The sequence below is a fragment of the Mauremys reevesii genome, linkage group 14 (genome assembly GCF_016161935.1).
Source record: "Mauremys reevesii isolate NIE-2019 linkage group 14, ASM1616193v1, whole genome shotgun sequence".
NCBI classification, from domain to species: Eukaryota; Metazoa; Chordata; order Testudines; family Geoemydidae; genus Mauremys; species Mauremys reevesii.
In genome coordinates this window covers 38,218,484-38,289,844 of record NC_052636.1, presented here as the reverse complement: position 1 = coordinate 38,289,844, position 71,361 = coordinate 38,218,484, and the positions used below count along the sequence as shown (strand labels likewise).

Below are 71,361 nucleotides of genomic sequence, written 5' to 3'. Positions count from 1 at the left end.
AAACCAACACCCCAATAAAAGAAAACAGTTCTCTCGATCCCAAAGAATCAAGCCCCAGACCCAGGTCAATATACATCCAGATCTTACCCACACAAATCATGCTGTTGCCAATCCTTTAGAATCTAAAATCTAAAGGTTTATTCATAAAAGGAAAAAAAGATAGAGCTGAGAGTTAGAATTGGTTAAATGGAATCAATTACACATGCAGTATTATGGCAAAGTTCTTAGTTCAGGCTTGTAGCAGTGACAGAGTAATGGCTTTGCAGGTTCAAATCAAGTCTCTGGAGAACATCCCCGCCATGGGATGGGTCATCAGTCCTTTGTGCAGAGAGCTTCAGTTTGTAGCAAAGTCCCTCCAGAGAGTGAAGCAGGATTGAGAGACAAGATGGAGATGAGGCATCAGCCTTTTATCAGTCTCTTTCAGGTGCATAGAACCTCTTTGTCCTTACTGTGGGAAAATTACAGCAAAGATAGGTCTGGAAGTCACACGGGCAACTCCTTGCATACTTTGCTGAGTTACAAGGCGTGTTGCCTTCTCTCCATGGAGTCAATTGTATAGCTGATGGTCATAATGGGACATCAAGCCCTTGAGGCTAGGCAGAGCTAACACCAACTTGTCTGGGAGTCACCCAGAAGCAGAGCACAAGTTTGAAATACAGACAGGATAGAGCCAGTATTCATAACTTCAAGTAAAAAATGACATGTATACAGACAGTATAATCATAACCAGCAACCCATAACCTGGTCTTAGACACCTTATATGACCCCCTTTACATAAGATTTGGTGCCACTACAGGACCTTGAATTTTACAACCATGTTCTATATGGTCCCAGATTATATCAATAACGTCACCTGGAGCTGATGAACATTCCTGGCTGGAGGGACACACACTCCTTCAATTCAAAGGGAAAGGAGTTGATAGAGAAGATCACAGGACTGACCCCAAAGAGGGTGAGTTACACAAGGCAGAAGCAGGAAACTCATCTGGGGAGCCGAGACACCACAGTGAAGATGGTGCAAAGATCACTATGACAGAATTAACAAATGTGATTAAAAAAATCTTTGGTCAGTCCTAGTCAAGGCGTTAGTGGATTTTCAGATGTCTAATAAGGACTGAGCTGTAACCAGCTTTTACCGCACTCAGAGCATGTGTAAGGCACCTGCCTGTGTGGATTCTCCGATGTCTATTCAGGCAGAGCTCTGACTGAAGCTTTTCCCGCACTCCAGAGCACGTGTAGGGCGTCTCCCTGTGTGGATTCTCCTATGTCTGATAAGGTGTGAGCTCTGCTTGAAGCGTTTCCTGCACTCAGAGCATTCATAAGGTTTCTCACCAGTGTGGATTCCTCTTTCTTTCTGATGTGCGACAAGGTTTGAGCTCCGATGGAGCGTTTTCCACTCAGAGCAGGAGTAGGGTTTCTCTCCTGTGTGGATTCTACCATGTGCGAGAAGGGTTGAGCTCAGATGGAAGTTTTCCCACAGTCCAGAGCATGTGTGAGGGCGTTTCTCCTGTATGGATTTTCTGATGTCTAATAAGGTTTGAGCGCAGATTGAAGCTTTCTCGCACTCCAGAGCATGTGTGCAGTTTCTCTCCAGTGTGGATTCTCTGATGTGTGATAAGGATTGAGCTTCGATTGAAGCTTTTCCCACACTCATGGCACATGTAGCGTGTCTCTTCCAAAGTTGATTCTCTCACGTGTAATAAGGTCTGAGTGGCTACTGAAGTTCTCCTCTGGCCTGTGCAGAGTCTCACAGGCTTTTGCTTTTTCTGGGAGTGCACAACTCCTGGAATCATTCCTTTGGATCTTCCTGATAACATCCTAGGTGTTTCTACTTTCTCAGCATCTTCCTGCTAGGTTTCTCCTCCTCATTCTCACTCACCTTCCCATCACCTGATGGGAGACAGAAGAATCCAGACACAGGTCACTCTCTGCACCTGAGAAAGGAAATATCAGTGAGAGGAATGGAAAAGGGAGGAACAAACCAAAATATGTGCAGGAGAGATCAAACCTTCAGGAGCTGATTTTTCCAAACCCTTCCACTGAGGAGAGGAAGGGATCAGTTTTAGTCTGCATCTCATGAGAACACTCAGGGAAAGTGAGATCAGGAGGGACCTGCTGCCAGTTGTCAGTCAGAATAGGAGGAAGCCATGAGTGACATCTGCCATAATGATTCCACATCTGCAGGAACAATCTTGAACTTGGAGAGCTCACAAGGTCTTTATGCACATCCCAAATGATTCCTGCATTCACAGACAGTTTTGAGTTGGTTTAACCAATTCCTCACCTGTGCAGGCAGCTCTTGGAAGCACTTCTTTCTCAGAGCCCTGGGGTCTGGGACCCACAGCTCTTCCCCTCGTTCCAGCTGCGAGATCACATCAGGTTTGGAAACTGGAAACCCTACTGCAGGCAAAGAAAACAAGGGACATCAGTGGAATTTGTGGGATACTTGTCACAAGAATAGTCCATAGTTTTAACCCAGCTCATTTTTAAGCAATAACATCCCAAGGCCTGCTTCCTTGACTCCAAGTGGCAGGAGCGTTATTATGATTATTAGAAATTGGCGAGTGAAATTGCAAGCCGTTAAGCGATAATTTTTAACGAATCTCTAAACTCGGGGTTGTACCGTTTGACTGGAGATTAGCTAATATAGTTCCTATTTTCAGAAGGGAAAAAAGTGGCCGGGTAACTACAGGCCTATTAGTTTAACATCTGTAGTATGTAAAGTCATGGAAAAAATATTAAAGGAGATAGTAGTTACAGACCTAGAGGTCAATGACAATTGGGACAAATTACAACATGGTTTTACTGAAGGTAGATCGTGCCAAACCAACCTGATCTCCTTCTTTGAGAAAGGAACAGATTTTTTTAGACAAGGGAAATGCGGTGGATCTAATATATCTTGATGTCAGTAAGGCGTTTGATCTGGTACCGCATGAGGAATTACTGGTTAAATTGGAAAGATGGGGATCAATGAAAATCCAGAGGTGGATAAGGAACTGGTTAAAGGGAGACTGCAGCAGGTCGTATTGAAAGGTGATCTGTCGGGTTGGAGGAGGTTACCAGTGGAGTTCCTCAAGGTTAGGTTTTGGGTCCGATCTTATTCAATCTATTTATCACTGACCTCGGAACCAAAAGTAGGAGTGAGCTGATAAAGTTTGGATGACACGAAGTTGGGAGGTATTGCCAATTCGGAGAAGGATCAGGATATCCTCAGGAGATTTGGATGACCTTGTAAATTGGAGTATTAGTAATAGGATGAAATTCAATAATGAGAAGTGTAAGGTTATGCATTTAGGGATGACTAACAGGAATTTTAGTTATAAGCTGGGGCGCACCAGTTGGAAATAGCGGAAGAGGAGAAGGACCTCGGAGTCCTGGTTGATCGCAGGAGGACTATGAGTAGGCAATGTGATGTGGCCGTTAAAAAAGCTAATGCGGTCTTGGGATACATTAGGCGAGGTATTTCTAGTAGAGAGAAGGAGGTGCTAGTCCTGTTATACAAGGCATTGGTGAGACCTCATTTGGAGTACTGTGTGCAGTTTTGGTCTCCCATGTTTAAGAAGGATGAATTCAAACTGGAACGGGTACAAAGAAGGGCCACTAGAATGATCCGAGGAATGGAAAGCCTGTCGTATGAAAGGAGACTTGAGGAGCTCGGTTTGTTTCCTTAACCAAAAGAAGGTTGAGAGGAGATATGATTGCTCTCTTTAAATATATCAGAGGATAAATACCAGGAGGGAGAGGAATTATTTCAGCTCAGTACTAATGTGGACACGAGAACAAATGGATATAAATTGGCAGTCGGAAGTTTAGGCTTTGCAATTAGGCGAAGGTTTCTAACCATCAGGAGTGAAATTCTGGAACAGCCTACCGAGGAAACAGTGGGGCGAAGGACCTCTCTGGCTTTAAGATTAAGCTTGATAAGTTTATGGAGGGAATGGTTTGATAGGATAACGTGATTTAGTCAATAGGTCAATAGCATTGCCACCACTGGTAATTAGTACCGAGGGTCAATGTTGGGATATTGAAGTCTTTTCCTAAGTGTCTGGCTGGAGAGTCTTGCCCGCATGCTCGGGGTTCAGCTGATCGCCATATTTGGGGTCAGGAAGGAATTTTCCTCCAGGATAGATTGGCAGTGGCCCTGGAGGTTTCGCCTTCCTCATGCAGCATGGGGCAGGGTCGCTTGCTGGAGGATTATCTGCTACTTGAAGTCTTTAAATCAGGATTGGGGGACTTGAACAGCTGTGTCAAGGGAGAGATGTATTTCCGGAGTGGGTGGGTCAGCTTTTGTGGCCTGCATCTTGCGGGAGGTGAGACTAGATGATCATAATGGTCCCTTCTGATCTTAAGTTCTATGATTCTAAATAATATGAATTACCTTAGTGCCTAAGGACCCACTAACAGTGGGTCTCCATTGTGCTAGGAGAAGTACAAACCCAGAATAGTAGCTGGGCCATGCCCTGAAGAATTTACAATCTGAATACACAAGACAGACACAGAATGGGGGAAGGGATAGACCCCACTGTTAGAACAGAGATATTCAGGCCTGCCTGTAAAGTCTATAGTTTAAGAACTTAGGTGTATTTTTATAACTTAGCTAGTTACAGGGTATAAAACAAAGAATCAAAATCTCAGTCCACCTGTGTCTGGACCTTCTCTCACTAGGATAGTCTGAGGCCTTGTTCTTAGGCTAAGAGTTTGGCTAAGCAGCAAGAGATGCCATAAGCTGGGAAGCAAAGGGTCACATCCTCACATCCCAAACCAGTCACACTGAAATAAGGTGCTATTGGGCTGTTAGGAAGACGATCCTGTCCCGATAGTGCCATCTCCACCAGATAAAGAAACAGATCTTAAGACGGTTAAAGAAAACTTAGTTTGACAGCAGCCGGTCTGGCAAGAAATCCCTTATCAATGGTTGTGGTTGTGAAAGCCACATTTCTGTATTGTTCTATCTTTATGGCCACCATTTTCTACTGTTAATCTGTCTGGCTCTCTAATTGTTTCTGTCTGCGGTAAAATAAAGTTTGCTAGTTGTAAGTTAATTATGGTGGTGGGATATTATTGTTTACAGAATTAAGATAAAATATGATAGAATTGGTTCGTTAAATTTCAGTAAAATGATTGGTTAGGGGATATCTGAGAATATTACTATATAAACAGGGTCCAACAGGAGGAAAGGGAAATTGGAATCATGTTTGTTAAGGTGTGGGAAACAGGGAACACAGGCAAGGCTCAGCTGCATCAGAGCTGGGAAGGGGACACAGGATAAACACTCTGCGGCATCAGAGCTGGGAAGGGAACACTGGGGAACAGACTGTATCCATATATCGAGATAAGCCCAACTGGTGTGAAGGGCTTCAGAATATGCTTCCTTGAAACTAACCCCAATAAACATGGCATTGTCTGCGCTTCAGACTTCTGGTCTGTTGCTGCTTCCTGTCTGCATGACAAGAGCCAGGGAAGTGGGAGGGTGAAGGAAAACCTCTAACAAAACTGACATGACCTGATAACCAAGATGTGAGCCTTAGAGGAAGGTTTTAATACACTTTGGAACTGATCAGGGATTTCCATGAGGACTGATGAGGGGCTGATGGTAAATACACATTTAGATTCTTTTCTTGTTTTATATCTTTTCCCCAGAAGGCAACCTCTGGCACTGTCATGGATCCATAGGATCTCTGCAATGCCCTGGCTTTTAAACAGTCCTTGGGAGCTGCCCCTTGAGTGCACTAGACCCCAAGGGCTCCACTCTTCCACAAGGACAGGCCACTTAGCTTCAACACCTGAGACTGAGCCTCTGGCTTCAACACTCCTACTTCAGCCTGTGAGCTCTGCCAGCAGGTCCAGCTGAACGACACTCCTGTTCAGTGACGGTTCCTCAGTCAATGCACAGAGCAAGTTTTGCTGTGACACTGGGCAGACTTTTAAAACATAGCAGGGTTCATTAGTCAACTGAAAACACAGAACTGGAAAGTCCTTAGATTAGCACAGGGAAGTGAAGAAGACAATATAGTCCATACTGGCCAATGCCCTTGAGCCAGGCTGCTGTAGAAAACAGTTTGTTTTCCTTTCACTGTGCCTGTCCATTTGTCTTCACTCTGGTAGAGCTCCCTGCATCTGAGCCCAGTTCTTCCTGCTTCCAAAAACATAAGTATGACCTTCACTGAGCCAAGCTGAGATACACAGGTGACAATTATTCCCTGTCTTTGTCAGGTATTCCACTGATGTAGGTTGGTCCCAGCCTCTCCTTAATGGCCCATTCATATCACCCCATGACAGCTACGTGACAAAACACCTCATATCTCCTGCTTTTATAATCACAGCAATACCAATCACAGAGGAAAACTGAGGTGTGTATTGGCATCATACAAGTATCACCAAAACTCCCACCTCTATCACACACACACTGCTCACAGCCCCTGGAGAGAAAGCAAAGCACAGGAACTGGACGTTCGTCCAGTGAACACAGTGGAGGACAAGCTGCAATCCTCAAACCCTAGTGAAAAAGAGAGGCATGTGAGTTCCTATCCAAGTGCGTGCCGGGATGGCAAGCCACGGGGCCACCCTGGAGGTCCCTGTGAGGCGGCAGTCAGGCAGCCTTCGTCGGCTTGCCTGCAGGAGGTCCGCCGATCCATGGATTCGGTGGCAATTTGGCAATGGATACATTATGTGTATTGATCCTTGTCTATGATTTCAGTTATAACTGTCTCCATTCAATCAAGTTTCTGTGTGTTTCACCAAATTTCATCTTCTCAATTAACTGCGTAGCCATGTACAAAGGTGAGCTGTGCCCCCAATACGTCATCTTGTAGGTGTAAAAATTGTACAGGCTACACCACCAGCCTGTGACGTCATCAACAAAGTGCCCATTTGTGCCTGGGTAGGGGCCCTGCTCTGGGAGGGAGGATGCAGCAAGGCTCAGGGTCGGTGGCCGGGGTCGCTGTGCATAGGAGATGGGGAGGTTATGTGAGGAGGGGGGTAATGAGTGGGAGAGGGAGGTCAAGAGTTAAAATAATAATATTTGGGGAAACATGTATATAAGTGAAACAGAACAGAAGAACTGGAGTGAAGGCTCTAAAACAGGGTCGGCAGCCTACGGCGCACGTGGCAAACATGGCACGCGAGCCGATTTTTGAGTAACACGCAGCTGCCTGCCGCGGACCCGGCCCCAGCCCCACTCAGCTCCCCACCCACCGCTCTCCCCTGCGGGGCAGGAGGCAGAAGCTTGGTCCTGCGGCAGCCAAGCTTCCCCCTCCCCCGCTTCTTCCCCCAGCAGGATGCTTTCCTGCCCCGCCCCTTCTCCGTCCCTGAGCCAATCAGCTGACGGCCCTTGTGAGGGGGAGGGGGAAGAGCGGCAGCGTCCACACAGCTCCGTGCAGGACGCCGAGAGGTGGGGACGGAGCCTGGGGAAGGGGTGGAACAGGGCACCTCCTTCAGCCCCTGCCGTGAACCGCTCAGGCTGGGAGCACCCCACGAGCCGAGCACCCAGCCCTCTGCCTGACCCCACACTCACTCAGCCTTCTGCCCTGCACCCCCATACCCCAGCCCTCTGCCTGATCCCCACACACTCAGCCTTCTGCCTGCACCCCCATACCCCCAGCCCTCTGCCTGACCCCCACTCAGCATTGTGCCTGCACCCCCATCCCTCTGCCCTGATCCCCACTCCAGCATTGTGCCCTGCACCCCCACACCCCAGCCCTCTGCCTGACCCTTGAACCCCCCACACCCAGCCTTCTGCCTGAACCCTCCAGCCCCTGCCTGAACCCCGCACCCCAACACATACCCAGCTTTCTGCCTGCATCCCCACAGTCCCATCCCTCTGCCTGAACCCACCAACACCCCCAGCCCTCTGCCCTGCATCCCCACACCCCCAGCCCTCTGCCCTGGCCCTTGAACCGCCCCCCACCCCAGCCTTCTAACCAGAACCCCCTCCCCAGCCTTCTACCTGACCCTTAACCTCCCCAGGTCTGGGGTGCCGGGGTCCCCCGCAGGCTCTGCTCAGCCACAGCCGGCCTAGGAGAACAGAACCCCAGGCTGGCAGCGAGCTGAGCAGGCTGGCGGCGTAAAGCAGCATTTTAATTTAATTTTAAATGGCCTTCTTAAACATTTTGAAAACCTTGTTTGCTTTACATACAATAGTTTAGTTATAGACTTATAGAAAGAGACCTTCTAAAATGTTTAAATGTGTGACCGGCACGCGAAACCTTCAATTAGAGTGAATAAATGAAGACTCGGCACAGCACTTCTGAAAGGTTGCCGACCCCTGCTCTAAAACAACAAGGTTTGGGTAGGGATTCGGGGTTAAAGGTCTGGGATCCCCACAGCTCTAGATCCCCAAACCTCTCCTCCCTCCCACTGACACACCCAGCCCACTTCCTGGGTGCCCTGGCTCCATACTCCCCTCCCCTTCTTCCCATTACTCGCAGCCAGCACCACCTCCTGGCGCCTTGAGAGCATCTTCTGTTCCCGCCTCGTCTCTCACAACCTCATCCCCCCGTCCTCCATCTTACCTCTAATCCTGCACACACCCTCCCGATGTCCAGGCACCCCAGAATTATCTACTCCCCCCCACCCCTTCTCCTCGTCTCACATGGCTCTGTTCTCCTTTCACCTTTGGGCTCCTGAATGACAATGTTATACTCTCTTCTATCAAAAGAGGAGCTCATCTGACTGTCACACAAGCCATGCATCGGTCACACACCTATTTACTCAATTTAGAATTCTACAGGAGGCGTATTTTCCTCTTAAAATGAGGAAAAGGCATGAAAGCTATAGTTATTAATGTAGCCAATAAGGATACATTAAATGCAATTTCCAAATGACATGACACGTGTCTAAAAATTATTCTAGTGGGTGGGAGATAAGGCAAAAAGTGGGGCAAGGAAACTTGTCAAAACTTGTATGAATAAAGGTATAAAGTTATTACTACTCAGGTTCTTTAGAGAGACCCCACAGCTTGTACTGACCAAGGTAACAGGACTCCTTACCCAGCGAGGTCACTGTCTCATAGTTCTCCTGCATGACATCCCTGTAGAGGGCTCTCTGAGTGGGGTCCAGCAGAGCCCCCTCTCCCCTGGTGAAATACACAGCCACCTCCTCGAAGGTCACCGGCCCCTGAAGAGCAAGAGTCAACACTCGGTACCTGCTGCCCCACTCACAGCCCCACACTCATGGGAAAGGCCAATCAAATGGAAGCTCTGGGTGGCTCACAGGCAGAGTCCCACCCCACCCCGCTCAGAGCAGCCAGGAAACGCCAGGGGAGGACGAAGCAAAGCCCCTTGTCTCTCCCAGGAGATCCATCCCCTACTAGCCACAGCCGGACACAGGAGATGGAGGCCCTGGCAGGTGCAGGGAGAGCTCGCGGGCCGGGAGCCCAGCGCTGTTCTCAGTGTGAAGAGCTGGACGGGGCCAGACTCAGTGGGGGGCAGACGACATGACGGTCCAGGGGGGCTTTGCTGAGGGGGTTCCTCCAGCAGGGGTGTCCTGTCTCTCCTCCCCACTTCTCTTCAGCTGTCTGCCCCTGCAGCTGTTCCTGCAGCCCTGCCCCTCCCCACACTTGGAGCTGCCCCGGCCAAGCTGCTCCCAGGAGCCTCCTGTGTGCTGACATAAGTAAACGGCCGAGGAATAACCCGATGCCCTAAGATGATGGAAAAAGAGGTACCAAGTGGTAACAGGGTGAAAAATTAGCCAGAAGATTAATTTTAAATAAAAAATTCTGGAAAGGCTCCTCTGTTTCCAAATGTGCCTTAACCACAGGATACAGGTCGTGTGTCTATGCTAATGAGGTATAATCAGAATCACATTATATAAAGGGGGTCCCCAGAGTGGGAAAATTGAGCTCCCTGCGTGAAACTCCAACAGGAACCATCCCTCTACTGATGATCAATCCATGAGAGACACATCAGACCCTAATACTATTGTTCAGGATGTGAGTATAACTAGAGTTGTAACTTTTTCACAGGTCTTTATAGAATTTCTCTGCACTTGGGCGTCATAACCTTAACTGTAACTTTAATAAAACTTGTTAAACCGACTAGACCTTGTGCTTGTGAGTGTCTGTGTGGTCACTACCCTTGGTCTTCGTGTGTTCCTAGAGACTGTACGTTTGAAGCAAGTAGCAGAGGCGACTTTCACTCTGTTAAGCTTGAAACTGTCGCCACCAGAGCCGACCCCGCGGTGGTGTAATGCCACATTACAAACTGCACTTTACATAAAATAAAAGGCTGCACAATACACACACACCAGGCCACCCTCACTTCTGCGCTGCTGCTGGCGGTGGCATGGCCTTCAGAGCCGGGCGCTCGGCCAGCAGCCGCTGCTGTGAGGCCGCCCTGCCGGTGCTGAATTTGTGCCAGGGCTGAGCTCTGGCGCCTCTTTCAATACAAACTAAGCACTAGAGGAAGGCACCAGGGTCTGGACGTGATGGTGGGGAGCCCATGAGGGATGGGGGACACCAAAATACAATTTCACCCAGGGCACCATTTTCTCTAAGGCCAGCCCTGGAGCCGGGTATGGGGAGGGCACATCCCTAAGGCGCGGTTCTCAGCTAGGGGTCCCTGGACCTCTGGGGGGCTGCGAGCAGGTTTCAGGGGGGCCTCCAAGCAGGGCCCGTGTCAGACTCGCTTGGGCCCAGGGCAGAAAGCCCAAACCTCCCTGCCTGGGGCTGAAGCCTGGGGCCATGAGCCCTGCCACCAGGGGCTGAAGCTAAAGCTTGAGCCATTAGCTTTGCGGGGGGGCCTGTCACATGGGGCCCCAGGCAATTGCCCTGGTTGCCGCCCCCTAACGCCAGCCCTGGCTTTTATATGCAGAGAACCAGGCACATGCAGGGCCATGGAGTTTTTATAGCACGTTGGGGGCCTTAGAAAGAAAAAGGTTAAGAACCCCCCCAAGCCTCCCTGGTGGGTGCCCCTCACATCTCACAGCAGCCGCTGGTTAATCAGGTCGGGCTCCAGCCCTGGGATTCTGGTCTGTTTTCCTAGCCCCACCTAGGGGGGTTGTTTCCTGTCCCACAAATTAGAGCATTTCCACCCGCTTACCTCGTGGGTCTGTTCCTAGAATGGAAGCCGCATATTGAACAAGTCCCAACAGGTTTGCTACACCCTGGCCTCCTCCCCTTCTCCATCCTGGGAATTTTTTGGCAAACCCCAACCTCCAAACCAGACTGCCCAAGCCTCCCTCCTCCGGTGCATTTGCTGTCCCTCTCCCTCCAGCAGGAACCCACCAGCAACCCCCCCATAACCCCTACCTGAGCAGGCTCCACTGCAGCCGTTTCCCTTCCCTGTCCCATGGGAGGATGGGATGAGTTGGAACGAAACATGGACGACATCCTGCAGCCTGGCAGGGCGAGAAGGGCAGTTGCGGAGGTTTCAGAACAGGCTTTAGTTCATGTCACATCACGATTCCCCCAGGATCTTTCCTGCAGAGACACAGCCTAGGTTCTGCCATGCTGGGAACATGCTCCAGCTCTTTATTGCAGGAGACCTGGCCCCTCCTGCCAGGCTAAGCCCACAGGGAGATTTTTCAGCCTCCCCAGTAATAAAGTCTCTGAACAAAATGCTGGAAAGGAGCAGAACCAAAGGGGCTGGGCAGGCTCCATAAGGGGCACTGGCTCCTCCCTTCCCCTCCTGTGTGGCCATGTCCTGTTGCTGGCAGAGATCGGCCCCCCCATCTCCCCCCCAGAGGCAGCCGTGTCTGCGGGCTCCCCCAGCCAGCACCTACTAACCCCCACCCACGCTGGGGGAGTGGAGTGACACAGGACAGCAAATTCCACCTACCCAAGGACAAATTGCTGCAGATAAATGGGCTGGATTCACATCCCAAAGCTGAGGAGAATTTAAAATTACAGAGAAAATAGGGAAAATGAGAGACTAGAGAGTCAATAATTTTAGGAAAACAGGGAATCTCCTTGGATTTTCTAGCCACATGTGGGGAGGAGAGAGAAGGGAAGAACCAGAGAATTGTTCTCAGGTTTTGAGACGGAAAGAAATGGCACAAACAGGAAAGGATGCAGTGGCTCACCCCGTGACCATAGGCGTGTGCAGCACATTTCATTAGGGTGTGCACCCAGGAGCCCCCTAGCCCCACCCCATCCACTGCCTCCCACTTCCTGCCCCTGGCTGCCCCCTCAGAACCCCAACCCCCTGCTCCTTGTCCCCTGACTGCCCCTCCTGAGACCCCCACTGTAACTGCCTCCTAGGACCCTACCCGTCCCCTGACCCTTTATCCACCCCCCACCCCAGACAGACCCCAGGACTCCCGCCCCATCCAACTGCTCCCCATCCCCTGACAGGACCCCAGAACTCCCGACCCATCCAACTCCCTCCGCTCGCTGCTTGCCTCGACCCCCACCACCCTCCACTAGGTACCCCCGAACCCTCAAACCATCCAATCCCCCGTTCCTTCTCCTGACCACTCCTCCAGAGACCCCAACCCATAATCACCCCCAACCCCCTCCCCACCTCCTGGCAGCTCTGTCTAGTGGCTGCTCCCACCCACACACTCAAAGTGGCAGAGGAGGTTCCCTCTCCTTCGGGGGGAAGGTTGCCTAGTGGTTAAGGCACAGGACTCAGGCTCAGATGTTCTGGGTTTGAGTCTCTGCTCTGCCACAGACTCCCTGCTTAGCCTTGGGAAAGTCACCTCACCTCGTTGTGCCCTAGATCCCACCTGCCCAATGGGGCCAACACTGACCCTGCCTCCTGGGCTAAATCCATCCATGGATGGGTGATATGTGTGTGTGTGTGGGGGGGGAAATGGAGATACCAACATGGGGAGATTTGGGCTGAATTTCTCCCCAGCCGGAGTGACAGCCAGCTCCACAGGGGGGATGGGAGCGAGAGGGGCTCAGGCCAGCTCCACACAGAGGGGGGTCAGGGCTTCAGCCCTGCAATTTTTACCACTAAGGTGGCTGGGGCTCCCGAGCCGGGGACTTCAGCCCCACATCTTCTGCCAGGGTCCGGGGTTCTCCCCCCTGCCCCAGGGGGGCTCCTCTCCCCCCCACCCCAGCTCCTGCTGGGGTCTGGGCTTCCCCCCCGCTCCCGCCTCCCAACCCAGCGGGGATTCTCCTCCCCTGCCCCAGCTTGGCGCTTCTCTCCCCGCCCCCTCCCAGCTCCTACAGGGGCCCGGGGCTTCTCCTCCAGCTCGGATCCTCTCCCCCCCCGGCCCCTGCCGGTATCTGGAGCTTCTCCCCGCGGGGCACCCGCCGCTGCTGTGGCCGGAGCCGAGCCTGGCGGGCAGGAGCAGCGATTCACGCGGGGGCCCTGGCAGAGCCCCCAGCCCGAGCGGGGCGGGGCAGCCCCAGGGGAGCGGGGGGGGCTTTGCTGCTGATGGCCCCGCCCCCCACCGACCCCTGGGACTGTTTGGGGGGGCTCACTCAGCCCCCCAGGAGCGGGGGGGGAGCAGCGGAGCGGAGCCTGCCCAGCAAACAGCTGATCGCAGCTGCGCCAGGCCGCCCGGGGAAAAGCTCAGCGGAGGAGGCGCCACAAGCTGCCGGCAGCGGGTCATTCCCGGGGGGGCCGAGCACCCGCCTGCAGCCGCCGCAGCCTCCTCCCGGGCCCCACGGGAGGGGGCAGCCTCCCAGCCGGGCTCAGGGCATTGGGGTGCAGGGCTCCCCCTGCGCACGCCTGGGCCCGGGACACTCACACACACACTCTGCCCCGGGGCTCCCCTGGTGCCCAGAGACCAGGGGCGGCTCTAGAAAGTAGGCTGCCCCAAGCAGTGCGGAGCGCTGCGTCGCCCTTCCCCGGTCCCGCGGCGGGTCCCCTCTTCCCGCGGCTCCGGTTGAGCTCAACCGGAGCTGCGGGAAGACGGGACCCGCCGCAGTAATGCCTGCGGCAGGTCCGCTCGTTCCGGGCTCCGGTGGACCTGCCGCAGGCATGCCGGCGGGAGCTCAACCGGAGCCAAATGCCGCCCCCCCGGGAAACGGCCGCCCCAAGCGCCTGCTTGGCGCGCTGGGGTCTAGAGCCGCCCCTGCCAGAGACCGATCAACCCCCCGCCTGCCCCCCCGCCCTTCCCCGCCTGCAGCTCCGGCCTCTCCCCTCCCGCCCCGCCAGCCGCACCCAGGGGAGCCCCGGGCCCCAGGCTCTGTCCCCACCTGGAGCCCAGCGGGGCCGGGGGCAGCTCCTGCTGCAGCTGAGAACAGCGGCTCCGGCCCGGGCGGCTCCAGCGCTGCTGGCAGCACGTGGCCACCAGGGAGCAGCTGCTGGGCCCGGGCTCCTGCGTCACAATGTGCCAGAGCCCCGCCCCCAGGAGCTGCCCCGCCCCCGGGCTGTGCCAGAGCCCCGCCCCCAGGAGCTGCCCCGCCCCCGGGCTGTGCCAGAGCCCCGCCCCCAGGAGCTGCCCCGCCCCTCTGGGATTTGTTCTCCTGCCTCCTACTTCCCAGCACCCCCCACCCCCAGCTGCTCCCTTCCTGTGTCTGCAAACACCCCCCGGGCTGCAGCGCTCGCTGGGGCTGGCTCCAGTGGCTGAAGTTGCCTCCATCTTTGCTCACCTGGGGCGGGAGGGATGAAGAGAGGAGATGGGCCCAGGGTGTGAAAGCAGAATCAGGGGGCAGGGAAAGAAGGACTCTTTGGAAAGGTGGGTTTTTTGCGAGGGGGGGGGCAGGTGTGATCCAGATGGAGTCAGAAGAAGTTGGGCAGCAGAGGCTCAGGCAGATTGAGGGGAACCCCCTGGGTGTCCCAGTGTTGTCCAGGGATTGTACAGCACCTAGCACAATATGAGGTCCAAGAGCTGTAATTAGCTATTTTTACACCCAAGGCAAGAATATAAAATTGCGCCCCCCCCCGCTGTGCCACCCAGCCCCCTTGAAACACCCCCCCAGCACCACCCATCCCTGTGGAAACAAACCCTCCTTCCCCAGCGCCGCCCCAGAAACAGCTGTGGGCCAAAAGGAAGGTTTGGGGAGGGAGAAGAAATGGCCCCATAGGGTGACCAGATCTCACCATCACACCCCTCTTCACCCCTAGCCCCCTGCTGGCCTGCTGCCTCTCCTGCTAGTCAGTCCCCACCCACCACTCCCCTCCTTTCACCTCCTCCCTCCTGCCAGAAACCCCATGCCCGCCCCTAGAGCCCCTGCTGTCACTGCTCACTTCTGTGCCCACCTGCCATTTGCCCACCCGCTCGCCCACCCGCTCCCCACTTGCCCCCTCAACCCCCCAAGTATAAAGCCTCATTCAAAGACCCAGCAGTCAATCAGTGCAATACCAAAAATTAAACTACTGAAAATGGTGCCCCCCTCCAGCCACTGACGTTTTGGACTAGAAAGCTTTGCCCCAGACATCCCCTTCAGAAGACATCCCCAGACCGGCTGAGGGATACTGGTGTGACCTCACCTGGCAGCCCCCAAAGAAGGAATTGGGGAACTAAATGGACAGGGCCCTCTCTAGCTGAAGCCTGGCAAGGGAGGTACGTGGATCCCACTAGAATTTAAAATGAAAAGTGAGGAGGAGGCTCTGCTGGACCTGGGAGCTCTAGATACAGCACCAGGCACGTGGGAGGATTTCCACTCCTGAGCCGTGGAAACAGAAATTGACTTTTCCTTTCCAGATTTAGCTAATGTTCAGAAAGGGAATCTAGCACCTGCCTTCCAGATTTGAACACCTCAACATTCAGGAGGGCTCCAGCTCAGTTTGGGCAGCTGTTACTTCATTTCTCCCAAATCAAATATGCTGATCCACCGTCATTTGCTGTAGAAAAAGTAGGATAAAATTGAGCAAGAAATGCTTCCCAGTGGTTATTAGGACTGGAATTGCAATTTTCAACAGCCATTGCCTTTTTGTTTGTTTTTGTTTTATTTGTTTAAAAGGAAGACAGTGATATTGCATTGGCAAATTCCCCATAGAAACAAAGAGTGGAACAAAAGAATAATAAAGGCACCTCAACTTTTCCTCATGTATGGAGGACAGTCTTACAATATGCATCAGATCTCCTCCAATCACACAAGCTGAAAATTGTTCCACTTTACTGCAGCTCTGTAACCATATGGGAACCAGTCCTGTCTGTGTTCTGTGCACATCCAAAATCCCTGCTGAATGACCCACATGGGAGCAAGTTACCAGTGACCCAGGGCTGGGGTGGAAGAAGAGTGCAGGGGTATGTGTGTGTGGGGAGAGCCCAGGGCTGGGGTGGCAGGGGGGGTGTCGGTGGGGAGCAGGGGAAAGGGCGGAGCCAAGAGCTGGGGCAGCATGGAGTATGTGGGGGGGAGAGATCAGGTCTGGGGTGGCAGGGAGGTGCAGGGGGGAGCCCAGGGCTGGGGTGGGGGAAGCCAAACAATTTTTTTGCTTGGGATGGCAAAAAATCTAGAGCCGACCCTGCCTCCACGCACCGTGAGGTAGGTAGGAGCGGATCATTATTATCCCTACTCGAAAGAGGGAGAAGCTAAGGCTGAGAAAGGAGAATTGACTTGTCTGATGTCACACAGCCAGTCAGTGGCAGAGTTGGGAATAGGACCCAAGAGCCCTGATTTTCAAACTAACCATCGGATCTTGAATTTCAGACATTGAATGACCTGAATAAAGTGCTCTCAGAAGAGCTCCAGACCAACAACAGTGCACAGTAATTATTCAGCAAGTATTTGAGGAGAACTGCAATGTTAGAGAGAATCATGAACTGCTCAGAGACCATTAATGCAGAGAAGCAGCAAAATTCATCAAACATAGAACTGGTTCTGACTTATTTCCTTGGTATTGAAAGAGAACAAGGACCTAAGTCTCCTCCCTGTCAATAACCCCCTGCTCAGCCAATCAGGGTAGAGACTGAGGACGGGAGGCTGAGGGTTCTCACCAGAGAGCCCAAAGGATGGCCCAGGTCACTGGTGAGGATCACTGCCCGAGCACTATTTCAGCCCCACATTTTTGAGTGGACCTCCCACAGTGGGAGCTGCAGAGCACTGCCCACACACACACACACACACACACTCACGGTAGTGGAGAACAGGAGAAAGGACAAAAGAAGCAAGAGATGAAGAGAAAGGAGGGAGGCAGGGAGGAAAAGGTGAAACACAAAGGACAAACCCTAATGTCCCCAGTGATTCTAAGGGACAAAATCCCACCTGCGGAATAAAATTCTGCCTCCTTAAGCTCGTGTTTTCCATGCCTAGAATTCAACTGTCACCAGCTGGATCAGACTGAACAGGTTTCAAACTTCCAGGAGGCTCTTACCTTGTAAACAGGGACGGCTGTTTTCCAGTAAAATCACTAAAAGGGAAGGAGAAAACTTGAAAGAGGTTCCTCCTGGCGCTCACGTCCGTGAACCCGAATACTCTCTCAGTCCTCAGAGAGAGACCTGGAGAAGGAGACTTGCTGGAGCAAAGCCACAGGGGTCTCTGAGGTTTCCCTGGTCCCTCGCCCCTGTCCTGCCTGGCTGATGTCAGCATCTCTCTGTGAGGTCACCACCTCCCCACCACCTTGGACCAATAGGCTGAGGTCCTGCAAAAGGCCTTTGTGATGTCACTGCCACACCCCTCCCTCGCTGTGTTAATGTCCTGCCCCTGGCCAGGCACTTTGGAGGTTTGAGCTACTCCCTGGGGATCACCCCACTCAAGGAGCGTTCGTTCTAGGCAGCAAGCCGGCTAGACAGGAAAACATCAGATGCTGGTCCCAATGCTACACTCGGTTTTTCAGAAATTAGTTGACTTTATGGCCAGAAGAGACCATTAGAGCATCTAATCTGACCCCCTGTGTATCACAGGCCTCCTGTAGGACACAAGAGCTACTTTTGGGGCAAACACATTGCAGAAAGGCATCTAGTCTTCATGAAATGACATCAAGAGATGGAGAATCCACCACTTCCCTTGGTAGCTTGTTCCTGTGGTGAATCATCCTCGCTGTTGACTATTTGTGCCTTAGTTGTAATATGAATTTGTATCTTTTCACCTTCCAGCCACTGGGTCTTGTTATGCCTTTCTCTGCTCGATTCAAGAGCCCTTTAATACCCAATCCTTTCTCTCCATTAAGGCACTTCAACACTTCAATGAAGTCACCTTTCAATCTTCTTTTGAGAAGCTAAACAGGTTGAGCTCTTTCAATAGCTCCCTAGAAGGCATTTTTCTCCAGCCCTCAGAACATTTGGTGGATCTTTGCTGTCCCAAACTCTAATTTCACAACATCTTTTGCAAACGAGGACACCAAAACTGGAGGCAGTATTCCAGTATCAGTCTCACTGATGCCGTGTCACCTCCTGTGACGTTATTGACATAAACTGTAACTGTATAGATCACCATTGCAACCACTGTTCTATATTTGCAGCCAATATTGTATAAAGGTAGTTGTGTAAGGGGGTCTATGGAGAGGTTCTGATTGGCTGATTATAACGATGCTATCTCTAGATGTGTATCATTTTTGTAGTTGACGTTATGAATATTGGTTCTATGCTGCCTGTATTTCAAACTTGTGCTCTGCTTCTGGGAAACACCCCAGACAAGTTGGTGTCAGTTCTGCCTAGCTGGCTTGATGCAGGTTAGGCAAATGTGATAACCACTACACTACAGAAACTCCATTACAGTGCACTGCCCTGCCCTGCCCTGCCCTCAAATTCCCTGCACTTTGGTGGTGCTCACCCTGGCACACACCGAGGGGCGAACCTGGAGAAACTGGCAGCAGCTCTCTGATGGGTCAGCTGGAAGACCAGAGGACTGGAGCCAGGGATCAGGAAGTCGTCCTTACATCACCCTTGTGACTCTAGCTTGAAGGGGAGCTTCTTTTTCTTCCCCTTGCTGAGAAGCAGCAAGAGAAGAAAGAAAGGTTCAGTGGGCCAACTGAGTGCAAAAGCCAATGCTGCCTTTTCCTGCAGTGAAGCCCAAAATAAGGGACTTGCATTGAGTAAGGGCAGTGCTGGGCTTCCAGGAAAGAGCCCACTGCTGCAGGAAGAGGGATGAAATAGCCTGCTGAAACCTGGGATTGAACCAGGGACCTTTAGATCTTCAGTCTAATGCTCTCCCAAATGAGCTACTTCAGCCCCTGCAGGGGCCTTTTGGGGCTACTGCTTCTCACCTTGAAGTTTATTCTCCATAAACCATTGCTCCAGTCAATAATGGCCAATGCAAGACGGACATCGCTTGCTATTTTAGCACTTGGAAACGTCATCAACTAGTCTCTGGATCTCTTGAATGCTGCGCTTCAGTTCATGGGGGAAAGGTGAGAGAAGCGACCTTTGAACAAAGGGCCTGGGGTTAACATCCTAACGCTGTCTGTCTCCGACTGTAACACTATTTAATACCGGCCCACCCTGTGCTGGTGACAGTTCCATTTCTAGATGTTAGTACATTTCAGTTACTGTCAAAATTAAAAGTTTCTATATGCTTAAAAGAAATGATTTTTTTAATTTGCTTATATATGGCATGAATAAATACAGATTTACACATCCTAGCATGAACATTTATTGTCTTATATGATAGAGAAAATCATGCATCCAAACTGTGCATCAAAATCATGAAATGAGCTACAAATGCGATAAAAATAAGGAATTCAATGGTTTAACATATGGAGCGGGGCTGGGGGGCACTGAAGACACTTCTTGCCTGGGATGCCACTTGGTCTAGGGGAGGCCCTGTCAGGCAAAGCAGGAGCTAGTCTCACACGCCTATTTCCAGGCTGTAATCTGTGGGCGCCCTGCTCTGGGGGAGGGATCGTGGCAGCCCAGACTCAGGGCTGGAACAGGCCCCGGATTGAGGGGGTGGCTGTGGGTTTGCAGCGCTCTGATGTCTCCGACAATGTGTCTCTCCCAAAGCCTCAGATCTGCGTCCCCAGAAGGCTCCTGCGCTGCCTCCGCTCCTTTCACAGTCTATAGCAAGGAGCAGCAGCAAGGGTCAGGGATGAGCCATAGGCACTAGGTGGGTGGCAGAGGCTTCAGGAGGAAACCCAGCCCCCAGAGCAGAGGGGGATAGGAGGCTTTTTCTCTCTCCTTAGCCACGGGCTATAGCTCCGAGCTCTGTGAAATGCCTCCCCGCCCACAGCCTGGGGAAGGGAAGGAGTCCCAGGTTCTAGCTCAGGGAATGGAGTAACATTCAGGGGATGCAACTGGGCCTGGGCCAGCCCCATGGGGTGGGAGGAGGAGCCACCAAGCTCCACTCTTGGCTCCAGCCCCAGCTCTGGCCCCTGCCTCAGCCCCCTTACCCCTGTCTGTGTCCTTTCCCCCTTAGCTGCGGCCCCACTCCCAGCCACGACTTGGGGGGAGCATGGACAGGGGTGGGGGACATGACCCTGAAGTGTTTTGGGACCACGGATCTCAGTGGTGGGACAAGGGGGTTAAATCTTGGCAGAGACCCCAAAGGGCAGGTGTGGCTGCTGTCTGGCTGCCTGGGCCCAGACAATGGCCACAAATTCTGTCTCCTAGCAACCGATGGCCGGGGCGCACCTGCTGCAAGAGGCCAGCTGGCTGGGAGGAGTCGCAGAACAAAGAACGAGCTGGAGGCCAGCTGAGCAGGTTGCCAGGGAAACAGGACAGAGGACAGACGAGGGGCAAAGGGCCTGGCTGAGTCGGGCTGTTGGGAGCAAGGAGTCTGCTGGGTTGGGACTCGAGGAGAGCCCAGGCTCTGAGTTCGGGTCTCCCAAGATGGACGTTGCTGAATCTTCCTGCTTCCTGTGCAAACACAGAACTTTCCCAGGCTGGATCCCAGACCCCTAACAAACCTTCTGTTGTACAGCGCTGGCGGAGAGTCACTGGGGACTGTGGAAGTTGGGGGTGCAGGACTCCCCTTCGGGGGGGGGTGAGGCTTTCCCAGGTGTCCGATTCAGGTGGACTCACTGCAGGAAGCTCCTGGTGTGGACCAGGGGGGCTGAAAGGTCCAAGGTCAGTCCCAGGAGGGGCTGAAGCCAAGGAGGCTTCCCCAGTGAGAGCGTCCTGGGGTCACACTGAGGAGGCTCCTGCCTGGGTTTGACTCCGAGCTGTTCCAGAGCACGGAGCCTGTGTGCCCGTCACAGCCCCCCAGCATGTGACCTACAGGCTCCACTCTGGCAAAGCTCCCTGTCCCTAGGCTTTAGCATCACTAGCCCCTGCTTAGTGACTAGGGGTCAGTTTAGGGCAGCGGACCCCAAAATGTGGGGCGTGACTCCTAGGGGGACACAGAGGAAGATTGATGGGGGCACCTCAGGGCCTGAGCCAGCCCCCATGGAGGGCAGGGAGGGAGCCCCACTCTGTCCCAGCTCTTCCCCAATCCCACCCTCAGCCTGGGCCCCTGGCTCCTGGCCCGGCCTCGACCCCCTTACCCCTGTCCGCACCCCTCTCCCCAGCAAGCAACGGCCCCACTCCCAGCCCCAGTTCTCGACCGCGGCTTCCGAGGGGCCACAGCCATGGATACGAGGGCGCAGTGTGAAATGTTTGGGGCCCACTGGGTTAGGGTGACGTCCTCAATCACTTCTCTGCAGTCCAATGAAAGCGATTCCTCCCCCACCCACCCCTCCGTCAGGACGGCCTAGGTACGTTCTGCTGCCCTTCACTCGTACAGGGAGGAGAATAACATTTCATTGCACTCAATGCTAAAGTGATTTGCAACCCACCACCATCCCAAACTGGTCATTTTGGGGAAGTGGCCCCATCATGCTGCATAGCTAGGTAGAGTAGGGGTGTCTGTGCAAACACGGCCTGTTCCTGAAGTCTTCCCCCAGCTCCTCACTAGATGTAAGGGGGGAGCTCATTCAGCCCCTGCTTACGCTTCGTATTTAAAAACTCCTGAGTGGCCCTCTTTCTGCCAGCCTTAGATTTCTCCTCCTGTCCACTTCTTGCTAGCTCAGATGAGGTGGCTGAGTGGTTAAGGTGATAGACTGCTAATCCATTGTGCTCTGCACACATGGGTTCAAATCCCATCCTCAGCAGCTGCATTTAGTCTTCACCCTCCTTTATAGACAACCGTCTCCCCACTTTGGTACAATGACAGATCAAACAATGTTGCTTCTTGCAAACAAAAACCTTCTCAGAATCTCTCCCCCACCCCACCCCCTTTGCTTCAAATAAAATGTCTAAATACCAGATTTCTAAAACAATTCTCTAGTCTGGCATTTCTTAGTTTTTATCTCAAAAGGGAACAGCCTCATAATCTGCCCCAAACACCCTGGGACCTCCCCAAATAATTAACCTACCCAACCTGAGCAAGGCCACAACAGTGAACCAGAGCTAGTGCCTAGGCCAAGCTGTTCTGAAGGAGGCAACTCAACCATTTTCTCTCTGCTTCCCTTGGCAAAGTCTGACTGAGAAAACAGAATTCCCCAAACTGAAAATTTTCTGCTGAAAAACCACTACTAGTCTGTTTGGGGACTTTGGTTTGAATGTACTATTATTATTCTCTTCTGATTTCTGAATCAGTTTTGTCATCCAGGTGTATTTCCAGCTGTTGAGTTGTGGGGGAGAGAGGCTAACTCATAATGTCTCTACCCCCCCTTTCATAGTTTCTTCCAACTGGCTAGGAAGTACCTTTGCTAGGATGTGAGTCAAGCAGTGTCCATTGTCGCTATGCTATCTCGGAGAAGTCTGCATTGTACACGGCTCCTGGGATAGTGCTTGGGAGTGTGGATCCCTTTAATGGGCCAGCAGCGAGTCTGGCTCCTCCATTGTCACACCTGAAAGGCTGGTGGGGGGCATTTCCCAACCTCATCTCAGTAACACACACAGAGCAAAACTTCCCAGCCAATGCTACACACACAATCCAACACAATATTAATGTTCAACAGACCAAGACTTTTGAAATGACACCTCACCAGGCAGACTTTGTACAAACCGTATCATCATTATATGAGATTGGTGAATATGGGGCTTCCAGGGTGCTGCTTTGAGCACAGAGTGCCACACCTGGGCTGACATTGCAATGGAGACGTACCCTTAATGTCCATCTCTCCTGGGATAAAGATGGCAGCATGGCTGGCCTGGGTCATCTGACGTGGGCTCAGGAAGCTAAAGCTGAGAGGCTAAAAACTGTGGTGCAGATATTTCTGTTCACACTGAAGCCTGGGTTCGGAAACCCTCACCCCTCGTGGGGTCTCAGAGACTGGGCTCAAGCCCATCTGTCTGCACTGTCATTTTATAGTCTTGCAGCCCAAGCCCCATAACCCTGAGTCAGCTGACCCGGGCTTTGCGACAGGTGCCCTGGGTGTGTTAATCGCAGTGTAGACATAACATTAGGCTACGTCTCCAGTGCAATGAAACACCCACGACTGGCCCGTGTCACGTTAATCAGGGTCATGTGGCTTGGGCTGTAAAGTTGCAGTGTCCGTGTCTCGGCTCAGGCTCAGTCCCCTGCTCCAGGAGCCCAGAAGGTTGGGAGGGGGTTTAGCAAGTGGAAATGGTAAAACCGCAGGGGAGTATTACCCTGGACTCACGGCATTTCTCCATTGGTCTGTCTGCTCTGGGGCAGGGACAGAAACACGTCCTGCTGCTTTTCATCTCAGACTCGGTGCACAAAACAGGACTCAACCCTCGGCATAAACTAAACGAGCTGCCCACAGATTCTGGCAGCCACAATGAGTACTTGGTGTGAGAGCTCAGACCTGCCCCTGTCCCAGAGGGAGGGGCTTGTCTGTGAGGGGACTGGACCACTGACCTATCGGCTCCTAACTCCCAAACTTTCAGTAACTCTATCATCAGTGCTTGTGAGTGTAATTTAAACCATAAGAAAAACCACACTAGGCTAGACCGAAGGTCCATCTAGCTCTGAATCTTGTCTTCTGACAGTAGCCAATTCCAGGTGCCCCAAAAGCAACTCAGTAAGGTACCATTGGAACTTGAACCCAGGATCCCCTGTATACAAAACACTGGTTTTAGCCAGCTAAGCCATGGTGCCTACAGCTGCTGAAGGGATCATGTCTGCACACACCTGACTCTCTGCCAACCTCCATCTGGGCCTGACAAGCTTTGCTGGTGTTTGGATTCAGTAAAGCAGAGGAGCAGGTGAAGTTTTACTCCCAAGGTTCTTTGGACAGGTCTACACTACAAAATTAGATCGGTGTAACTACATTACTCAGGGGTGTGAAAAATTTACCTCCCTAAGCAATGCAGTTATATCAGCCTAACACCGGGGCAGATAGCGCTGGTCCAACAGGAGGCCTTCTCCCCTCAGAATAGCGTGGGGAGGGGCTGGGGTAGTGATGATGACGAGAAGAGGTGGCCCCTTGCTCATGCATGTGGGGAGGCTGGGAGTGATCGCTGGAAGCTCCTGGAAGTGGGGCCCATTGGTGCCCAGACCATGGCACTGCCCCCCCACCCTTCTCCTCTCTCTGAGGCCCCCCCTGTGCTCCCCCCTTGCTCCTATTTGGCCACTTCCCACCCCCGCTCTTCCTCTTTGGCTGAGGAAGGCTGAGCCACCTTTCGCTCACTCCTCTCCTCCCCCAAGGCCTTCCTGCCTGCTGCTCGTGCCTCTCCACCCCCTACCACACGGTCTGCCCACCAGCTGCCACCGCTCTGACCCATCCCTGCAACCCACCCTGCCCACCACCCACACCTCTCTGCCTCTCCCCTGAGACCTGCCCTGCCCACTGCCCCCACCTCCGAGACCTGCTCTGCCCACTGCTCGAACCTCTCTGCCCCTCCCGAGACCCACCCTGTCCACGTCTTTCTTCAGTCATCTGTTGTTATTCCATGAAGCATCAAGAATGGAATAAAAAGCTGAGTTTACTCCAGGGTGAGGCAACAAAGAAGCCACCAACCCCCCGGCATTGCTGCTTTAGTTAAAGTGTTTAGTTAAAACAGCTATTGAATGTCCTCCCTATGCCCCTTGTGTCACCAGAGCACATCCATGCTAGCAGTTCGTGGATGGCAACAGAGAGCAGTGCACTGTGGGCAACTATCCCACTGTGCAACTGGCTGCAGGGTGTTTTGGGAAGGGTTTGCAATGCCTCATGGACTGGTACAGCATCACATGATGCAGGTTTCTCTATCCCACCATTCCACGGGCATCTTACTAGATTGCCAGCTGCTTTTCAACTGCGGTGTGCGTGGCAGGATAGAGACTGTTTGTGTTCTGGGGAGAGACAGTGAGTGTGTTGGGGAAGAGTGAGTGTGTTGAGCTAGGTAGGAGCAGATCATTATTATCCCTACTTGAAAGAGGAGAAGCTACATCTGAGAAAGAAGAATTGACTTGTCTTAGGTCACACGGCCAGTCAGTGGCAGAGTTGGGAATAGGACCCAAGAGCCCTGATTTTCAAACTAACTATCGGATCTTGAATTTCAGACATTGAATGACCTGAATAAAATGCTCTCAGATGAGCTCCAGACCAACAACAATGCACAGGAATTATAATGCAAGTATTTAAGGAGAACTGCAATGTTAGAGAGAATCATGAACTGCTCAGAGACCATTAATGCAGAGAAGCAGCAAAAACCATCAAACACAGAACTGGTTCTGACTTATTTCCTTGGTCTTAAAAGAGACCAACAAGGACCTGAGTCTCCTCCTTGTCAATAACCCCCTGCTCAGCCAATCAGGGTAGAGACTGAGGCTGAAGGTTCTCACCAGAGAGCCCAAAGGATGGCCCAGGTCACTTGTGGGGAATCACTGCCCAAGCACTATTTCAGCCCCCCAGTTTTGGGTGGACCTCCCACAGTGGGAGCTGCAGAGCACTCCCACAACACAACCCCCTCTCTCCCAGTATTGGAAGAACAGGAGAAAGGACAAAAGAACCAAGAGACGGAGAGAAAGGGAGGGAGGAGGAGAAGGTGAAACAAAAGGACAAACCCTAATGTCCCCAGTGATTCTAAGGGACAAAAACCCAGGTGTGCAATAAAATTCTGCCTCCTTAAGCTGGTGTTTTCCATGCCTAGAATTCAACTCTCACCAGCTGGATCAGACTGAACAGCTTTCAAACCTCCAGGAGGCTCTTACCTTCTAAACAGGGAGGGCTGTTTTCTAGTAAAATCACTAAAAGGGAAGGAGAAAACTCGAAAGAGGTTCCTCCTGGCGCTCACGTCTATGAACCTGAATACTCTCTCAGTCCTCAAAGAGAGACCTGGAGAAGGAGACTTGCTGAAGCAAAGCCACAGGGTCTCTGAGGTTTCCCTGGCCCCTCGCCCTGTCCTGCCTGGCTGATGTCAGCATCTCTCTGTGAGGTCACCACCTCCCCACCACCTTGGACCAATAGGCTGAGGTCCCGCAAAGGCCTTTGTGATGTCACTGCCACACCCCTCCTTGCTGGGCTAATGTCCTGCCCTGGCCAGGCACTTTGGAGGTTTGAGCTACTCCCTGTGGATCACCCCACTCAAGGAGCGTTCGTTCTAGGCAGCAAGCCGGCTAGACAGGAAAACGTCAGACGCTGCTCCCAATGCTACACTCAGTTTTTCAGAAATTAGTCGACTTCATGGCCAGAAGAGACCATTAGAGCATCTAATCTGACCCCCTGCATATCACAGGCCTCCTGTAGGACACCATAGCTACTTTTGAGGCAAACACATTCCAGAAAGGCATCTAGTCTTCATTAAATGACATCAGGAGATGGCGAATCCACCACTTTCCTTGGTAGCTTGTTCCTGTGGTCAATCATCCTCGCTGTTGAATATTTGTGCCTTTGTTGTAATATGAATTTGTCTCTTTTCACCTTCCAGCCATTGGGTCTTGTTAGGCCTTTCTCTGCTCGATTAAAGAGGCCTTTAATACCCAATAATTTCTCTCCATTAAGGCACTTCAACACTTCAATGAAGTCACCTTTCAATCTTCTTTTGATCAGCTAAACAGGTTGAGCTCTTTCCATAGCTCCCTAGAAGGCATTTTTCTCCGGCCCTCAGAACATTTGGTGGCTCTTTGCTGCCCCAGCTCCAATTTCACAACATCTTTTTCACATGAGGACACCAAAACTGGAGGCAGTATTCCAGTATCAGTCTCACTGATGCCGTGTCACCTCTTGTAATGTTACTGACATAATCTGTAACTGTATAGATCACCGTTGCGACCACGGTTCTATATTTGCAGCCAATATTGTAGAAAGGTTGTCGTGTAAGAGGTCTATGGAGTAGTTCTGATTGGCTGATTATAATGATGCTATCTCTAGATGTGTATCATTTTTGTAGTTGACGTTATGATTATTGGCTCTATGCTGCCCGTATTTCAAACTTGTGCTCTGCTTCAGGGAACACCCCAGACAAGTTGGTGTCAGTTCTGCCTAGAACGAACGCTCCTTTAGTGGGGTGATCCACAGGGAGTAGCTCAAACCTCCAAAGTGCCTGGCCAGGGGCAGGACATTAGCCCAGCAAGGGAGGGTGTGGCAGTGACATCACAAAGGCCTTTGCAGGACCTCAGCCTATTGGTCCAAGGTGGTGGGAGGTGGTGACCTCACAGAGAGATGCTGACATCAGCCAGGCAGGACAGGGGCGAGGGGCCAGGAAACCTCAGAGACCCTGTGGCTTTGCTGCAGCAAGTCTCCTTATCCAGGTCTCTCTTTGAGGACTGAGGAGTATTCGGGTTCACGGATGTGAGCGCCAGGAGGAACCTTTTTAAGTTTTCTCCTTCCCTTTTAGTGATTTTAATAGAAAACAGCCGTCCCTGTTTAGAAGGTAAGAGCCTCCTCGAGGTTTGAAAGCTGTTCAGTCTGATCCAGCTGGTGAGAGTTGAATTCTAGGCATGGAAAACACAAGCTTAAGGAGGCCGAATTTTATTCTGAATTTTATTTGATCCCCACCAGCGACCTGGGCCATCCTTTGGGCTCTCTGGTGAGAACCCTCAGCCTCCCGTCCTCAGTCTCTACCCTGATTGGCTGAGCAGGGGGTTATTGACAGGGAGGAGACTCAGGTCCTTGTTGGTCTCTTTTAAGACCAAGGAAATAAGTCAGAACCAGTTCTATGTTTGATGAATTTTGCTGCTTCTCTACATTAATGGTCTCTGAGTTGTTCATGATTCTCTCTAACATTGCAGTTCTCCTCAAATACTTGCTGAATAATTCCTGTGCACTGTTGTTGGTCTGGAGCTCATCAGAGAGCACTTTATTCAGGTCATTCAATGTCTGAAATTCAAGGTTAGTTTGAAAATCAGGGCTCTTGGGTCCTATTCTCAACTCTGCCACTGACTGGCCGTGTGACCTCAGACAAGTCAATTCTCCTTTCTCAGCCTCAGCTTCTCCCTCTTTCAAATAGGGATAATAATGATCTTCTCCTACCTACCTCATGGTGGGTGAAGGATGGGGATCCATTGGAGAGTGTCACTAGGAGTAGTGCATAATATGAGGTGTCCTATCACGTTTACTCAGAGCAGATTATGACATAATAGAATAGCTGAAAATCTATTTTATTTGTATTTTTTTATTTTTAAATTGTTAAGAGCAGCAACGACTTAGCTCAGATTGAAGCATCTTATCTAATTTTTGAGATCGAAGTGTCTCCTCTTTGTGTGTGACGAGACAATCTAACACACTGTGACAAACAGGAGATGCTTTTGTTTTGCAACAAAATCTTTTTGCAAAGAATTTTCATCCCACTTGTTATGATTTCGAGAAACAAACTGGTTTAGTCTGAATGGGATTTTCTGACAGAAATGGTTTCAATGAAATTTCCCACCATCTCGATTCCTGGGCTCCATCGCTGCCTCTGGGGGTTTGCTGTTTGTTAGAACAGGAGTCGGAACTGGTGGCTTCTCTTTCTGGCTCTGCCACTGCCTTGCTGTGTAGGCCCTTGGGTAGGTCATTTCCCTTCTCTGGACCTCAGGCTCCTCCCCATCTATCCAATGGGAACAGGGACAATTCTCGAGCTCTGGGCAGTCATGAGTCTGAGTGAGATAAGGGGCGATAAAGCCCTCTGTGAAGGAGAAAGGGAGTTTCACGGTGTTTAGCACCAAGGAATTCTAAAGTTTGCTAAAATGTCTAGTCTGTGGAAACAAGAAATGGTCAGGCCCAAATTTTTAAACAACTGCCTTTTCTAAAGACCATTCAGGGATGTGAGTCTCTGTCTTTTCGGTACCTGGGGTTCTTTTCCAGCAGGAGAGAAGAGGTTCCTGCCTCCATTTTTGGGGCCTTAACAAACCAGGTGTTGTGCCCCAGTTCTCGTCTGAGATCCCTGAAAAAGAACATCTTCCCATCCATGAACAAGACAGGACCTATCTTTCAAAGGGGAACAAAGAGACCCCTGGGACTTGCAGACTAGCCAGCCTGACTTCCATAGCTGGAGAGATACTGGAATATATTCTTAAACACTCAGTTTGTCAGCAGCACCTACAGGAGAATTTGATTCTTAGGACGAGGGAGCATGGATTTGTCAAGAACAAATAATCCCAAACCCAGCCTCTTTCCTTCTTTGGCAGGGTTCTGGGCCTAGTGGAGGTGGGTAAACAGTAGATGGGATCTATCTTGGGGTTACTAAGGCTTTTGACACAGTCCCGCAGGACATTCTCACAAGCAAACCAGGGAAATGCGGTCCAGCTGCAATCAGTGTCATGTGGGTGCAGAGCTGGTTGAAAGCCCAGACTCCAAGGGCCCTTCTCCATGTTTGGCTGCCCAACGGAGAGGGGGCACCTCGTGGGTCCGGCAGGGATCAGTCCGGGGTCCGGTGCTATTCAATAGTTTCATGAATGATTTGGAAAATGGAGTGGAGAGCATGCTTCTAAAATGTGCAACTGACACCAAGCACTTTGGAGCTCAGGATTGGAATCCAAAACACCCTTAACAAATTGGAGACTTGGTCTTCTTGAGCCAAACCCCATGGCTGGGCCCCTCTCTAGACTGGGCTGAAGTGAAACCGCAGAGCCAGACACTCCTCCTGGGCAGCGCGCTCCGACCTTGAATGGTCAGATGCTGCTTAGCGCTGTCAGAGCAGCTTTGGCTGGAGGATTCTCCCAGCACGTTCCAATAGCGGGAAGGTACGAAATCCCCATTTGCCTGCTGGGGACGGAGCCCTAGAGGGGGGAGCAACTTGCCCAGAGTCCCCCAGGAAAAGGGACCGATAGGAAACCCAGCAATGGAACTCAGGAGTCCTGGGGGTGGGCTAGGGTGACCAGATGTCCCAATTTTATAGGGACAGTCCCAATTTTGGGGTCTTTTTCTTATCTAGGATCCTATTACCCCCCACTCCCTGTCCCGATTTTCCACACTCGCTGTCTGGTCACCCTCGGTTGCGCACGTGTGTGGGTCCCAGCTGCTCCCTGCCCCCCTCATTGAAGCAGGTGTGCAGGGTTCCTGCCCTGGGAACTGCAGGGCACCAGAGGGCATGGGGCTGGCTGGAGGCAGGGCAGGGGCTGACTGGAGGTAGGGTCTGGCTGCAGGCAGGGCAAGGGGTGCGGGGCTGGCTGGAGACGGGGTGGGTGGGGCTGGCTGGCTGCAGGCAGGGCAAGGGATGCGGGGCTGGCTGGAGACAGGGGTGTGTGGGGCTGGCTGGCTGCAGGCAGGACAAGGGATGCGGGGCTGGCTGGAGACAGGGGTGTGTGGGGCTGGCTGGCTTCAGGCAGGGACGCAGGGGGGGTGCATGAGGGGTTGGCAGGGCTGGAGACAGAGGAGTGCGTGGGGCTGGCTGGCTTCAGGCAGTGGGGTGCGGCAGGAGTTGGCTGGAGACAGGGCAGGGTGTGCACGGCTGTGGCGTGTGGGGGGCCTGGCTGGCTTTGGGCGGGGCCACAGGGAGGTGCGGCAGGAGTTAGCTGGAGACAGGGCAGGGGGTGTGGCAGGAGCTGGCTGTGGGCAGGGCAGGGAGGACGCGGCTGGTGCGGGCAGGGCAGAGGGTGCAGGGCTGGCTACAGGCAGGGCATGGGGTGCAGCGCTGGCTGCAGAGAGGGGCTGGCTGCGGCCAGGGCATGGGGTGCATGGCTGGCTGCAGGCAGGGCAGGGGGTGCGGGGCTAGCTGCAGGCAGGGCATGGGGTGCGGGGCTGGCTGGAGGCAGAGCGGGGGGGGTGCAGCAGGGGTTGGCTGGAGCCGGGGCATGCGGGGCTGGCTGGAGACAGGGGCTGCCTGCAGGGAGGGCAGGGGTGGAGGGCTCGCAGAAAATGTCCTGAGAGGTATTTTAAGGTGAAGATAACACCATGGTTACCAGTTGACTGGCACATCCCGGGTTAAAGAAAGGAAGGCACCTGGAGGTAATAGTCTGAAGTATTTGTGTTACCAACCCTGTCGCTGTCTGCAGGGGCGGCTCTACCTGTTTGGCCGCCCCAAGCAGTCATGCGCTGAGGCGCCAGTCGCGGGAGCAGCGGACCTCCCGCGGGCATGACTGCAGAGGGACCGCCGGTCGCGCGGCTCAGCTGGACCTCCCGCGGCTGCGGAGGGTTCGCGGGTCCGGCGGAGCTGCCGCAGTCATGCCTGCGGGAGGTCCAGCCAAGCCGCGGGACGAGCGCCCCCTCCGCAGTCATGCCTGCGGCAGGTCCGGTCGTCCCGGGCTCGGTGGACCTCCGCAGGCATGACTGCGGCAGGTCCGCCATCCAGCCTCCCGCCCCCCCCGGCAGCAGGGGACACCCCCTAGATTTTGACGCCCTAGGCACCAGCTTGTTTTGCTGGTGCCTAGAGCCGCCCCTGGCTGTCTGACCCCCCCTTCAGTGCAGAGCAGGTGTGTACGTTGCTGTGTGGAACGCACAGACTCCTGCAGAGCAGGGGCAGCTGTTTCCATGGCAGAGAGCCTGGCACTTAGGAGACTTTCTACACTTGCTGTTTTGAAGCAATTCAGTAAAATAACAGTGGAGCGACAATGTCCGGTCCAAAATTTCAGCCCCCCTGGTGCAAAAACACTATTTAGGATCTAAACAGGAGGCTTCCAGTGCTAGGACACCTGACCAGAGAGCTCAGTGGGGACGTAACAGCTGCTGACTCTGAGGGTCCTGGGCTAAATCCACTTGCAGGTGGAGGCATTTCGATGTATTTGGTCGATAATGAGGAAGGCGAAGATTTAATCACAGGTATTTTTAGTAAACGTCATGGACAGATCACGGGCAAAAACCAAACGCTCATTGCCCATGACCCAGCCATGACTTATACCATAAATACCCCTCATTGAGTCTTGGAGAGGGAGGCCCAGGGGGTCCGTGGCACCAGCTGTGGGCGCAGGGAGTCCAGGGGGCCCGTGGCACCATGTATGGGGGGAGAAGCCCCGGGGACCCACTGCCACTCCAGATGCTGCCAGGTGAGGGGAGCCCCAGAGGCCAGCCCTGCTCCGGCTACCTCTGGACAGGTGCCAGGAGCCACTGAGCTGTGGCTGCGCCTGCCACCCTTGGAACCACTGTTCAAGCTGTCCCCAGGCCAGCTGCTGGGGCAGCCACGGAGTCAGCCGCAGTGGCCACTGCAGAAGCCACAGAATCTATGACTTGTGCAGCCTCCGTGACACAGAGGGATCCCTAATAAAGAGACAAACCCCTCCCTGCTGTGACTGCAGTTCCTGGAAGGAAAGAGAAGAACAGAAAGTGAAGAGAGAAGGAAAGAGAGAGAGTCCCTGTCACCTCTCTCCCTGCTGCCTCCCCCTTGTATTCTGTAACCCCACCTCACTGGGTTCCCTGTGCTGGTGCCATGGGGGTGACACTACAGTTCTGGGGATTTGGGGGGAGGGGAAGGGGGCTCTTCTCTTCTCAACATTTCACACAAATTTGTCTTTGGGCTGAAATTTCTCCTGTGAGGCCTCTCAGACCTGGTCTACACTAAAAAGGGGGTTCGAATTAGGTGCATAAATTCAGCTACGTGAATAGCGTAGCTGAATTCGAAGTATCCTGATTCGAACTACTCACCCGTCCAGACGCGGCGGGGTCGAACTCCGCGGCTCCCTCATCGACTCCACCACCGCCGTTTGCAGTGGTGGAGTACCGGAGTCGACCGCGGCGCTTCCGGAGTTCGAACTATCGCGTCTAGATCAGACGTGATAGTTCGAACTCCGAGAAGTCGAACTCACCGCGTCGACCTGGACAGTAAGTGTAGACTAGCCCTCAGTCAGAGCTGTACCCCACCCCCTTCAGTGGAGGTGTGTGTAAATTGCAGAGTAGGCAGAGAAGTCGCCCATAAAGGCTCATATTGATCTGGTGACTGGCTCTGACCTGGGTCCCACGTCCTCTGACACAGGCTCATGTGCAGAACATGGGAGCTCTGGCTTGTCCTAAATGCTGTAGACTGTGAATTCCTGGGAAAGGGCAGGGGAGAGGGAGCAAGAGGAGAAAGGCAGAGACATTGGAGACGAGGAATTGGGGGGAGAAGGAGAGAACAGAGAGACAATAAATGATTGAAGCAGAACTGGTGTCCCAACTCCATCTTGCTCATCACAGGTGTTCAGAGAGATAGGAAGTTGCAGGTTTTCCAGTGTCAAGTCTGAACTTTGATTCTAACAATGTGCATTGAAATATCAAGGGGATCTCCACATACCTGATCTCTTCCCCCCTCCCCTTTTTTGTATTAATTTTTATTTTGACGTGTTTGGCTTAACCGTGATCGTCTCTTTCCCCACCTGTATTGCAACTTGGGGTTTATGTTTATTTTGCTTCCCTGTTGTTCATGTCATTATAATTGTAACAGCAAAGGAACCTGCAGGAGCAAAAACTGACTCAAAACTTCATTTCCCCACCATGCAGGAACATCCTACAAACAGCTCACGGAGCTGGAATCATAACACGCAAGGCCAGGGGATGGGAGATGCAGGTTTCCAAGTGTTCTGTCTTTCTCAGATGACATATTCCAGCCCCTGGTGTGCCTCCATCCTGTATGACCTGCTGGACTTCGACACATTTATTGTCTCATTCTTTAGATAATGTGATTGTAACACAATGTGACTGAAATTAAACCACTTCCAGACGAGAAAACAACAGAAGAGAAAAGCCATTATTGCATTGGCTGGGAATCAAACCCAGATCAACTGCTTGGAAGGCATCTATGCACACCACTATACCACCAATGGATCTGGCAGGAGTAGTTTTCCTGCAGGCTGTGTGTGCTGGCAGAGGGAGTGACACATGACCACAGAGTTAAAGAGCAGGGTGGATGGGCTGGAAGCTGCCTGACAGCTGGGAGCAGAGTTACCATCCCAGAGTGACTGAAAGGGGACAAAGGTGAAAACAGATCTCACTGGGAGCTGGCCCCACACCCGCCCCGCCCCTAGGAGAGGGGAACTGAAGCTCAACTTCAATCACAGAAAAATCTTCCCTGAGAAGGAAGGGGACAGCTTGTTTTAAAGACCAGGTTTGTGTTTGTTCCTGCTACATACGGAGGGGCTGGGTAGTGCTGATTCCAGCCCCCAGACTCTGGGAGGATAAGGAACAAATTCAGGCTGCCAGTGACTTGCAGGAGGGAGATGATCTTTTGACAGTGACGGACGCCTCGTCCTAAAGTCCTTTGTCTGCCCCCTTCTAGTGACTGTTTGGCACAGGAATGCAGCCCCCCACTCCTGGGTCTCTCCTGGGGAAATAATGTTTCTGTGCAAAATACCAAAGCTTTTAACAGAAAGGAAGAAAAGGAAATGGCCACATGATGGGACTAGGACATAAGGAATGAAACACAAGATGCTTCTCCCACGTGCATTGACTTTTAACCTTGTTTGTGGTGGTGCTGTATCCATGTTGGTCCCAGGGGTCCTCTGGGGCGCCAGGCATTGGCCACTTTCAGGAGAGTGGGCTAGATGAACTGGTCTGACTCAGTGTGGCTGTTCTTATGTTCTAACTGCTGGTTATGGAAGAGACGACCTTCCAGGCTACACAGAACTGAAGAAGTGTGTGGGGTTAGCTCCACAGCTTGTCTCTTTCACCAACAGAGGTTGGTCCTCTGCAAGCTCTTACCCTCACCCGCCTTGTCTCTCTTGGACTCTGAAAAGTGTTTTCTCTCCACTCCCCTTGGAGAGACGTTAAGTTTCCCTTTGGGCAACTATCAGGCTGAAGCAATTGTATTGACTGTGACACTAGAATTGAAGATTTAATATTATAAATAAATGAGTCTAAACCTGAGGTTCTGGTTTTCACATTGGTTTTTCTAACTCAGTTCCCAATTCTCTCCTAGAAAGGCCTCCAGGACGCCTGCCCAGCCCAGCAAAAGTGGCCAGGAGAAAGCCCACACTGCTGCTCTTTCAGGTAGTTGAAGGCTGCTATCAAACCCCCGTCACTCAGTCAGTCCCCAGGCTGTGGCAGTGCATAGGATTCATCTGTCCTAAGTGCAGGACTCTGCACTTCTCCTTGTTGAACCTCCTCAGATTTCTTTTGGCCCAATCCTCCAATTTGTCTAGGTCGCTCTGGACCCAAACCCTGTCCTCCAGCACTTGGATTCTTTACATGCTTTCACAGAGCACAGAGCACATGTTCCATGATTTCATAGGGCAGAGTTTTGTGCTATCGGGAGCTTTCCCTGTGTGAATTTGACAGGTGGATCAACATAGAGACACATTGTGACCCTTCACAGGGTGCTGAGGACTGTAAGTCGCCTTGTTGCCACCTGCCACAAGGAAGAGGGAGTTTTGCATTTGGCAGCTGGATGTTAGTGACCAAACTCACCAGCCTGCTGGAACTCAAGGACCCTCCTCTGAGCTACAGCAGCCATCTTAACTCTTTAGTTCCTTCAATGTGTCCCCCTCTGGGGTCCAGCCCGGATCACCAGATACTCGGTGAAATCCCAGATCCTCTCTTCCCCAAGTATCCCAGGTTACTAGTTTTACTGTGGACCATTGCTACTGTATTTCACACAGCACCTGAGTACAGTTATCGAACAAGCAAAACATTTATTTAACAACGGATAGAGATTTAAACAAACGTGAGTGATGGAAACCAACTGTTACCAACTAAACAAAGGCAGAAAATGATAGAATAGAAAGGCCAGCACAAAAAACAGAGAGAGGAACAATAAGATACTAAAAGGACAATGGTTGGAACTCTCCATTTCTCTCAGTCTTTGGACTGATGGGTACTAGAGCTGTAACAACAGTTGAGGAACCAGGGTAAATTAAATCTAAGGTTTGAGCTGCTAGTGAAGCATTTCCCACACTCACTGCATTCATAGGGCCTCTCTCCTCGTGGATTGTTTGATGCCTAATAAGGTGTGAACTGCGATTGAAGGTTTTCCCACATTCAGTGCATTCATAGGGCCTGTCCCCTGTGTGGATTCTCTGATGTCTAGAAAGGACTGATCTTTGAGTGAAGCTTCTCCCACACTCACGGCATTCAAAGGGCCTCTCCCCTGTGTGGATTCTCTGATGTTGAGAAAGGTTTGAGCTGCTAGTGAAGCTTTTCCCACACTCCCTGCATTCAAAGGGCCTCTCCCCTGTGTGGATTCTCTGATGTTGAGAAAGGTTTGAGCTGCTAGTGAAGCGTTTCCCACACTCAGGGCATTCAAAGGGCCTCTCCCCTGTGTGGATTCTCTGATGAACAGAAAGGGCCGAGCTGCTAGTGAAGCATTTCCGACACTCACGGCATTCATAGGGCCTCTCTCCTCTGTGGATTGTTTGATGCCTAATAAGGTGTGAAATGCGATTGAAGGTTTTCCTACACTCACGGCATTCATAGGGCCTTTCCCCTGTGTGGATTCTCTGATGTTTAGAAAGGTTTGAGCTGCTAGTGAAGCGTTTCCCACACTCAAGGCATTCATAGGGCCTCTCTCCTCTGTGGATTGTTTGATGACTAATAAGGTACGAACTGTGATTGAAGGTTTTCCCACACTCAGTGCATTCATAGGGCCTGTCCCCTGTGTGGATTCTCTGATGTACAGAAAGGGCTGAGCTGTGAGAGAAGGTTTTTCCACACTCCCTGCATGTATTTTTTCTCTTTCGCCTGAGGATATCCTGCTGTGCTGTGGTTTCCATGAGGACCTTCTGAGTTCCCCAACAGGAAATAACTTTATCCACTTTCTTCCCTGGCTGGTTTCCTTGATCTGTTTTTGGTCTGTGCTGAATCTCCCAGGATTTTCCCTGCTCATGACTCCTGGACACATTCCTTTTCGATCTTTGAGATAATGCTCTGTTTTTACCCACTGGCTCAACATTTTCAGGCTGAGAATTCTGCTCCTCTTTCTCACATGCCATTGCATCACCTGCTGTGACAGAGACAGAAACCTCAGACAGGGATGGAAAGGGGAAGACCAAACGAAAACAAGTGCTGAAGACAGGTCAAATAAAAATCAGGAGCTGAACTCCCCCAAACTCTTCCCCCAAATAGGAGAGAGGAGGGGGATGAATTCAGCCTTCACATCCCATCCAAATACGCAGGGGGAAGGGAGGAAGCTACTGCCTGTTGTCTGCTAGGATCTATAGGAAGACATGAACTATATTTACCCTGAGGATATGACCCCTGCAAGGGACAATAATGATCTGAGAGACCTCCCCAAGGGCTTTGTTGGGCATCCCAGATGTTTCCTTCAGGCACTTACGGATTCTGAGGTGGTTTAATGTTTCCTCACCTGTGCAGGAAGATCTCAGGATCTCTCTTTCCTCTGAACCTTGGAGGTCTGGGACCCATGGCTCTTCCCCTTGTTCCAGCTGGGAGATCACATCAAGTTGGAAAACTAGAAACCCTGCTCAGATGAAAGAAAACAAAGGAGTTCAGTTGATTTCATAAGACTTGGTCATAAACAAACATTCTATTAATTTAACTTCAGTGCTCAGTGTGACCTGGTGCACCAGGGGCAGTTCTCACTGAAAATGCCAAAGTTAGGACAGGCTGAAAAAGGGAGAGCAGATGCTCCCAAAACTGATGGTTAACACTGAAGTTAAACTCACCGACCAGTCACCAACTGTGCTTCTGATCCCCCACACGGGTTATCGAGAAGCTGAAAAAAGAAATCACACGGCCCCCTTTATTGCATCCCTGTTCTCTGACTCCCAATCAGCAACTAGGTCCAGTACAGTGAGAGGTTATTTAAAAACTCTGCTCACATAAACAAAGTGTTCCTCTGACCCCAAAGGGTCACAGCCACATCACCAGGTCAGTATAGGTTTGGATATTACCCAAAATTCCATCCTTCCAGCCAATCCTTTAGCATCTAAACTAAAGTTTTAAACAAAAGTAAGACAGAAAGAAGGTAAATGGGAACGCAGTCAGATACATTCCAAAATGGATATATCAGGTTCTTGGCAGTATTGGTGAGTTGCTGGCTTGAAAGTCCGTCTGGAACACATCCATAGCTTGGATGGGTCATTCAGTCCTTTGTTCCAGGGTTCAGTTTGTAGAGGAGTTGCTCCAGAAGTAGGAAGGGGGATTGAAGACAAATGGAGATGATGCAGCTGCCCTTTATATTCCTTTTGCCATGTGGCCTGTACTTCCTGTGTCCCAAACACAAGCTTCACAGCACGTGGCATGGAAAAGCTTTGGAGTTCTCATTACACAGGCATACCCCGGCATGTCTTGCTGACTCAATAGGTGTATCCCCTTGGTGCCTTTCCATGGGCTCATTGTACAGATGATGACCCTGAATGGGCCATCAAACAGGCTAGGCAGTGTTGATGTCAATATGTCTGCACAAGTCTGGAAATACAGATATACCCTACATATCTATAACTCACAATACAAAGGTGATACAAACATAGAAACAAAATTATCATACTTGGCAAATCATAACATTTTCACTGACACCTTACATGGCATATCTAGCACGATTCATTGCAATTTTATCAGATTATATTATTATTTTATTATTAATACCAAAGTGTCTCACAATTCCATACAGTGTCACACTTGGTAAACCAGTGAATTCCCAGGACCAGTTCCCCAGGTCCTTGAAGATGCCGAACACTGTGCTTATGAGGGACTGAAATACCCACATATCTGCTGGGAACACACACACAGACACTGTGTCAGTCTATACCCCTGTGTTCACTCATCTAGAAAATTATGATCAATTTTGTACACAGTATGGCTTGTGAGGTATCATTTGAAAACGCATAATCTACTGAATATTATCCTCCTGTTAAAATGTGTAGTAGCACTGTATGTAAAGTTATGAGATTTTAGAGTATGAGATTACTGAAGAAGTTACAATTCTGGGGAACACCCACAGAGCAGTTCCTCAGAGACAGCAAGGCAAACAGCTGGTCAAACAGCCATTCTCCTGCAGGGGGAAGGTGGGAAGAAGACATTTACATTCCATCACAGGGACCTCTTGAACTTGTTGTGGAAAATGACCACACGATTGATTTTGAATCAGCTCAGCCTGAGGCTCTTTTCTTGGTTAAAAGTGCGCAGGGGGCGACAGCTATTGGAATACTATCCCCCTGAGCTAAAAATCACACAAGCCTTTTAAAGCTTAAAACCCCAAACAATGACACATATGTTGCACGTTAATTTCCTTATTTGGAATATATTGCAAAATATGATGCAGGTCAAAAGCAAGCTGAACAATCAGTTTTCCATATTCAGCTTTTCCTGTTATTGTTATTACACCTGGTGATATGGGAGCAAAACTCTGCATGTCTCAAGAAATGTCACTACCAACCTAGGCCATTTTCACATGCTGGGGTGCAATCCAGAGCAGTGAGGAGTTGTGTCATCTGTAATGCTGGGTGAGATTCAGTGTTCTGCTGCTGGAGCTCCCTTGTCTGCATACTCCCAGCCAGCATTCAAGGCCGCACCGAGTGTCTGTGTGATAAGTAACCCTGGACCGGCAGCTCTGACTCCAGCTGCCTGCTTGTTACACCCCAAGCACTTTCTGGTTTGGATAGAGAAGGCTCAGGGTTTCAGAGAAGGCCGGGGGTAGGAAACTTCTTTTCATTATGCTGGACCTACCCCCCAATTTTACTTGAGTAAAGAGGAGATATTTGACATTGTGTGATACTGCTCCTCTGCTCTGTTCCCAAAGTGTTCTGCAGCAGGGGAGGGTCTCTGGTAGTGTGTGTGTCACTGGCATGTTGGGGTGATGCTGCCAGGGCCGGCTCTAACAGTTTTGCCGCCCCAAGCAAAACAAAAGGAGCACCGCCCTGCCCCAGCAAGCGCCACCCAACCCCTCCCTCAGCGTCGCACCGCCCAAGTCCCTGCCTCCCCAGCGCCGCGTCGGGCCGCCCAAGACCCTGCCCCCCCAGTGCCGCGTCGTGCCGCCCAAGTCCCCGTCCCCCCAGCGTAGCACTGCCCAAATCCCCGCCCCCCCAGAGCCGCCTCCCCCAAGTCCCCGCTCCCCCGAGCATCGCACCGTCCAAGTCCCCGCCCCCAGCGCCGCGTCGCACCGCCCAAGTCCCCCCCCCTGCAGAGCCGCCTGGCCAAACCTAAAACAACCCCTGATCGCCGCCCCCTCCCAAGGTGCCGCCCCAATCATGTGCTTGGTAGACTGGTGCCTGGAGCCGGCCCTGGATGCTGCAACAAGACAGAGTAGAGGTGGCATTGTGGGGGTGACATGAACCTTCACTCTTCATTTCCCCTTCCAAGAACAGAGGGGACAGGAATCCTTACCCAGCGAGGTCACATTCTCATAGTTCTCCTGCATGACACCCCTGTAGAGGGCTCTCTGAGCGGGGTCCAGCAGAGCCCACTCTTCCCTGGTGAAGTACAAAGCCACCTCCTCGAAGGTCACCGGCCCCTGAAAGAGCAAGAGTCCAACACTCAGGACCTGCTGCCCCACTCACAACCCCACTATTCACGGAACAGCAGCACCAGATAAATGGAGGCTCCGGGAGGCCCATGTTAACAGAGTCCCACCTCACCTTGCTTAGAGCAGCCAGGAGGCATCAGAGGGTGGAAAGAGAGAACCTTTGTGTCTCCCAGCTGACTGACGGAGGCAGGGTCATCACATTTATCACATAGCTACTAGCCAGAGCTTGATATAGTAGATAGGGCTGGCACTGGACCTTACTTGGTGTCTCCCTGGTAGGAATCCCAACACTCTCCAAATAAAATATATGGAAGAAAGGGGAAGTCAATAGTAAAGAATAGAAGTTAGAAGGTCAGAATTGTAGAAAACTGGTAAAGAGAGCTATCAGAAATCAATGACCAATGAATGACAATAAGAAGGAAGTTTTTAAAAGTATATTAAGTGCAAACTTAATCCTAACAATGGTACTTTACTAGATAGAAATGGCAGAATTATCCAAAATAATGCAGAAGAGGTAAAAGTCCAAAATAAATATTTCTCTCCTGGATTTGGAGAAAAACAGATGATGTACTCGTATCATAAGATGTTGATGGCGACACTCTTTCCATTCTGACAAGAAGTCATGAGGACATTAAACAGTAGCTATTAAAGTCAGACATGTTTAAATCAGCGGGTCCAGATAACTTGTATCCAAGACTTTCTAAAAGACCTGAAGTCTGACATCTATACTCATCAAGAGAATGGAGCAGCCAATACTGGATTTCATTCATTAATAAAGAATCAAAGAAGGGTAATATGATTAGTGCCCATTAACAAAGGTTTAGAGAAAATAGAGCCTATCAAACTAACGGGATATCCTTATTGGATGAGATCAAAAGTTTGGTTGCAGCTAATAGTATTGATGTAATATACCTAAACTTCTGTAAGGGATATGACTTGATCAGCACAATATTTTTACTAAAAAAACTAGAATGATACAAAATAAACACGGCATACATTAAATAGATTAAAAATTGTGATAGTAACTGTGGTCAAGTGGATTTCTTTCTAGCAGGTTCCCGCAGGGACTGGTTCTTGGCCCTGTGCTATTTAACATTCTTATCCATGAGCTAGAAGAGAGTATAAAATCATCACTGATAAAGTTTGCAGTTGCCACAACGATTGGGGTTGGTGGTAACTAATGAAGTGCCAGTAGATTCAGGCTCCATCACTGGGAGTCTGGGAAGTTGTCCCAGCCCTGGCGGGAGGGTTATTTCCTGTTCCACAAAGAGGGGAAGTTCCATTCCCAACTCCTGTGCCTTGAAATTAGGCCCTATCTGACACTATACCCCCATATTCATCATAGTGGTATGGTTATAATATGATTAGGACATAATTATGATGTATTTTGTACAAGATTCATCATGTGGGGTGTCACTGAAAAAGTTATGATTTGCTGAATATGATTATCCTATTTGTGTGCACATATCATGTTCGTATCTGAAGTTATGGATATTGACTCTGTATCTGTATTTCAAATGTGCTTACTCTGGGTAACACTCACAACGAGCCTTTCAGGTAGAAAAATGAAGAAGCCAGACAGTGCTGATGGCTCATCAACAAAGACAATGGACTTTGGAAGGGCTTAGCCTTCCTGTGAATGTTTCAGCCAGCCTATTAGTCATGGATACTATGATGCAGCAGGGCCTGTGACCAGACCACATGACACTAAACTCCATTTTAGTACCTGTATTTTTCCACAAACTGGACTGGGAACTGAGTTTGGAACAAAGGGTTCCCGCCATATAGAAAAGCTACATAAGGTGGGGTGTGACGGCATCCCTTGGTCTCATTCCCCACACAAGAGAACTCCTGGAAACACCTGAGAAACAAAAATTGAACTGGGGGATGTGCTAGTCCCAGGGGAAAGGGATTTCTAGCTTCTGTATGGAAACTTGGTGGACTGCTTGTATCATCAGTCAGGGTGAGAAACTGCTAATTCAAATTCTATCCAGATAGTATGTTAGGCTTAGTTTGAGTTTCGGTATTTTCTAAATAATCTGCTTTGATCTGTTTGTTATCACTTATAATCAATTAATCTGTCTTTCTGCAGTTAATAAACTTGTTTTATGCTTGATCTTAACCAGCGTACTTTGAGTGAAGTGTCTGGGGAAAATCTCAGCTTGTTTAGCACAAGCTCGCTGTGCACATCTGTCCCAGATCGAGGGGAAGGGGAACTATATGAATGAGCTGACATTACAGAGATCCCTGTGCACTATAAGATGGTATAATTCTGAATGTATCCTACAGGAAGTGTGCAAGGTTGGGGAGTTGAGAAATTGGCTGTTGTCATCTATCTGTCCTTGAGCGGCTCAGGTAAAGTGCTCAGGTAGCTTAGTTGGGTGTATGGCGTCACCTGCTGTCCTGTTGGGTGATAACAGGCCCTGGAGAGGCTGGCTGAATCTCCAGCAAAGCAGCGTGAGAAGGGCCAGCCCAGCTTGAGGGTTAGAGGGCACAGCGGTTCCCAGAAGCCCCCCAGACTGCCCCAGACTGCCCCCTGCAGGTGACAACCCATCACACCCTAAACTACACTAGTGTCAGCAGGTTTGTCACATCCTGTCCTCTCCCTTTCTCTGCCCGAGATATTTCCTGCCTCCCACCACCTCTAGCAATTCCCACCCTCCTATGCATTTACTGCTCCTCTCCCTCCAAGCAGAACCCACCACCAGCTTCCTGAGAATCCCTTACCTGAGCCAGCTCCATTGCAACCATTTCCTTCCCCCTGGGAGGACGGGATGATCTGGAGCAAAACATGGACGCTATTCTGTAGCCTGCTGGGGTGAAAAGGGCAAGGGGTAAGAATTCAGACGGGGCTTTTGTACATTCCAGAAGCTGATTCCCCCCAGGTTTTCCCCTGCTAATGGACACTCTAGGTTCTGCCACACTGTGAAGCACAGAGTGACCTTATCCCAGTACAGGCCTAGCCCCCTCCCACCAGGGTGTAACCCTCTGACACATGGTGAAACCCTCCCAGTAACAGTCTCTCTGTTACACTTACCAAGTTTGTGGACAATACCAAGCTGGGAGGGGTTGTAAGTGCTTTGGAGGATTGGATTAAAATTCAAAATGATTTGGACAAACTGGAGAAATGAGCTGAAGGAAAGAGGATGAATCATAGAATCATTGAATCTCAGGGTTGGAAGGGACCTCAGGAGGTCATCTAGTCCAACCCCCTGCTCAAAGCAGGACCAAACCCAACTAAATCAGATGAAATTCAATAGGGACAAGTGCAAAGTACTTCACTTTGGAAGGAACAATCAGAGACCAGAGAAGAGCAGAATCCAAGGAGTCACTTTGGGGGATTCTCCCTGTCATTGTCCCCAAGGCAGCTCTCTCAGGTTTACAAAGTTTTTTGATGTTACAGCCTTTATACAGTCTCTCCTGGGAGTGCCCCTTTCATTGGCTGGACCTAGTTTTAGTTTTCGGTAGTTAACAATCTTGGTTTATTGTTTATCTAACCAGTGTGTTTGGATTAAAGTGTGTTGGAAACTCCATTTGGGATAACAAGCTGGTGCATGTCATTTTCCACTGATGAAATGACAGACTTCATATGAGCTTGCATTGTTCAGTAGCGTGCTGGACAGTGCAAGACGCACATTTCTGGGGGAAAGTTGGGCACTTGAGAATTTGCTGGTTTTCTCCTGAGGTGTAATTCATGAGTGGCTATCTAGCAGCACTCAATACTGTGTAGCTGGGAGAGAGTTACATGCTGGAGACTGTGTGACAAGAGGGGCTGTTCTCGCGGGAAAACAGTGGAAAAGGCACCCCAGGTTGGAGAACTGAGGGGACACAGCTATTTAACAGTCCAGATTGTACTCTGGGTAATGTCACAGACACTCATTATGACAGAGCCTCTTACAACACAGAGAAAGTAAATCCATGTCCCAAAAATCGAAGACTCCAGACAGTGGACAAGTCTCCCTGGCACTGCTTCTTGCTGACAGAGAGGTTCAGAGACAGTGAGAGAGTCCTGGGGAAGCTGGGAACAGGAAGCATGGGCTGGTGGGGTTCAGTGGAGAAAGGGAACAGGAAGGGCAGGGATATCACTGAATGCAGGATCTCAGCAGTACTAGATGTCAGGATAGCACATAGAGCAGCCCATTGGATAACATAATCCCAACTATACATACAGAATGATGGGGTCTAAATTAGCTGTTTCCACTCAAGAGATGGATCTTGTAGTCACTGTGGATTGTTCTCTGAAAACATCCACTCAGTGTGCAGCAGCAGTGAAAAAAAGCGAACAATGTTGGAAATAATTAAGAAAGGGATAGAAACGACAGAATATATCATATATCCTATTTGTAAAAACAGCAAATAAATCCATGATACACCCACATCTTGAATACTGCATGCAGATGTTGTTGCCCCATCTCAAAAAAAGATATATTGGAATTGGAAAACGTTCAGAAAAGGGCAACAAAAATGATTAGGGGTATGGAACAGTTATGCCAGACCTAACCCCCAGTTTCACTTGAGCAAACAGGAGCTATTTGACACTGTGCGATACGGCTCCTGTGCTCTGTTCCCAAAGTGTTCTGCAGCAGGGGAGGGTCTCTGGCAGTGTGTGTGTCACTGGCATATTGGGGTGATGCTGAAACAGGACAGAGTAGAGGTGGCATTGTGGGGCTGGCGTGAACCTTCACTCTTCATTTCCCCTTCCAAGATCCGAGGGGACAGGAACCCTTACCCAGCGAGGTCACAGTCTCATAGTTCTCCTGCATGACATCCCAGTAGAGGGCTCTCTGAGCGGGGTCCAGCAGAGCCCACTCTTCCCTGGTGAAATGCACAGCCACCTCCTCGAAGGTCACCAGCCCCTGAAAGAGCAAGACTCCAACATTCAGGACCTGCTGCCCCACTCACAGCCCCACTATTTGTGGCAGAGAGGAGCCAATCAAATGGAAGCTCTGGGTGGATCCCACTCAACAGAGTCCCACCCCGACCCCGCTCAGCGTATCCAGCAAATACCAGGGTGAGGGGACGAAGAGAGAGCCCCTTGTCTCTTCCAGCAGATCCATCACACACCTACTAGCCACCGACTGATACAGGAGATGGAGCCCCTAGCAGGGTCCAGGGAGAGCTCCCTGGTAGGAAGCCCAATAACCTCCTCATTGTGAGGAGCGGGATATGAAGGGAGAGGCAGCTCCAATAAGCCTGACTCATGGGTGTCCCCTTCATATCTCACAGCAGCCGCTGGTTAGTGAGCTCAGGCTCCAGCACTGGGAGTCTGGTCACTTTGACTAGCTCCATGTAGGTGGGCTATTTTCTTTCTTCACAAATTAGGGCATTTCCACCTCCCAACCTCCTGGGTCTGTTCCTAGAATCTAACTCCCAGCAGGTTTGCCACACCCTGGCCTCCTCCTTTCCCCACGCTGTGAATTTCCTGCCCCGCTCCAACCTCCAAACCAGACTTCCCATCTCCGGTGTATTTGCTGTCCCTCTCCTCCAGCAGGAACCCACCAGCAACCCCCTGATAATCTCTACCTGAGTTGGCTCCACTGCAGCAATTTCTCTTCCCTGTCCCACGCCAGGCTGGGATGAGCTGGAGCAAAACATGGACGTCATTCTGCAGCCTGTCTGGGGGAGAAGGGCAGTTGTGGGTGTTTCAGAACCGGTTTTAGTTAATTTATCATCACAATTCCCCCAGGCCCTTTCCCTGCACAGAGACACCCTAGATTCTGCCATGCTGGGAAATGCTCAGTCTGTTTATTACAATGTAGATCTGGCCCCTCCTGCCAGGCTAAGCCCAGACACATTTTTAACCTCCCTTCTCCCTCCCCTCACCCCCTAACAAAGTCTCTGAACACAAGGCTAGAAAAGAGCAGAACCAAAGGAGTCACTGTGGGGGATTCCCTCGGACACTGACCCCACGGCAGCCACATCCCAACAGGGGGAATATGGAGTCAGGAACTGGCTTTTCCTCTGTCTGATCCTTGTTTTGTCCACTGGAAAGTGGTTCTGCCCAGGGATGCAGCAATACATGTGTCTGGGTGGACTAGAGAGCTGGAAATCTCTCCCTCCTCATTTCTCCCACTGCCCCTTTCAGTCTCTCCTTCCCCATCCTCTCTCCCTGTCCCTCTGGCTGGGAAAGTCCCATTCCTGGGGGCTTTGCTCTCCCATGGCTGGATTTTCTCCTGGCAATTGCTACTGGGAGGAGAAATGAGGAGGGGCTGTTTGTGCAGAGTCACTTTCATGCCAGTCCCCAGCACTTTCCCTGAGATCTGTCAGTTACCTGGAGACTCTGGCTCAGAATTTAGTATTAACAGGGCCCAGGGCTGCCCTAGGGGGCTAGGACCAGCTGGAGAAAGTCATCCCCTGGGCCGGGCAGAGAAGCAGCTTTAATTCAGGTCACTTCCCAGCACAGAACCCCGCTGGGGGAGCAGCAGCTGCTAAGCCTGGTCTCTCAGATCACAATGGAGGCTGCAGCGTCTGACCCAGGAAGCTGAACCCCAGTATCCTGAGCAGAGAGGGACAGAGCGTTTGAGCAGCTTCCCTCCTTTAGCTCTCTGGGGAGAGCAGCTAACGAGAGCCCCTCCTCACAGGGAGAATTGCTGATCTCATTAGCCCCACTGTCCATCCGGAGTCACTCCTTGTCTTTCCATACAGTGACTGTGGATTAACAATGGTCTCAATGAAAACAGAGTTCAGAAAGAATGAGTCCAGAACGCTGTGGAAGAGACCATTGTGCGGCAGCGCTGACCCCCCTCCCACCTCCATCTCTCCCCAGATCCAGGACAAGGACTGGACAATCTAGGAGAATGGAACTGGAAGTTCCTGCAGTTTTCAAGAGGGGAGAAGAGCAAAAATCTGTGATTTCACCTCACAGTGTTTGATAAGTGGCTAGAAAGTTATCACAGTGACTGGGCCTGGCCGGGGAATGTCGGGCAGTGCTTGGAGCCAGGATTCTGGCATAAGCTAATCAGGGAGAAGAAGAGAGGAGCAGCCCCCAGAGACCCAGCCAGCCCCCACCCCAGATACTCCCTGGGATCCAGCCCCCAGAGTCTCTGGCCAGGGACCTCAGATACCCCTCAGAGCCCCACTGGCCAGACAACCCCCACCAGACCGTCACTGCCAGGTTGGGAATCCCAAAGGGTTCCCCCCACCAAGAGACCCCAACAGCCAGAGACCCCCCAAAAGGGACCTCCACTGGGAACTCAGTCCCTCACTGCCTGCCTAGGACCCCCCCGCCCTCCAGCAGGATCTGCCCTGCCCTTTGCCTGGCACCCCCTCCTCCCCCCTGCGGGATCCCCTGATGCTTTACAGGGGCAGCCCCTGGCCTAGCGCCGGGGATTCTCCCACACACACTCTGTGCACTGGGCACGGCAGCGATCCCAGGAGTCTGCGGGGGAAGCCCAGACAGAGCCCCTGGCACAGCACCAGGCTCCCTCTAACCCCCTGTCCCGCCTCCCCAAGAGACGCCCACCCCGGTTGTTCTGCAGCCACCAGGCCCCCAGCGATACCCACCTCCAGGACCCACAGCCTCAGGGCTGGGCACATCACACCCACCCCCTGAAACCCCAAATCTCCAGAACCCACCAACCTCACTAGGGTACCCCCTGCCCAGCCACCCAGAGGCCCCCGCCACAATCCCCTTCAGCTGCTATCTCCCCACAGCCCCACCCCCACACAGCAACACTGTTACCTCACAGTGCCTGAGAAGTGGATAGAAAGTGACCACCGCCCCCTGCTGGCCAGTCACACAGGCAGAGGGAGCCCCGGGGGATGTCTCTTGAACTGGAGAATGGAAGGCCTGGAGGGACAAAATAGATAAGAAATGTCCATGGCCTGTCACTAGCAAATAATGGCCACCATGGATCCACCCCAGGGGTGGCTGCATCTTAGCACTGGAGGAAGCAACCCCTCACAGAGGCCATTTGCCATGGGGTCTGGGATACTTCTGAACCCACACTGCACTCAGAGTGACCTCCTCATCCCATGCCAGCTGGAGAAAAGAAAAGGGTCCAGCCAACTCTCCCGTTACCAGCTGGGAACTACTGATCCCCAAACAGGGGGAGGCCTCTGGCCTTGATGTGTATTAAATATCTCTCTGGTCTCTTTCTTCCGCAAACTTTTTAACAGAGGTAAAGGAGGGAACAAATGATTCTCAAAGGAGACGGGAAAGATGATCTCTGGGCAATTTCACCCCCTACAACATCCAAGATGGAGAAGAACTCAGGGCAACAGGTTCCCTCGAAGGAAGAAATTGCTGGGATTTAGAAACACGGGGAACAGCCCCAAACCCAAGAGGATTTTTAACTGACATTTGATAATGACATAGAAAGAGGCAAAACCTGAGCTTTGAGAGCAACGTTCAGAAATGAAAGAGAAAGGGTGGAAATCTGAGAGATTTTGGATCCATTTTGCAAATTAGAGAGAGGAAAGTGGAAAATCAGAGGGATTTTATATCAGTTGTCGATAGGAGGTAAAATCTGAGTGTTTCACATCAATATTTGATAAATGAATAAAGAGGAAATGGGCAACATTTGCAAACGTTTTATATCCAGGTTCAAGAATTTGAGAAAAGGTGTAAACCTGAGATTTTCTTGGTCTTTTATAACTAGAGAGACAGGGGGAAATCTCAGGGCATATTCAACTGGGAACAGACAACTAGAGACAAGTGAGGCAAATGTTTAGGGTATTTTATATGAATCTTTGAGATTTGCACAGAAAATGTGTCACAAACTGCGTATTTGATAACATGAGAGAAAAACACCAAGATCTGAGGGGATTTTATATTGCTGTTAACGAACTAGTGGAAAAGGGGGACTGTTGGACTGGATTTTATATGACTGTCCAATACATAAATACAAAGTAATGGTTCCCCCCACCCCCACCATTGCCATGGGCAGCAGGGAGCCCTTTGAGGAGCTGATTAAAAGGGAGCGGGAGGGGGAGCTGAAAGGTCCCTGGATAAAGGAAGGGGGCAGCAGTGGGGGATGGGCGAGTGACTGGCAACTGATGGTTGGGGGCAACTGTGTTGGTAGTTAGGGGGCAACAACTGGGATTGGGAAACGGGGGTCTGGGCAGTCCCCACGGGGGACACGTGCGCCTCCCTTCCAGTGATGAGCTGCTAAAAATCTTAACAACCGGTTCCCTATAAAAAGTTCTGATTGAAGAGATGTGCCACAGTATGGATTTTTTGTACCAATAGGGTTACCATTACGTCTGTATTTTCCCGGGAGGAATTTTTAAAATTTACCACCCAGACAGCAATTTAAGAACCTAAAAGCCTGACATCTCTGGGAAAATACAGATGTATGTTAACCCGACCTACAGTTCTTTTTTACAAAGATGGGCCTGAACTAGAACTGAGCTCCGTTTCACATGGGTGGGTCCCCGCCACTCCCTGGGGTGTGCTAGGGTGACCACATGTCCCAATTTTATTGGGACAGTCTCAATTTTGGGGTCTTTTTCTTATATAGGATCCTATTACCCCTCACCCTCTGTCCTGATTTTTCACACTCGCTGTCTGGTCACCCTAGGGTGTGCACATGTGTGGGTCCCAGCTGCTCCCTGCCCCCCTCATTGAAGCAGGTGTGCAGGGTTAGTGCCATGAGAACTGCAGGGCACCAGTGGACATGGGGCTGGCTGCAGACAGGGGCGTGGGGCAGGGCTCGCTGGAGGCAGGGAGTGTGACACGGGCTGGCTGCAACAGGAGCTGGCTGTGGGCAGGTGGTGCAGACAGGCTGTGGCGGGGAAAGTGGCTGTGGCAGGAGGCAAGGGGGGTGGCAGGGGCTGTGGCAGGATGGATGGCAGGGGCTGGCTCTGGCCAGGGGGTGCAGACAGGGGCTGGGTGGAGGCGGGGGCGACAGAGGCTGCGGGTGGGGGAGGGTGGCAGGGGGCAGCTGTGGGCAGGGATGAGCGGGGGGGTGCAGACACTCACACAGGGGGAGAAGGTGGGTTCACGAGGTGGCTGTAGGCAGGGGCTGTGGGTGGGGGTGCAATGGGGGTGGCAGGGCAGGGGTGCAGACAGGAGCTGGCAGCGGGCAGGGAGGTGGCAGGGCAGGGGTGCAGACAGGGGCTGGGGAGCAATGGGGTGGCAGGGCAGGGGCTGGGGCAGGGCAGGGGTGCAATGGGGGTGGCAGGGCAGGGGTGCAGACAGGGGCTGGTGGCAGGGCAGGGGTGCAATGGGGCTGGGGCAGGGCAGGGGTGCAATGGGGCTGGGGGCAGGGCAGGGGTGCAATGGGGGTGGCAGGGCAGGGGTGCAGACAGGGGCAGGGCAGGGGTGCAATGGGGTGGCAGGGCAGGGGTGCAGACAGGGGCAGGGCAGGGGTGCAATGGGGGTGGCAGGGCAGGGGTGCAGACGGGCTGGGGAGGGCAGGGGTGCAATAGGGGCAGGGCAGGGGTGCAGACAGGAGCTGGGGGCAGGGCAGGGGTGCAATGGGGGTGGCAGGGCGGGGTGCAGACAGGGCTGGGGCAGGGCAGGGGTGCAATGGGGTGGCAGGGCAGGGGTGCAGACAGGGGCAGGGCAGGGGTGCAATGGGGTGGCAAGGCAGGGGTGCAGACAGGGGCAGGGCAGGGGCGCAATGGGGGCAGGGGCGCAATGGGGGCAGGGCAGGGGTGCAGACAGGGGCTGGGGGCAGGGGTGCAATGGGGGTGTCAGAGCAGGGGTGCAGACAGGGCTGGGGGCAGGGCAGGGGGTGTAATGGGGGCAGGGCAGGGGCAGACAGGGGCTGGGGCAGGGCAGGGGGTGCAATGGGGGCAGGGCAGGGGTGCAGACAGGGGCTGGGGGCAGGGCAGGGGTGCAATGGGGGTGTCAGGGCAGGGGTGCAGACAGGGGCTGGGGCAGGGCAGGGTGCAATGGGGTGGCAGGGCAGGGGTGCAGACAGGGGCTGGGGGCAGGGGTGCAATGGGGGTGGCAGGGCAGGGGTGCAATGGGGCAGGGCAGGGGTGCAGGCAGGGGCTGGGGAGGTGACAGGGGCTGGCTGTGGCGGGGTGCATACAGGGGCTGGGGGCAGGGCAGGGGTGCAATGGGGGCAGGGCAGGGGTGCAATGGGGGTGGCAGGGCAGGGGTGCAGACAGGGGCTGGGGGCAGGGGTGCAATGGGGTGGCAGGGCAGGGGTGCAGACAGGGGCTGGGGCAGGGCAGGGGTGCAATGGGGCAGGGCAGGGGTGCAGACAGGGGCTGGGGCAGGGCAGGGGTGCAATGGGGTGGCAGGGCAGGGGTGCAATGGGGGCAGGGCAGGGGTGCAGACAGGGGCTGGGGCAGGGCAGGGGTGCAATGGGGCAGGGCAGGGGTGCAGACAGGGGCTGGGGCAGGGCAGGGGGTGCAATGGGGGCAGGGCAGGGGTGCAGACAGGGGCTGGGGCAGGGCAGGGGTGCAATGGGGGTGGCAGGGCAGGGGTGCAGACAGGCGCTGGCTGCGGCGGGGTGCAGACAGGGGCTGGGGGCAGGGGTGCAATGGGGGCAGGGCAGGTGGTGCAGACAGGAGCTGGGGGCAGGGCAGGGGTGCAATGGGGCAGGGCAGGGGTGCAGACAGGGGCTGGGGCAGGGCAGGGGTGCAATGGGGGTGGCAGGGCAGGGGTGCAGACAGGGGCTAGGGGCAGGGCAGGGGTGCAATGGGGGCAGGGCAGGGGGTGCAAGGGGGGGCAGGCAGGGGTTGCAATGGGTGGTGGCCGGGCCGGGGGTGCCGACAGGGGCGGGGGGAGGGGGGCAGGGGCTGGCTGCGGCGGGGGGCTGCAGGCAGGGGGCTCTGGGCGGGGGAGGGGCGCAGACACTCACACGGGGGGGGGCAGGGCTGGGAGCAGCAGGAGGCAGCCGGGCACCCACCAGGCAGCAGCAGGAGCCCCAGGGCCAGAGCTCCAAAGAGCAGGAGCAGCAGCAGGGCCAGGAGGCAGCTCACGTGGCTCCCGCAGCGCAGCGCCCCCCGGCGGCCGGGAGGAGGAATTGCACCTTCCCAGCCAGAGCCCATCCAAGCGACCCGGCTCCAGCTCCCCCTGCCCCCTGCCCTGCCCTGGCAGAGACCCGGCACCTCCTAGAATATCAGGGCTGGAAGGGACCTCAGGAGGTGTCTAGTCCAACCCCCTGCTCAAAGCAGGGCCAATCCCCAACTAAATCCCCAAATGGGCCCCTCAAGGAGTCACCTCCCAGCCCTGGGTTTAGCAGGCCAGTGCTCCAACCACTGAGCCATCCCACCCCCACTCCAGGGGCAGCCACGTGCTGGGGAATGACTCAGGGCAACAATTTCCCACCTACACAAGGACAAATCGCTGCAGATAAAATGGGTGGGAAAATGCCCCTCACTAGAGAAGATTTTAAACTGACGTTTGAGACTCATGGGGAGAACGGGGGAAATCGGGGGAGACGGGAGAGCTGATCATTGGAGGGGATGGGGGGGAATTGCCCCAGATTTTATAGCCCCGGGTGAGACACTGAGCGAGAAAAGGGGCAGAACTAGAGAGAATTTGTATCGGGGGCGAGAGGCAAGTGGCACAAACAGGGACAGGATCCAATTAACCCCCCTCCCCCCGCCCGCCACTCCCCCCCCCGGGAATTTCCTGGCTGCCCAAAGACAGTTCAACACACACCCCCCCGCGTCCCACCGACCTTCACCCCCCTACAACTCCAGCTTCTCCCCTCCCTGCCTGACGCCCCCCATCTCCCCCACACCACAGGATCCCCGCCAGGCCCCAGTCTCTGCCCCCCAAATCCCACTGGGGCTGAGGCAGCTCTGAGGCTTCTCCCAGGTTCCCCGGGGCAGAGTCACTTTCCTGCCCAGCCCCAGTGCCCCCCCTGGGGTCTCTCACTCCCCGGGGGCTCCGTGGGAGGCTGGACACCAGGGATACAGGACGGCAGGAATGGGGGCGACAGGCCTCCTGTTCCTCAGTCTCACGGCGGGACCCAGGGGGCTCGTCACTCTCCGGCTCGGGAGCACTGGGAAGACCCGACCGTGGAGGGGCCGTCGCTGGGGGGGGGGGGACGGCCCCGCGCAGGCGCTGAGCACGTCCTTATATCACTTCTGTGGCGGGAAAAGTGCTGAGGAGATGGAACGCTGAGGGCTGGTTTTGGCGGGAAAAACCGGTTTGGACTGGTTTGAGCCTGTCCCCTGATGGTAAACAAGTCCCCTCTGAGAGATGGAGTCCAGGGGTCAATAGTTCATATGCTCCAGATTGGATCTTATTTTAAAGCCAGTGATTTACTTCATAAACATCTTATTAACCAACTAATGGAACCTATTAAACAGTTTATACTTCTCACACCTAACAATGAGATAAAAAAAAGATCACAGACAAGCCTTGTCAGTAACGGCTAATGTCCCAACTGGGAAGCACGGGAGCTTGTTGCAGAGCTGCTCCTCAGGGACGGGAACCTCCTGCCACCCCAGCCTCCACAATCACTCAGGCTGCACTTTCTGCACGACTAGGTGCTGGCTGAGGGGGGTGTGGGAATTGGTGGCCTCTGCTGCAGGTGATGGGAATCGCAGGTATTTAAAGCCATGGCCTAGAGGAGGGAAGTGCCTAACTCCAGAGTCTGCAGCTGCCTAGGGCCAGGGCTGAGGATTTAGAGTCCCTAGTGCTGCCGTTGCAAGGTTCAAGCATGCTCAGCCCTGGCATTGCCACCCCTCCTGCGGCTAGTAGCTGCAGCTGGCTAAGGCTCGCCTCTGGGAACTGGCCCCATGGCTGTAGCCAGAGAAGCTACAAGTGGCTCTGTGACTACTGGGGCCATTAAGCTAGAGCAGCTAAAGACACTGGAGTTCACCTCAAGGAACAGAGGTCACCAGTAGGACAGGAATGTCAGGGGGAGCAGGGAAAGAGGGAGCAGGTCAGGCTGGCAGAGGGAGCTTCCAGCTGGGTGGGAGCATGTCCAAAGTAGAAAGGAAACAAGCATGGGGAGAGGTGGTGGTGACCAGGTAGCAGACCTAGCATGTAGATGGGAGCAGAGGGAGAGAGGCTGGTGGCTTCAGATTCCCAAGGGCTAAGTCCTGACTTTGGGGAGATGGTGTTTGCAGGTGGCTGGCTCACATGGCAGGATGGGGGCTGAGGGAGGGATCTGTCAGAACTGATCAGGTGTCTGCCGGCTTTAGAACTGAGCTGAGACTAGGACCACATGCCGTGACTGGTGACATGGGGGGTACTGGACACATGGCTAGAGAAGGTCTGAATGAGGAAGGAGATAAATCTGTGGGGAGTTTCCTTGATCACTATGAAAGTTCTGCTCACTGTGGACACTGGTAAACCCACATGGGTGTACAGCTCAATGAGAAAACCCGGGGGCTGAGGGAGCTGTGTATAGCAATGCGTACAGTCATGGAGAGGTGTGTGATCAAAATGAAAAATGTCTCTGAGGTTCAGTACCGGGTTTGCTATGGCACCAATGGCACTGCCCCACCAGGCCCACACTCGGAGCCCACAGTGACTATATAGGGGCCTACAAATATGTTTGGTACCAGGACCCACAGAAGGTTAATCCGGCCCTGACTGCCTGAGCACTATTTCAGCCCCACATTTTTGGGTGGACCTCCCACAGTGGGAGCTGCAGAGCCCTCCCCCGCAACACACACACACACACACACACACACACACACACACCCCTCTCTTCCCTGTGTTGGGAGTAGAACAGGAGAAAGGACAAAATAAGCAAGAGAAGAAGAGAAAGGAGGAAGGGAGGGATGGAGGAAAAGGTGAAACAAAAAGGACAAAATTCTGCCTCTTTAAGCTCGTGTTTTCCATGCCTAGAATTCAACTCTCACCAGATGGATCAGACTGAACTAGTTTCAAACCTCCAGGAGGCTCTTACCTTCTAAACAGGGATGGCTGTTTTCTAGTAAAATCACTAAGAGGGAAGGAGAAAACTCGAAAGAGGTTCCTCCTGGTGCTCACGTCCGTGAACCCGAATACTCTCAGTCCTCAGAGAGAGACCTGGAGAAGGAGACTTGCTGAAGCAAAGCCACAGGGGTCTCTGAGGTTTCCCTGGCCCCTCGCCCCTGTCCTGCCTGGCTGATGTCAGCATCTCTCTGTGAGGTCACCACCTCCCCACCGCCTTGGACCAATAGGCTGAGGTCCTGCAAAAGGCCTTTGTGATGTCACTGCCACACCCCTCCCTTGCTGGGCTAATGTCCTGCCCCTGACCAGGCACTTTGGAGGTTTGAGCTACTCCCTGTGGATCACCCCACTCAAGGAGCGTTCGTTCTAGGCAGCAAGCCAGCTAGACAGGGAAACATCAGACGCTGCTCCCAATGCTACACTCAGTTTTTCAGAAATGAGTTGACTTTATGGCCAGATGAGACCATTAGAGCATCTAATCTGACCCCCTGCATATCACAGGCCTCCTGTAGGAAATCATAGCTACTTTTGGGGCAAACACATTCCAGAAAGGCATCTAGTCTTCATGAAATGACATCAGGAGATGGAGAATCCATCACTTTCCTTGGTAACTTGTTCCTGTGGTGAATCATCCTCGCTGTTGAATATTTGTGCCTTAGTTGTAATATGAATTTGTCTCTTTTCATCTTCCAGCCATTGGGTCTTGTTATGCCTTTCTCTGCTCGATTAAAGAGCCCTTTAATACCCAGTCCTTTCTCTCCATTAAGGCACTTCAGCATTTCAATGAAGTCACCTTTCAATCTTCTTTTGATAAGCTAAACAGGTTGAGCTCTTTCAAATGCTCACTAGAAGGCATTTTTCTCCAGCCCTCAGAACATCTGGTGGCTCTTTGCTGCCCCAGCTCCAATTTCATTGATGCCGTGTCACCTCCTGTGACATTATTGACATAATCTGTAACTGTATAGATCACCATTGCAACCACTGTTCTATATTCGCAGCCAATATTGTAGAAAGTCTCTTGTGTAAGGGGTCTATGGAGAGGTTCTGACTGGCTGATTATAATTATGCTCTCTCTGACTGTGTATCATTTTTGTAGTTGATGTTATGAATATTGGTTCTATGCTGCCCGTATTTCAAACTTGTGCTCTGCTTCCAGGGAACACCCCAACCAGACAAGTTGGTGTCAGTTCTGCCTAGCCTGCTTGATGGCCCATTACGGACCATCAGCTCTACAATCGACCCACTGAGAGAAGGCAGATACACCTTGTGACACAGCAAGCTATGCAAGGACCTGCCTATGGACAGAACTCTAAGGTTTTTCTATGCCATGTGCTTAGGGAGATGTATTTTCCATGCCCTGGTTCCTCGCTGACCCAGAGAGAACAAAGGAATACGAGAACAAAAACCTTCCCCCACAGATGTGAAAGTATTTTCTTCCCTTATTGGTCCTTTTGGTCATGTGCCAACCAGGTTATCTGAGCTTTTTAACCCATTACAGGGTATTTTATGCTACCTGTAGCTATACGTTTATGACACCCTGTAAATAGCAATCTGCAGAATCTGATTCTGAGAAAGGGCAGGGTGAAGGGAAGTGGCTTCAGCAGATTTACTGAGCATGCTCAGTTCACATGAGCCTGCTCAATGCACCATAAGTAGCAAATTCCTACACACAGCAGTTTCTCACACTGCACCTGAGGCAGCATGAGGCAGGGGCTCCATCGCTGTCCAGACCCCACCCAAGAGCAGATCCCCAGGGGCTGCGAGACCCTCAGCTTCTGGGACCTATGTGTGGAGTCTCTCTTCTGCCCACCCAGGGCTGCCCCTGGGGCCCTCTGGCCCCTGGTGCCTGCGGCCCTGGCCAGGGCAGCAGAGCCTGGGATTGGGTCCAGCTGGAGAAAGTCCCCACCTCAGCTCAGCCCCTGCTCCCAGCGCACACTGGAGGCAGCAGCATCAGCAGTGACTCGTACCTTACAAAGTCCGGCCACCAGGAGCTGCCCCACGGCTCTTTCCTTGTTTTTCCTGCTTCCTTCCTACCAGCCCCCCCACTGCTCCAGCCCCTTCCTGGCTCCTTCAAGCCCAACCCAGCCTGCAGCTGCCGCACTCACCGGGCCAGGGACTGTCTGAGGTGGGAACTAGCCCCATCTCTGCTCCTCCTCCTGCCCCTGTGTGTCCCAGGGCCGCTACAGGGACTGACCCGCATCCAGGCTCTCGCTCCTATTAGCGCTCACAGGGGCCAATCCAGCTACGGGAGAGTGAGCGCCCCTGGGAGCAGGGAAGTGACCAAGTCTCCCTGCCAGAGGGTGGGGGAGGGGGAAGAAAGGGAAAGAGGAGAGACTGAAAGGGGATAAGGAGAAATAAGTGAGGAAAGCAGCACCCAGCTCTTTTCTACTGCATCACCCCTGAGCAGATTGCTCCTGAGCTCTGGGTAGATAGCCCCCAGTGTCCCCCAGATCCCCCTGCTCCCAAGGCAATGCACATGGGGATCTCCTTCCTGCCAGGCGTGATTACAAGCAGGTGTAGGTGTCACCCTTATGCCATGATTGGAGAAAGACAGCAAAGCTTGGGAACACGCGTCTGTATTTCCAGTCCAGTGTGACAATCCCGGCTCCAGGAGGGGTTTGTTCTCTGCTCCTGCTGGATGGACACCGAATGGGGCAGCAACAGGTTTGTGTCAGTTTTTGTTGCTCCACGTTCCTTAACTTAGAACAGTGTGAAATGAAGAAAATGGAGATTGAATTAAAGGGAAATATACAAAGAAAAGTTCCAGCCCCGGTTGCTTATTGAAAGAAATGACTCAATTTCCCAGTTACAGGTTTTATTAACATGAACAAATAATCCCAGAGCGCACGTCACTAAGGCTAAATGACTATAGACACCACTCAGCTAAGGGTTAAACAACACAGTGATAAAGTTCAGGTCAAATCAGGAAATCAATGAGTTAACAAGGATATTGCGCTGGAATCAAGTCGTCAATTTAGTCCAACCATCAGATTAATACAGCAGAAAAACCAACCCCTATAAATCCTGAAAGAGCAACCCAAGAAGGCAGGTGCGCATTCAGTGATGCTGAAACCCCAGAGATTTCTCACCCAGGCAGTGAAACCCAGATTTAGCCAGCTGAATATTTCAATGCCGAAACCTAATCATTGCTTACATTTAGCCCACAACCTCAAAGCTAATTACAGTTTTCTCCTTAGATTTCACTATTATGTAGCTAATACTTCTCCTCGCCCTCTCGCCCTAAAACACATACAGACCTTAAGAGACACATTAGTAAAAGAATTCAAACAGCTCTCGCTGAACAATACGTATCTGACCACTCAATTCCTTGCGATGCTTGCACAGGTGAGGCGCATGCGTTCAGTCATTCCATAGGGCAGGGTTTTAAGGCTATTACGATTTGGGGAACTCTTCTTCCTAGCATCTTCCCCTTGTAGATTTCAGAGGTGTTCACACCCTCATCGAGCCACACTGTTACATCCCAATCTAATAGAAAGGCTGGGAGGTTGCCAACTTCATAAAAAGAAAGACAAAAAATAGAAAAGGGAACAAAACATTTCTAAGATAATAAGGGGTTGGATCTCTGCACCTCTCGGGCTTTGGATTCACCCAGAGTAGGAACTGTAACTGCAGTTTAGGAACCAGGTAATGGCATAGATTTCCTCTCTCTCAAGTGCAAGGTGTGACCTATGTCTCATTCTCTCTGTCTCCCATCCGGTGATGGGACCATGAGTGAGAATGAGGAGGGGAAACCCCAGCAGGAAGATGCTGAGGAAGTAGAACCACCTGTGCTCTATTTTCACACTTTCTAACCTTTCAAAGAAGCAGGAGGCAGAGACGTGATACAAATGTATTAGACTCAAGAGAAAACTAAGGACAGGTCTACACTAGGAGAGGGGATCGATCGAAGATACACAACTTCAGCTACGGGAATAGCAGAGCTGAAGTCGACGTACGTAGGTCGACTTACCTCGGCATCTTCACAGCGCTGAGTCGACTGCTGCTGCTCCCCTGTCGACTCCGCTTGCGCCTCTCATGGTGCTGGAGTACCAGAGTCGACGGGAGAGCGCTCAGGGATTGATTTATCACATCTAGACTAGACACGATAAATCAACCCCCGATAGATCAATCGCTACCCGCTGATCCGACGGATAGTGTAGACCTGACTTAAGAGACGAAACCACAGACTTTGGACTCAGCATTCAAGTATCCTGCAGTCTGAACTTCGCATCTGATATATTCCCCCATTGGCTACCATTGTTTGGCCAGCAGGGAAGTGCTTCTTGTCCAACAAGGCAGCCAGATTGGGACCCATAGGCATGGAATGGCTCTGAAGGAATCAGCTGTTTCTCTTTGTGCTTCATGAAACTTTGGATCCAAATGGTAAAAGACATTTGTGCCCAATTTAATCATGGCAGCCTCCAGGAGTGTGATCAATGTCACTTAACTAGGGAGCCGGGTTCTAAAAATAGTTTACCTGGGCCACAGGTCACCATAGCTTCCATCTCAGGGGTGAAGATCAACCACTAGTACCTGCAATTTCTACCTGAGTTCTTGTCAAATCTTTGACCTTACTTGGAGTAATTTGACACTTCTCTGGCATAGAATTCTTCACCAACCACACAACAGATCAGTAGCGACAGTGAGGTACACCTCCCTCAACTATGCCCTTTTATTTCTTTAATCTGGGGGCACAGATTTAAATTAGGGACTAAATTCAGGTGCGGCTTAGAATCCCTGTAAGACAACAAAGCTAAGGTCTCTATTAAAAATAGGTATCTTTCTGCAGCTATAGCACATTCAACACGGATCCCATTTTCTACACATTTGCAGCATCTCCCAGGGGTGAGCTGAAGAGAAAAGTCACTTCCATTTTTCCCCATCTCTACCTAGCTAGGGATTGCATTTCCCAAACAATAGGCAACATGCACCTGATTAGGAAGGAGATATCTTCAGGCGCGACCTCCTGCAGCGCCTGGGCCACAATGGCTTTGGGAGCCCAATGCATGGGTATTTTTCTTATTTACAATTCATTTACTAGGGTATAAATCTTCCCAGCCCCTAAAAAAAAAATATTGACCTAACCAATTGAACAACTGGGGGGATTGGGATGGTGATGGGGAATAAGGGAATCCCTCTGACTTACACTATCTTCTTCTGTTGTTACAGAGGGTGAAATGATGTTTTGCCCTATCCCTGCCCTGTTCCTGCTCTTTGTTATAGTTCAATATATTTTAAGTGAGGAAAATGGTAGTAAAAATATCTGCTCTTCAGCACAATGTGAAGCAACATCAGAGCAACTGAGAATGAAACAATTTGTTCCCCAAGGGAGAACTCGATGACTAACAATGGCTTTGAAATGGGGGAACAGTATAACCGTGATGCTCAGGGTTTGTTTAGACTAGGGAAAGTGATGGAGTTTAGGTCAGGTCAAGGGGAAAGCTAATGCCAACCATTGCACCTGGGCTGCATCTGCACTACAACTATAATTGTCTTTTTACACCAAGATCACTAACCTGAGCAGCCAACGCCATGTACCGCCCTTGTGGATGGAAGACACAGGTAGTTTTTGCCTCAGTGTAGCTTGTTGGGAATCAAACCTCTCTCCCACCTGGAGCTGATGGAGCTTGGCTGTTCTCAGTGGTAGCAGATGACAGAACAAGGAGCAATGGTCTCAAGTTGCAGTGGGAGCCATCTAGGTTGGATATTAGGAAACTAATTTTGCTAAGGTGGTGGTGAAGCACTGGAATGGGTTACCTAGGGACGTGGTGGAATCTCCATCCTGAGAGATTTTTAAGGCCTGGTTTGACAAAGCCTGGCTGGGTTGATTTAGTTGGGGTTGGTCCTGCTTTCAGTAGGGACTAGATACCTCCTGAGGTCCCTTCCAACCCTGATATTCTATGGTTCTATGACATACACTCCTACAGCTCAATAGAAAAGATCATAGGACTGACCCCAAAGAAGGGTGAGCTGGAAAAGGCAGAAGCAGGCAACTCATCTGGGGGAGCTGAGACACCACGGTGAAGATGGTGCAAAGATCACTATGTGGGAATTAGCAAATGTGATTAAAAAAAAAATCCTTGCTCAGCCCTAGTCAAGGCATTTATTACAGTTCTCTCTTACGTGTATTTTCTGATGCCTGATAAGGTGTGAGCTCCAACTGAAGCTTTTCCCGCACTCACAGCACGTGTAGGGTCTCTCTCCTGTGTGAATTCGCTGATGTGAGATGAGGGTTGAACTATCAATGAATTGTTTCACACACTCAGAGCATCCATAAGGTTTCTCACCTGTGTGGATTCTCCGATGTGTGATAAGGGCAGAGCTTTGATTGAAACATTTCCCATACTCAGAGCACATGTAGGGTTTCTCTCCAGTGTGTGATAAGGGTAGAGCTCTGACTGAAGCTTTTCCTGCATTCGAGCACATGTAGGAATGTGCATTCTGTGATGAGTGAGAAAGTCTGAGCTCCCATTGAAGCTTTTCCCACACTCATGGCACGTGTAGCGTGTCTCTTCAAAGTTGATTCTCTCGTGTGGAATAAGGTCTGAGAGGCTACTTAAGTTTTCTTCTGACCTCTGCTGAGTCTCACAGGATGTTTCTTTTCTGGGAGTGCACAACTCCCTGAAACATTCCCTTTGGATCTTCCTGACAACGTTCCATGTGGTTCTACTTGCTCAGCATCTTCCTTATGGGGTTTCTGCTCCTCATTCTCACTCACCATCCCAACACCCGATGGGAGACTGAGCGAATCCAGACACAGGTCACTCCCTGCACCGGAGAGAAAGGAAATGTCAGAGAGAGGAATGGAAAAGCGATGAAGAAACCAAAATATACGTGGGAGAGATCAAACCTATCAGGAGCTGGTTTTCCCCAAACCCTTCCCCAGAGGAGAGAGGAAAGGATCAGCTTTAGTCCGCATCTCACCAGAACACTCTGGGGAAAGCTACATTGGGCAGGGACCTGCTGCCATTTGTTAGAATGTAGGTGGGAAGCCATGAGTCACATCTGCCTAATGATTCCACATCTGCAGGGAACAATCCTGAACTTGGAGAGCTCACAGGGTCTTTGTAGTATCAGAGGGGTAGCCGTGTTAGTCTGGATCTGTAAAAGCAACAAAGAATCCTGTGGCACCTTATAGACTAACAGACGTTCTGCAGCATGAGCTTTCGTGGGTGAATACCCACTTCTTCAGATGCAAGGTCTTTGTAGGGCATCCCAAATGTTTCCTGAATTCACACACAGTTTTTGAGTTGGTTTAACCAAGTCCCTACCTGTGAAGGCAGCTCTCGGGAGCACTTCTTTCTCAGAGCCCTGGAGATCTGGGACCCACGGCTCTTCCTCTCGTTCCAGCTGCAAGGTCACATCAGGTTTGGAATCTGGAAGCCCTACTCCAGGCAAAGAAAACAAGGGAGGTGAGTGGAATTTGTGGGATACTTGTCACAAGGAATAGTCCATGGTTTTACCCCCGGCTCATTTTTAAGCAGTACCATCCCAAGGCCAGCTTCCTTGGCTCAAAGTGGCAGGAGAGTCGTTAATCATATGCATTACCTTCGTGCCTAAGAACGAACTAACAGTGGGTCCCCATTGTGCTAGGCAAAGTACAACAGAGAATAGTAGCTGGGCCATGCCCTGAAGAATTTACAATCTGAATAGACAAGACAGACACAGAATGGGGGAAGGGATAGACCCCACTGTTAGAATAGAGATATTCAGGGCTGCCTGTAAAGCCTATAGTTTAAGAACTTAGGTGTATTTTTATCACTTAGCTACTTACAGGAGTATGAAAAGAGAGAATCAAAATCACTGTTTGTATTTGTAAGGGCCTTCTCCTACTGTGACAGCCTGAGGCCTTGTTCTTAGGCTAAGAATTATATCCCAGTACAATGATTGGTTAACGTATAGCTGAGAATATTACTCTATAAACAGGAGGGGGAAGGGAAATTGGAATCATGCTTGTTAACAGGGGGGAACGTGGAACAGGAACACAGGCCAGGCTCTGCGGCATCAGAGCTGGGAAGGAAACACTGGGGAACAGACTCTATGGGAGTATAGAGATAAGCCCGACTGGTGTGAAGGGCTTCGGAATATGCTTGCTTAGAAACTAACCCCAATAAACATGGCATTGTCTGCGCTTCAGACTTCTGGTCTTTTGCTGCTTGCTGTCTGCGTGACAAGAACCAGGGAAGCGGGAGGCCTCTAACAACTGACATGACCTGATAACTAAGAGGTGAGCTTTTAAGGAAGGTTTTAATACACGTTGGAAATGATCAGGGATTCCCATGAGCACTGATGAGGGGGACCATGCAAAATTTGCATTTAGATCCTTGTCTTGTTTTATATCCTTTCCCCATTAGGCACACTGGCACTGTCATGGATCCATGGGATCTGTGCAATGCCTGGGCTTTTAAACAGTCCTTGCAAAGCCTCTGGCTTCAACACTCCTACTTCAACCTGTGAGCTCTGCCAGCAGGTCCAGCTGAACGACACTCCTGTTCAGTGACTGTTCCTCAGTCAATGCACAGAGCAAGTTTTTGCTGTGGCACTGGGCAGACTGTTAAAACATAGCAGGGTTCATTAGTGAACCGAAACTCAGCACCGGAGAGTCCTTAGATTAGCACAGGGAAGCGAAGACGACAATATAGTCCATATTGGCCAATGCCCTTGAGCCAGGCTGCTGTAGAAAACGCTTTGGTTTCCTTTATCTGCACCTGTCCATTTGTCTTTGCTCCAGTAGAGCTCCCTGCATCTATGAGCCCAGTTATTCCTGCTCCCAAAAATGTAACGAGTCCATGTGTGCTTCACTCAACCAAGCGGAGATCCTCCCATGTACAGGTGACAATCATTCCCTTGTCTCTGTCGGGTATTCCATTGATGTAGGTTGGTCCCAGCCTGTCCTTAATGACCCATTCATATCACCCCATGACAGCTACGTGATAAAACACCTCATGTCTCCTGCTCGTTCTAATCATAGCAATACCAACCACAGACGGAAACTGAGGTGTGTATTGGCATCATACAAGTATCACCAAAATTCCCACCTCTCTCTCACACACACACACACACACACACTGCTCACAGCCCCTGGAGAGAAAGCAAAGCCCAGGAACTGGACGTTAGTCCAGCAAACACAGTGGAGGACAAGCTGCAATCCTCACATACTGGTGAAAAAGGAGAGGCATGTGAGTGCCTATCCAAGCGTGTGCCCGGGATGGCAAGCCGCGGGGGCTGCCCTGGAGGTCTCTGTGAGGGCGGCAGTGAGGCAGCCTTCAGCGGCTTGCCTGCGAGAGGTCCGCCGGTCCCGTGGATTCGGCAGCAATTCGGCAATGGGTACATTATGTAGATTGATCCTTGCCTATGATTTCAGTTATAACTGTCTCCATTCAATCAAGTTTCCGTGTGTTTCACCAAATTTCATCTTCTCAATTAACTTTGAGTAGCCATGTACAACGGCGAGTTGTGCCCCAATACGTCATCTTATAGGTGTAAAAATTGTACAGGCTACACCACCACCCTGTGACATCATCAACAAAGTGCCCATTTGTGCCTGGGTAGGGGCCCTGCTACGGGAGGGAGGATGCAGCAAGGACTCAGGATCGGTGGCCGGGGTCTCTGTGCATAGAGATGGGGAGGTTATGTGAGGAGGGGGGTAATGAGTGGGAGAGGGAGGTCAAGAGTTAAAATAATAATATTTGGGGAAAACATGTAAATAAGTGAAACTGAACAGAAAGAAAACTGGAGTGTAGACTCTAGAACAAGGCTTGGGTAGGGATTCGGGGTTAAAGATCTGGGATCCCCCACAGCTCTAGATCCCCAAACCTCTCCTCCCTCCCACTGACCCACCCAACCCACTTCCTGAGTGTCCTTCCCCCACACTCCCCTCCCCTTCTTCCCATTACTCTCAGCTGTCACCACCTCCTGGTGCCTTGAGAGCATCTTCTGTTCCCTCCTCGTCTCTCACAACCTCATCCCTCCTTTCTCCATCTTAACTCTAACCCTGCACACACCTTCCCCATGTCCTGGCACCCCAGAATTATCTACTCCCCCCACCCCTTCTCCTCCTCTCACATGGCTCTGTTCTCCTTTGGGCTCCTGAATGACAACATTATATTCTCTTCTATCAAAAGAGGAGCTCATCTGACTGTCACACAAGCCCTGCATCGGTCACACACCTATTTACTCAATTTAGAATTCTACAGGAGGCATATTTTCCTCTTAAAATGAGGAAAAGGCATGAAACCTACAGTTATTAATGTAGCCAATAAGGATACATTAAATGCAATTTCAAAATGACTGATGACAAATGTCTAAAAATTATTCTAGTGGGTGGGAGATAAGGCAAAAAAGGGGGGGCAAGGAAACTTGTATGATGAATAAAGGTATCAAGTTATTACTACTCAGATTCTTTAGAGACCCCACAGCTTCTAATAACCCAGGGGACAGGACTCCTTACCCAGCAAGGTCACGTTCTCATAGTTCTCCTGCATGACATCCCTGTAGAGGACTCTCTGAGCGGGGTCCAGCAGAGCCCCCTCTCCCCTGGTGAAATACACAGCCACCTCCTCGAAGGTCACCGGCCCCTGAAAGAGCAAGACCAACAGTCAGTACCTGCTGCCCCACTCACAGCCCCACACTCATGGGGCAGAGGAGCCAATCAAATGGAAGCTCTGGGTGGCTCACAGGCAGAGTCCCACCCCCACCCCGCTCAGAGCAGCCAGGAAACGCCAGGGGGAGGGGACGAAGCGAGAGCCCCTTGTCTCTCCCAGCAGATCCATCCCCCCTCTACTAGCCACAGACGGACACAGAAGATGGAGGCCCTGGCAGGTGCAGGGAGAGCTCGCTGGCAGGGAGCCCAGCGCTGTTCTCATTGTGAAGAGCTGGACGGGGCCAGACTCAGTGGGGGGCAGACGACATGACGGTCCAGGGGGGCCTTGCTGAGGGGGTTCCTCCAGCAGGGGTGTCCTGTCTCTCCTCCCCCCACTTCTCTTCAGCTGCCTCCCCTGCAACTGTTCCTGCAGCCCTGCCCCCTCCCCCCACTTGGAGCTGCCTGGCCAAGCTGCTCCCAGGAGCCTCCTGTGCTGTGCGGGGGTGGGGGGGGAGGGTGTTGCTGATGTCGGGGTGGCCCCACCCTCCTGCCTCTGTGCCCAGTCTCTGCTGAGCTGAGCTGGGGGGACAAGATTCTGTGCTGCTGCCTCTGGGTCAGGAGTGGGAGCTGCTGGGCCCTGCTGCCGTGTGAACGAGCCTTCGGACTAGTGAGTGCCGATGGGCTGGGAGTGACAGCGGGCTGGGTCTCCCCCTCCCCCCACACACACATTCATCCCACCACAGACACGTCAGTTACTGTTGTTACTTCCTTTTACTTCCTGTCAAAATGTGCAAAGTACATGTAGTCTCTGTAATTTTATTCTTCACATTCGGTCAGGATGACAGTGCTGGTATTTGAGCTTTTTAATGGGTCTGGGCATTTCATCATTTTATTTCTGTCTTATGCTTAAATTCAGTTCTTTGAGTAACGAGTTCTAAAACGCCTCACCTGGCCTGGCTGGAGTAATTATCATTATTACTGTTATTGCCGTATTGTGCTTTGTCATTCGTTACACAGATTGTGTGTGTGTGACGAAGCAGGGAGTGGGGAGGATTGAGCTGGGGATGTTGCAGGGGAGTTTTACTGGGACTGTCAGCATTGGGGATGGGATATCAGGGTGTGACTTCACTTGAGGGGCGATAGCTGAGCATGTGACCTGAGCCCGGGGAATGGGCCCAGGTGACACCTTCTGCCCGGGAAACTAGACAAAGGCTGGAGGAGGAGCCGGGGTGGCTGGAGGAGATGGCTGGAGGGGGCGGGGTTCAGTTTGGAGCTGGCTGGGGAAATGGAGGAGGCCAGAACCGGTCCTGGCTCCCTACCCCCCAAGATGGACCTGACCAAGGGGTCCTGTTGTCTGTACCTATGAGCTCTGTTTGGGACTGTGTTCCTGTCGTCTAACAACCCTTCTGCTCTACTGGCCTGCTGAGAGTCACGGTGAATGGCAGAAAGTGGGGGAGGTGCAGGGCCCCGTCTCCCCCAAACTTCATGGTACAGTTACATCTGGAAAGTAACTTAAAACTTCTATGAAAATAAATGCAGTTCCAAGTATGATACTGATAGCAGTGATGGAGTCAAATGTTAGTGAGTCACATACATGATTGTGATCAGTAAACATAAATGCTAAAATAACTAGAAAAATTAATTCCTGTTCTTAATAAAGGAGAAAACCATAATCACGTATATAAAAGTAAGTAAATACGTTATCAGTAGAATGAAAATCAAATTGACTAAAATAGAGGAGATAATGGCAGTAACACAGAGTGTGTCTGTTTTTATCTCTTTAGTAGAGAGGGTGCAAAGTATCAAACTTGTGTTTCTGACACCTGCATCAAAGCTCCAGAACTGATACCTCAAGGCTTGGGAGAGGGAATATCTTGCTGTATTATCTCCTGATTGTTCTAAATTTACTCTTAAATTTAATACGTGGCTGTAATTGGAATCAATATATATTTATCTTTCTTTATATAACAATTAGATAGAAATTTGCTGACAGAAGCATTTCTAAGTTATTTTCTGCAGAAAAACCTACAGTTTCCAGGTGCCTCAGTAGCCCCTGGGATCACAGTTAAAGTTGCCCCTCCCCAAAATCTGAAATGGCCCCTGATGAGCCAGGAGCGGCCACAGGGCTGCAGGGTATCTGGGGCTCCAGCAAGATGCAGCCCCCATGTGAGAGCGCAAAGCCCAGCTTGAGCAGCAGGCAGAGCGCCTGGCACCACAAGCCACAGCAAAAGTGAGGAGTATGGGTGGGAATGGCAGCCAATGATTTTAGCTTACCGTTCATTTATTGTGTGGTGTTATAAATAACTAACAAGTTATGTCATATGGAATCACTGTATGCTAAATAGAGAATCGATTGTTCGGTCTGTAGCGAGAATAATCACGTATTAGGTATCTACGTAAATAGGGCTGACACGCAAGGCCTGTAGGCTGAGACCTGCAAGATTTTAGCTTCGCTATTTTAGGCCTTGGAGCTAAGAAATGCTGACAGAAGTAAATGGCCGAGGAAAAACCCGATGCCCTAAGATGATGGGAAAAGAGGTACCAAGTGGTAACAGGGTGAACAATTAGCCAGAAGATTAATTTTAAATAAAAAAAATTTCTGGAAAGGCACCTCTGTTTCCAAATGTGCCTTAACCACAGGACACAGGTTGTGCGTCAATGCTAATGAGGTATAATCAGAATCACGTTATAAAAAGGGGGTGCCCACAGCAGGAAAATTGAGCTCCCTGTGGGAAATTCCAGCAGGAACCATCCCTCTACTGATGATCAATCCATGAGAGACACATCAGACCCTAATACTATTGTCAGGATGTGAATAGAACTAGAGGTGTTACTTTTGCACAGGTCTTTATAGAATTTCTATGTGCTTGGGTCGTCATAACCTAACTGTAACTTTAATAAAACTTGTAAAACCGACTAGACCTTGTGCTTGTGAATGTCTGTGTGGTCACTTCCCTTGGTCTGTGTGTGTTCCTAGAGACTGTACATTTGAAGCAAGTAGCAGAGGCGACTTTCACTCTGTTAAGCTTGAAACTGCCGCCACCAGAGCCGACCCGCGGGGTGAAATGCCACATTACAAACTGCACTTTACATAAAATAAAAGGCTGCACAATAAACCACACACCAGGCCACCCTCCACTTCTGCGCTGCTGCTGGCGGTGGCATGGCCTTCAGAGCTGGGCGCTCGGCCAGCAGCCGCTGCTGTGAGGCCGCCCTGCCAGTGCTGAATTTGTGCCAGGGCTGAGCTCTGGTGCCTCTTTCAATACAAATTAAGCCCTAGAGGGAGGCACCAGGGTCTGGACGTGATGGTGGGGAGCCCATGAGGGCCAGGGGGGATGGGGGGCACCAAAATACAAGTTCACCCAGGGCCCCATTTTCTCTAAGGCCAGCCCTGGAGCTGGGTATGGGGGAGGGGCACATCCCCTAAGGCCGTGGTTCTCAGCTAGGGGTCCCTGGACCTCTGGGGGGCTGCGAGCAGGTTTCAGGGGGGCCTCCAAGCAGGGCCCGTGTCAGACTCGCTTGGGCCCAGGGCAGAAAGCCCAAACCTCCCTGCCTGGGGCCATGAGCCCTGCCACCAGGGGCTGAAGCCAAAGCTTGAGCAATTAGCTTTGGGGGGGGGGGGTTGTCACATGGGGCCCCAGGCAACTGCCCTGGTTGCCGCCCCCTAACGCCAGCCCTGGCTTTTATACACAGAGAACCAGGCACATGCAGGGCCGTGGAGTTTTTATAGCACATTGGGGGCCTTAGAAAGAAAAAGGTTAAGAACCCCCCCAGCCTCCCTGGTGGGTGCCCCTCACATCTCACAGCAGCCGCTGGTTAATCAGGTCAGGCTCCAGCCCTGGGAGTCTGGCCCATTTTCCTAGCCCCACCTATGGGGGTTGTTTCGTGTTCCACAACTTAGAGCATTTCCGCCCTCTAACCTCATGGGTCTGTTCCTAGAATGGAAGCCACATATTGAACAAGTCCCAACAGGTTTGCTACACCCTGGCCTCCTCCCATTCTCCACCCTGGGAATTTTTTGGCAAACTCCAACCCCCAAACCAGACTGCCCAAGCCTCCCTCCTCCGGTGCATTTGGTGTCCCTCTCCCTCCAGCAGGAACCCACCTGCAAACCCCCCATAACCCCTACCTGGATGGGATCCTCTGCAGCCATTTCCCTTCCCTGTCCCATGGGAGGATGGGACGAGCTGGAGCGAAACATGGACGACATCCTGCAGCCTGGCAGGGCGAGAAGGGCAGTTGTGGAGGTTTCAGAACAGGCTTTAGTTCATGTCACATCACAATTCCCCCAGGATCTTTCCCTGCAGAGACACAGCCTAGGCTCTGCCATGCTGGGAACATGCTCCAGCTCTTTATTGCAGGGGAGACCTGGCCCCTCCTGCCAGGCTAAGCCCACAGGGAGATTTTTCAGCCTCCCCAGTAATAAAGTCTCTGAACAAAATGCTGGAAAGGAGCAGAACCAAAGGGGCTGGGCAGGCTCCATAGGGACACTGGCTCCTCCCTTCCCCTCCTGTGCGGCCATGTCCTGTCGCTGGCAGAGACCGGCCCCCCCATCTCCCCCCCAGAGGCAGCCGTGTCTGCGGGCTCCCCCAGCCAGCACCTACTAACCCCCACCCACGCTGGGGGAGTGACACAGGACAGCAAATTCCACCTACCCAAGGACTGGGTTCACATCCCAAAGATGAGGAGAATTTAAGAATTATGGAGAAAATAGGGAAAATGAGAGACTAGAGAGTCAATAATTTTAGGGAAAACGAGGGAATCTCCTTGGATTTTCTAGCCCCATGTGGGGAGGGGAGAGAGAAGGGGAAGAACTAGAGAGAATTGTTCTCAGGTTTTGAGACGGAAAGAAATGGCACAAACAGGAAAAGGATGCGAGTAGCTCACCCCCGTGACCATAGGCGTGTGCAGCACATTTCATTAGGGTGCGCACCCAGGGAGCCCCCGCCCTAGCCCCACCCCATCCACTGCCTCCCACTTCCTGCCCCCTGGCTGCCCCCCTCAGAACGCCTAACCCCCCCTGCTCCTTGTCCCCTGACTGCCCCCTCCTGGGACCCCCCCACTATAACTGCCTCCCTAGGACTCTACCCCCTACCTGTCCTCCTGACCCTTATCCACACCCCCACCCCCAGACAGACCCCTGGGACTCCCACGCCCCATCCAACCGCTCCCCGCTGATACCAGACACCTCTGTGTTCTTGGGGAAGCAGGGTGCAGTATCCAGCCTGACTCATGAAAGACACCCCCAACCCCCCAGCCTCTGCTTAAACCAAAACCCATCAGAGAAAAAAACTTGCAGAGAGCAGTGAAGGGCCTTGGGAGACACACCTAGACCCCTCCTGACAAGGGTGACAAGATTAAGACATCTCCATTAGCATACAGAATGGAGAGCGGAGACAACTCCCCTAGCCTCATCTGCATGAAAGATGGGACAGAAAGCCATCTCAATTTACATACAGAATGGATAACAGAGAACCGCACTGAATTCTGGGACCAGAAAAAGCAGGGAAGCACTGCATCATGGGAATCTCTGCTCCAGATGCTAATGAACCTACGCCTGCGCACACCCAGCTCAGCAATTATCAGACCAATTCTAGCAATGGATCCTTAACTGATGCCCAAATAGTGAAGCCGCCTAGTTGCATTGTGAGCT

General features: G+C 51.8%; 1 protein-coding gene and 1 non-coding gene across 2 annotated transcripts; one reads left to right on the top strand and one right to left on the bottom strand.

Moving 5' to 3' along the window:
* Window positions 1-21,721: 21,721 nt before the first annotated feature.
* On the top strand, window positions 21,722-21,803 carry TRNAS-GCU. Its single transcript has one exon. It is a non-coding gene; the product is annotated as a tRNA-Ser (tRNA).
* A 14,066-nt stretch (window positions 21,804-35,869) lies between these two features.
* On the bottom strand, window positions 35,870-60,660 carry LOC120381603 (zinc finger protein 383-like; the record flags this gene model as incomplete). The annotated part of the gene is made up of 2 exons (XM_039499755.1): window positions 60,643-60,660; window positions 35,870-36,511 (listed from the first exon to the last, which is right to left on the bottom strand). Coding segments are annotated over exons 1-2 (660 nt in total), but the record flags the coding sequence as incomplete, so codon positions are not given.
* Between the last annotated feature and the right edge of the window lie 10,701 nt (window positions 60,661-71,361).